The sequence below is a fragment of the Haemaphysalis longicornis genome, unplaced genomic scaffold, assembly GCF_048455015.1.
Source record: "Haemaphysalis longicornis isolate Haplotype H1 unplaced genomic scaffold, Haemaphysalis longicornis Haplotype H1 scaffold_9, whole genome shotgun sequence".
Classification (NCBI taxonomy): domain Eukaryota; kingdom Metazoa; phylum Arthropoda; class Arachnida; order Ixodida; family Ixodidae; genus Haemaphysalis; species Haemaphysalis longicornis.
In genome coordinates this window covers 132021766-132093548 of record NW_027526460.1, presented here as the reverse complement: position 1 = coordinate 132093548, position 71783 = coordinate 132021766, and the positions used below count along the sequence as shown (strand labels likewise).

Genomic DNA, 71783 nt, shown 5'->3' with positions numbered 1-71783 from the left:
CAAAAATACACGGACGTAGAGAGGTTGCACAGACACGAGCGCTCGTGTCTGTGTAACCTCTCTACGTCCGTGTTTTTTTTTTTTTTGCGCTGTTTTTCAAGGCTTCTTGGAACGCCCGGTCATGTACAGTATTTGCCAAAATTTTCTTGGGCGAACCTAAGCCTTCTGGACCACAAAGAATTGAAAGACAAAGCTGAACCTTTAACTGTGACAAAATTATTTTATTGCAGCAAGAAAAAAAAAATTTTTCTCTAGCTTTTCTCTAACGTTTCAGCCTCGCTCGAAACATAAGCTTGTACATTGAATTTTTTGCGGCCTGCGCACTTTCGTCGTGGCCTAGAAAATTTTGACAAAGACTGTAGGTCTAAAGCCAACAAAAGATATAAAATGGAAAAACAAACACCTTTCTCTAAATTTCAAATCTGAGAACTTCCTGTAAAAAGAAAAAGATTATGTCTATTCCATTGGCGGAAAAGTGACCGTTGGTGCAATCGATGTACGGATCATTGTTTTGCACAGCGGCGCAGTGCTGCACCTTTCTTCAGCATATATTGCAGAGAACGCTCGAACAGGAAGGACATGGCCGCTACGCCATAAACCATTCGCTTCTTTCCTTCTCGGAATGCTAATCGGTCGTCACACGATGTGTTCACTGTAATGGCCATTTAGCTAATGGAATTGCAGCATGATTGACCAACGCGCTATAGCCTTCCGGAACAATTACGCCAATTTTTATAGGAACAGGCAGCACTGGTGCATGACGCCTACGCATAGCAAAATGATCCAGCTGAGTGGTTATGTCTTCCTGAACGCACGTGTCTGCTTGCCTGATTTTTCAATCCTCGTCTCTGTCTTAGCGAACGACCACTTGGACTGACTTCAGTACCTGTTTGAGCTTGTCTGTTAACTTGAATGTGCACTCATTCATAATGAGTTTATGCACAGTCTGACGTCTAAATTTTGTATTCAAGGGGCCACGCAGTCTAAAATCACAACAGGAATTCCGCTAAAACTTAGCAGGAATTCCTGTCGTACGACAAAAAACTTTGTGACAACAGAAGTCTTGTTGTTACGACACGCCATCTGTGGTTACGACACACATTTCCGTCGTAACGACAAAGTCATTTTTCCAAACGACAAATATTCCTGTAGTCCCAACAGCACTGCCATTTGCGCTACTCTTCACAATGGGCAATATTTATTTATTTATTTATTTATTTATTTATTTATTTATTTATTCATAATACCCCTAAAGGCACTCGTGAGAGGTATTACATAGGGGGGGTTACATGGTTACATGAGCAAAAGTACAAACAGTGAACTTCAAAAAAAAACAGGATGAATTTTCAAATTAAATACAGACTAAGGTCGAGGTATATGTTATAACAAGTAATTGGTAAAGAAAGCAAAAATCGAGAAAAGAATATGCAACAAATAACATTCAAATCATCACTCTTAAAAAAAAGCTCGTGAAAGGGTAGTGACGGCTGTATTTACTAACTGCTTACGAACTTTACTACCCCCCAGAACGGTACGTAGGTCCTGCCACTAAGTGTGGGACCGTTACTAGTCTAGACCGTGCACTTAGTAACTGCTGCTTCTTAAATACTAAGATTCACTGATAGTATAAAATTCTATGAATTATTGTTGTTGTAATATGTATTTATTAATCCTATATACACTCCGTGCCTTGACCTTTGTCATCGCTAAACATAATAGCTACGGCCCTTTTCCCACTCCCAATTACGATTAAAAAGTTTTCGCAAATCCACTTGCTGACTTCTATATGCTCACATTAGAATGCGTATTTCTGAAGTTATCGCTAAAATATTTCATTTTGCAACAAGTCCACCGACTCTATCAGAGGACTTTCCGCTGCTGGCTATAAAAGCAAGAAGAGCAGATGTATGTCTAAGTTAACTAAGTTGTACTCGCTCTGCTCGTGCAGGCATAGGCCGTGTATCTGTTTATTCGGGACGAGGACAGCTACCAAGCGTTTATGCGGCTATTTGACGAGTACGGTGAGCTGTCTGGAGCTCGACTGAACAGGGTTTGAAAAAGTATGGCGGTGCGTTTCGGCACATTTGCGTCTGGCTTGGCGGGCGACGTAGAATAGGTGACGGGTTCGGGTACTTAGTGTGGTGTTCCAGAATTCCTCGGGCGAAGGGGCGCGTTGTACGTGGAAGCGCCTTCTCGAGACTGCAGAGCAGCGTCTTACAGTTGCAGCAAAGTTCAGGCTTTCCCTCGCAGAGCGAAGCTACATAACTAAGTCGTCCGTCTCGACGGCGCTTTTTTATGTAGCACGCGTAGCAAAACCGCCGCGCCATTTCACCCGACAGCTCGCCACGAAGTTTGGATCGTTCTTTTGGGCGGGCAAGACAGAAACAGTGTCGCGAGCGCTGCTGAGGCTGCCCAAGTCGATGGGTGGTTTTAGTTTGCCTTGCTTGCAAAGCATGTGTAGCGTGTTGGCTGTACGTGCAGTGATCGACCTTGTAGACTCGGACGAGGACCCAGGGAAGGTGCTGCTACAGTACTTTCTGAGAACTTCCCGCTCATTATTTTATGAAGTACACATCGCCGGTCCTTCTGCTTAGCAGCCGCCGCCATTTTATGTGTATGTTATAAAAACATTACGAAATCTCCCGTCTTCCTTGCCAAGTTTAAGTTTCAGGTAAAGTACAGCAAACGAATTGTGCGAAAAATTGGCAATGAACCAATTAGATAATCAGCCCATAGCAAGATCACGTGGTGTCCGTTGGCATCAGCTGACTTCGACGGAGCTTTCTTCTGATGTTCGCGATTTCGGATGGTTACGTGGCTGGGAAGTTCTCCCGACGTGTGACCGCCTGGCGAGATTCGGCGTTGTGCGTTACGCACGGTGTCCGCACTGCGGCCACAATGAGAGAGAGAGAAAGAGAAAACACTTTATTCAAAAGCCCGGTTAAGTGCGTTCGGTGACGGACAGCCGCAGCCTGCCGGTGACCACGGCAGCTCTTTCCGCGAGACTCTTCTGGGTCTGCAAGTCCGAGCTGCCCAGCGCCTTCTCCCAGAGCTCTTCTGAGGGGATCAAGGGAAAGGGGTCTTCAGAGCATGCCCATATGAGATGGGCGACTGTGTCCTTCGCACCACAGGCAGGGCAATTAGGTCACAGATATAAATTCGGATGAATATGGTGCAGTACGGAGCGACATGGCAGCGTGTTCGTCTGTAGCAGGCGCCACAGACGGCCACACTGAAACAGCAGAACACGCCTTGTTTCACTGTCGTGTAGCGGCAACGTTTTGGACTGTATTTAGCAGGACGTTCGGACTCACACTTCTAGTGAAAACTCGTTCAAACGATGTGTTGGTCAACTTTCTAATGTGCGCTAGTGCTTTTGTTTTGTGGAGAAATCGTGGTGCTGGATGTCTTCGAGCCCGGCCTCATTGCAACGGGCAATGTTCTCACTGCTTTGGCGTGTCCAGTCGACTCTGATGAGTCACTTGGAGCATGAGTTGGCAAATCTAGGGGGAGAAGCCTTCCTTTTGCGTTGGTCTATGCGCTTTATAGTGGTCAGCAGCAACATCATGCTCGTTTCTCTAGTGCCGTACTGAGTTCACTATAGTTTATGAACTCTTTCTTTGAACGCTTGTGAACATTGTGTGACTTGATTTGTAGTAGCTTGTTGCCCACCCGAAACATTTTTGTGGAGTGTGTCGAATGACCATGTTACATGAAAACTGATTGGATAATTTTTTGTTCTTAGGGCAGCGCTGTTATCACTAGTCGCTGCGCCCTGATATGTGGTTATAATAAATTCTCTTTGCCCCCCCCCCCTCTCGTTGGTTTCATTGCTCAATTTATTTGTTGGTTGTGCACGTGTGATACGTGCGTGTTGAATGTGTCCATGTCGTGCTGCGAGCTCGGCAGATCCACATTGTCACGCGTAGCTTTTTACTGGGTTATGCATGACCAGTTAGTAAACAGCACTAAGTAACTGGTTAGTTTTCTGTTATTAAGTGACACGACCTTTTTTTAAGAGTGATGTGCAACTACTGATGGAACATCAGGATCACGACAAGACGTGAATTGGGCACGACGGAACATCAAAATCAGGACAGGAATACGAGACACGACAGAGCATCAGAATCACGACATGACAAGAATACGACAAGGCGACAGTACGACACGCGAAAACACGACAAACTGCACAAGTTTTTCTTGTGACAACAATAAAAACTGGCACCGACCAAGAATGTTTAAAATCCAAAAAGGATGTTTCGAATCCCGTACGGGTGCCTTGTTCACGATGAAAAGTGGGGCGAAAGTGATCCGGTTATGTTTGCTTCAAGATGTGACGTAGGCAACGTGCGTACACGTGTGGAAAGTTGCCGTCATTGCGATTAAGTGTGTGCTCCGTGATCTGTATTGTCAGAGATTCAAGATAAAGGCGTGAGGTGCAATTCTTCTCTTTTCCGAATATTTTTGGAAATAATCTGAACTTCCACTGCTACTACTACTACTACTACTACTACTACTACCTACACTGTATATCATTGAGTTCTTACATACAGTAATCCCTCGTTATAACGAAATCAGCGGGACGGCGAAAAATTTTGTTACAAGTGGTATTTTGATATAAACGACCACTCGAGAAAACCTACAGTTGTTAAACTTTAATTGCGCCACAACTACGCGGAATCAAAACAATGTATTCAGTGCAGCAAATATTTATTCATCTGCAAAAAAGGCAGTGAACTTTGGCTGCTTCATGTTCTTGGAGGGCGCGAGCAACCCCTTCTCCAATTCGAACAAGAAGTGACTGGCGTCCGAACGCCTCGCAGACTGCAGAGCGAATGAAGAGGAGAAGGCAGTGACCACTTTTATAAAAGGGGTGGGGGTTGGTGCGGGCGTCAGGGAAGGCTACGAGAATTTCGCGCTGAAAAGCGCCGCAAATTCCGTGGCTCGAGCCCGAGGTTGTTTTTGTTGAGTTCAAAAAAACAACGATTAACGCTCATTTTGGGTACACGGCGCAATCATGAAAACTGACCGGTTTTGCACTAGTGTTTTGCATGATTACTGGGCATTTTTTTTTTTCCGAGGTGTGCAGCCGTGATGTTTTTAAAACAAAAGTTTTTCGGCACCCCGCTCTCGACGAACACTGCCAATTCTACGCTTCGAGTGTCAGTGTTCGCTCACCGTCGCGTCCACGCCATTGACCAATGTCTAAGAACAAAATTCATTCACCCTACCACGCTTTTGAACCGTTTGTCTTAAGTCGGGTGGCGCGAATCGAGCATGACCGGCTCTAGAAAATCGCCGGGGAAACACCAGCTTGTTATAACCCGCCATGTTGACCACCTGACTCGCCGCTGGGTCACCGCCGCTCGGCGACGCCTCCGCTCGCCACTTCGCTCTAAATGGGTCCTGCGTTCGGGTTGGGACCGGAAGAAATTTCTAATAAAACGATATTTCGTTATAACGAGTTTCTGGGACGGGTATGTGCCACAAGTGGGTCTTGGCCGAAAGCAATGTCCAAAACCCCACTGGCCTTCAATATTTACGCAGGTACGGTCTACATTTCTGCTGTTTCTTCATTTGAGGAAGATGCTATAAACGACGATTAGGTGATGTTCCGCCTGTTGAACTTCATAAATGTATATAGAACTCGCATTTAAATCGGCGAAATTTCATTTCTTATCTGCAAATCAGTTATGGCTTGAGCGGTTATAATTTCCGCTACGGGCCTGGGTTTGATCCGTAGTATTTGCAAGTGTATTTTTTTTTATTTCATTTCATTTATTCAATGCTGCAGGCTTACAAAGCCCGAGCAGGAGTGGCAATTGACCAGTGCAATATTACACAAGTCACTTTGCGCACAAGTAGTGAAACAAAAAATACATGGTAAAAAGAAAGGACAACGAACGGCATGAATTTCGGAACAATAACTGCGTCGAGGTGAAAAAAAATAACACAATAGGAGGGAAAGAATGCTAGACAATCCGCAGGGCAACAATGCATATAAAAGAGCAAACTTTAGTTTGTAGCAGTGAGACTTCGGTTCAGATACGCTTTTAGGTTTTCTACAGATGAAGGTGCAGTTACAGGTAACAAAATTATATTTTTCAATGGTGCGAGAAAAACATAAAAACTTGAAAGTGTTTGTTTGTGGCACGTACGGACACGGACACAAAAACAAATTTGAATCTGTGTTGGGTAGTGCTGAAAGGCATTTATGGCCAAAATTAAACGTACGTCCGATCTCAGGGATAAAACCAAAACAAGTTCAAAAGCAAAAACCATATACTCATTCAGACACAACCAATTTGGGGATAAAGAGGTGCAACTGCGAGTTTTGTGCACACATGCTTGAGCTCTAACGCACGAACCACGCAATTCTGTGATGTGGTGTTAAGTCCGAAGGAAGCGGAAGAATAGCTGATCATGGTGGATAAAATTCCCGCCTACTGGAACTAGCACAGCGAAACATACAAGACGACATCGAAGGTATTGCTACGGATTTTACGATGGCAGAATTGCTTGCGGCAATAGACTGTTCTAAGCGGAAAACTGCGCCTGGTCCGGACTCTATTCCTTACGAAGCCTTCAAGAATTTGAACAATGATGTGCTCGCTCAGCTCCTCGATTCCATCAACGAGGTATGGCGTAGTGGAGTCGTCCCTGGCAGCTGGAAAGCAGCGCACGTCGTTCCCATACCAAAAGCTGGCAAGCCAGCGATGGTGCTAGAAAACCTGCGGCCAATATCACTTACGGCGACGGTTTGCAAGCTTGCAGAAAAAATGCTAGCCACTCGCTTGTCGTGGTGGCTTGAGCAGCACGGGTATTACCACCCCGCGCAAATCGGCTTTCGCCCATCACTTGGCACGCAGGACGAGCTTGGCGTTTTGGCAACATCAACACTGTCGTCAACCCGCAGTCATGCTGTTCGGACCATCCTATCAATGTACATCCAAAAAGCGTATCACAACATCAGTCACGCTGCTATCCTGGACTCAATTGATATGCTCCACCTTACCATGCGGGTACGGCAGTTCGTCCAGTCATTCCTTCAAGACAGGACATTTGCCATACGCCTTCACGGATAAGCTGTTGGGTCCTTCGTTCCTGTACGTGGTGTGCCCCAAGGATCGGTATTGGCTGCGACCTTGTTTAATATGGCGTTGATACCACTGGCATGGCGCCTTCATAATGTACCGGCTGTTAAATTTCTCCTTTACGCCGATGACATCACCGTGTGGAGAACTCACCATGACCTGGAAACTCAAGCGAGTTCGTTGCAGTCAGCCCTGGATGTCACCGCAGCCTTTGCCTCTTCGGTGGGCCTTCAGCTATCAACGAGTAAAACAACATACACATCCGTTGCCAACCGCTGGGGCCGCCGAAAGCTTGCTGCTTGTCCCATCCGCCTTCGTCTGTCTGGGCAACCACTGCAGGAGAGTCCAGCAGTCAAAGTCCTGGGATTGCTGATACACCAGTCAGGAACGGCGACAGCTTGGCTTGCTCAGGCTAAATACCAAGCTGCTCAAACGCTGTCACTAGTACGCCGTATTGCTCCCAAAGCTGGTGGAGCCAGCTCACACGTGGCGCGACAAATAGTGAGAGCAGTTTTACAACCGCGCTTGGTGTACTCTGCTCAGTTCCAGCATTTGACGGCAACACAGTGGGATCGACTGGAAGCGATTAACAGAGAGGCTATGAGAGCAATTACTGCGCTTCCACGCATCACCCCTATAGTTGCTCTCCAGGAACAAGCCCAACTGAACACGTTGGATGAACTTGTTCATCAACGTCGCGAAGCTCGGAAATTGAAGAATGCGCTGTGTGATTCGGCGTGAGCATTAATAGCTTACGCAGTCTCTCATACGCTACCAGCCCTACCGCAGCGAGTACTTCCCCCGTGGCAGTTCGTGCAATTGAGTCAACAAACCAACTGACCTTCGTCGTCCAGATTCCAACATTTCGGCGTCTGCCCTCAAACAACGCATCGCCGACACGGATAGCCTCCTTCCACCCGGCTCTATCATATTATATACTGACGCCAGTATACAAGAGACTGTGATTGCCACTGCCATTCATTGCACTAGCCATCCAGGCCTCAGCAAGACGTCCAGATTTAAGGTCCCGAAACCTCCATCATCGTTCTGTGCAGAACTTGTAGCCATTAGAGAGGCTCTGATTGCTGTAACCGGAATCACTTTGCAGCCCGGGGCGCGCATCGTAGTTCGCACCGATGCTCTACAAGCAGTCCGCCTACTACGGTTAGTTAGTCGTAGCCCTGTGCTGGCTCAGAGTATTCATCAACTTGCGGCAGGAATCGCTCACAAGATCCTAATTGAATGGGTTCCACGTGACCTACTCACAGAACACTGCAAGGCAGACGTAGCAGCCCGACTGGCAGCATCCGTTCCATCTCCGACTTCCCCGTTAGAGCTGGATGATGCCACTCTCCTGGTGACGAGAAAAGAACACCTCCGGCGCCGCACACGTGCTCTCATTCCACCGTGTGCTGCCACCCTCCCCCCGGGTCTTACCCGTGCAGAGGAGGTTGCGCTCAGGAGGATTCGGGTGGGGGTGGCCTTAACTCCCGCCGTGACCCGCCACTGGCTTCAATACCGAGGTTCCTTTACAAACCCTGGTTGCCCAGTGTGCCACCGCAGCGACGCGATTGCCGACCTTCACCCCTTACTGTGGTCCTGCCTCGCCTTGAGGCCGACGAGACTGCGGCACCTTGTGGCGACGGGCCTCCGCGTAGACGACGCCTCCGCATACGCCGCATGGGTATACATGGGCGCCATCATCGTTCACTCCTTGATTTCATCCGCGAAGCGAACATTTTCATTTTCATCTAATCACCATCACCTCATAATCCCATATATACGCCCTGTGGCAAAATAAACGTTCATTAATAAAAAAGTACATGCGAATACTTCCAGGAAAAGAGGAAAAAACTGCTCCATGCACGTACACCCACGTGCATACTGTCATACCCACACAAGGCGTTGTCCACGAATGTGCTGGCCAATCGGCAGCTAAATGGCTTAGTGGTTGACACCACACCGATAACGGCCAGGCCAGCTCGACTCCATTCGCTCCCAATACAGGGAATCCCCGTCGGCTACAAAAGTAGCAGCGCTATATGGCTCAAGTAGCTAAAACCTAAACAGACTCGCCCCAGTATGCTATTTGACGATATCCCTATAATAAGAAGGGAGACAAAAAGCCGAGCAGGCACTTGATACCTCCATACCGACACTTACCCGCGGGAAGTGCCGGTATGGCGATAGCAAGTGCCAAGTATGTCGGTATTCTCACATATGGAGCCCAATCTTACTAAGTGAATCGTACCCAACGATGCTCTCGCAGTGTTCTTCATAATGCAACTCTTCGCGTGGTGATAGGTTTACCACAACATACAAAAATTCCTACCCGAAATCTGAGGCTGTGACCCCCCCCCCCCCCCCCCTAATTCTAGAAAATGATTCAAGAGCAAACCGACCTGTACCACTTCAAACAGGAACTAACTCGACTAAGTGTTACGCCCATCCCTCCATGGCAACGACCTTTATTAATCGAGCCAACAACAACCCATCCCATCGATCTCATGACGGTCGCTTCAAGACAGTAAATAATCTTCTCAACTCCTCACCCGACGAAACGGGCTGCTGCCGTGGATGTCGAGGTGAGATGGCAGAGCCCCCCACCCCACCCCGCACCCCCGTCGATGCTGACGCCTGCCCTCCCACCTCCAAACTGTCGTTACCAGAGTACTGCCACCTACATCATTTGATTCTTTTTTTTTTTTAGTTTCTGCTATATACATTTTCACCTAAAACTTCATGGCTAAAAGCTTATTGCATCATTGTTGGCGCAGAGGTGCACGGCTTTTAATTCATACTTTGAATTGATTTCTCCAAATCCTAGCCATAGGAGGACAAACACACTAGAAGCACCAGCGGCGGTTTCGTCGTCCGAATTTCTTATACTTATTTTTTTTTTTTAGTTTTCACTGTGAACGACATGTACAGACGAACTAAATTTCAATATACCGTAATTACCCGATTCTAACGCGCACCCGGTTTTCCTGGCAAAAAAAAAAAAAAAAACCGAAAAAACTTGCACCTCCAATTGTAACGCGCACGGAACTTTCTGAGCAAGAAAAACGAATGCGAGAGAAACGGGCGATTTATTTCCCGAAGTAATCTCACTCATCTAACTTCTCCTCGCTGTCCTCTGACCACAACATCTCGTCCTCGGTGCCGTCAAGCGCATTCGCGATGCTAAACTTCTGAACGAACGTTCAACCATGGTCGATGGGATCGTGGCCCACGCCTGGCACGCCCATCCTGCGAGCTTCTCCAGAGGCGCACGCTTCAGCCGACCGCTCGTTTTGAACACGAGAGAGCCGCTGCTGCCATTGCTGTTATCAAGCGCGCAAGTGTAACGATTTGACGATTTGTGTGAACGCCGATAGAAAAGCCTAGGCGCCTAGGCTTCCTGCGTCCGAAAGATTGTTGCTAAAAGCTTTGGTGCCATCTTGAGATGGTGATGGGTGGGACGAAATCCCGCTGTTTCGGCAGTTTCGGTTTCGTATACGATTCTACGCGCATGCGATTTTTCGACCTATTTTTCCGGAAAAAAAGTGCGCGTTGGAATCGGGTAAGTACGGTACATGGATAAAGAGGCGAAACTGCGAGTTTTGTGCACACGTGCACGAACCACGCAACTCTGTGATGTGGTGTGAAGTCCAAAGGAAGCGGAAGAATAGCTGATCATGGTAAATAAAATTCCCGCCTACTGGAACTAGCACAGCGTAACATACAAGATGAAGTACATGCGAATACCTCCACGAAAAGAAGAAAAAAACTGCTCCATGCACGTACACCCACGTGCATGGACGTAGCCCCCTAACAATAATTTCGCAATGTTAGGGATAGCCTATGCTCAGGAAATGAACATATTGCTGTTGGTTCACCTAACACGCTTTGGGCGCTTTTTTGGTCCTGAAAACTACCTGCAGTCTTCGGTGACCCTTTTGGCAGAGTTTTTTATAAGCGGCTTGTCAAATGCACGTGAGTGTTGTGTGTGTGTGCTTGTCAGTAACTGATGACTCGTAGAAAAAAAAAAGCTCTAGTAATTTACATTTATTTTTGACGGAGACATTGTCCCTTGCATGCAGGTGTCATAAATATATATGCAAAGCCATATTCACTGGGTACCAGGGCCAATAGCCACCATGTGCAACAGCACTTACACTCGTGCTCACTGTAAAAAATCAAAACCGCATTGTGCTGCCCGAAAGAAAAAGCCTCAATTTGCGATAGAAAATACGCAACCTTTGATCCATTTATACTCTACGCATCCCCATTTTCCTGCTCCCCACAATTCCCCACATGCGGCCTCCCTTTTCGGAGTAAAGAATTTAACATAAACAGGTAGAAGCAGCGAACAGAACACCTCCAGACCCTTACCTAAATGTTCATGGGGCATACCCTAGGCGAGAGAACGGCAGAAAATGAGTAAAACCACGCGCCCCGAACTAAAGGTGCCGGCTTGTTTGTTTGATGGTTTGCAGTTGATGGTTGCTTCCTTGTTTGCAGGTGCAAAACTTCTCCCAGTATTCTCGCTGGATCATAGTTTTCAGGAACATCAGCCGTAGTTTCTTTATGCAGTTGCTTTTTTTGATTTTCCCGCAGTCAACGTTACTACTAAAAAACGTTGCCCACGCAACGGTTGCTGCTTTCGGCGCGTCGACGGCGGCGCGCAGTAGCAGCCGCATTTTCTCCCTCCTCAGCGAGAGAGCTGCGCTACTGCCAGCGAAATATGAGCCAGCTGCATTGTCCTACATCAGACAGCATTCCTGGAGTTCCATGCGTTTCGAATTTCCCGCCTAACATGAGCGCGGATGAACACTCGCACTTCCGGTGCGCACCTCCACTCCTTCACATCCGGCAACAGGTTTGAAAACTTCATTCGCCGGAGCGGTCGGTCGGTTGGTGCGGCCTGTAGCGTCTACTGTGGAGTGTGTGTTGCAGGTCCGTCCGCGGACTCCGGCACCGTTGTCAAGCCCTGCTTGTGATGCCTCCAGACGTGCGGTAGCCGGCCGGTCCGACACAGCGACGACGTCGAAGCAACGCCGGAACGGGAAACAATCGTGCGGGGTAAATTGGTGGTGTGAAACATAGCGTCCGCCGGTTAGGCCTAGCGACGCTGCCGCCGCCGGTTTAGTCGTCATGGGTTGTGCCGTGAGTACCGCCGCTGACAAGGAGGCCGCTGAGCGGTCCAAAAAGATCGACAGGGACCTTCGAGCTGATGGCGAAAGACAAGCGAGGGAAGTCAAGCTCCTGCTGCTGGGTGAGTAGCGCCGAAAAACTGCGACCGACCGGTAGTCGCCGCCTGACAAGCAGCCCGGCTTGTCAAGCCCGTGCGCGATCGTCCGACAATTCGATGATGCGCACGCACGTTTCGTTATCATCGCTGCAATTCCAGGCACGCGCATTGTTGCATTTTTTGTTACCGCTGGGTGCACGGCGACTAGTAACGAGCGTGCAATCGGCGTTCGTGCGGCACGCAGCGTGCGTCGGTGCCCGCATCTTAGCCCTAATCAACCACTCCCACGGCGGTGACCGCCGCAGAGCCAAACCGGCCGACCACTTTCGTTCGCCGGCGGGAGTTTTCGGCGCGTTTTGATTTTTAGCGGGCGCGATAAGGTGCACGAGCGTCAATTGGCCAGGCGTCTCGGTCGGCTGCAGTGTAAACACAGCCGGCAGTTTCGGCCTCGCATCAAAGGGTTTCATTCGTAGCCGGAGAGGGCAGCGGGGGCTCCCGGATCGCTGGCATCCGCTCGATCCGAGTTGACGCCGGGCCCTGTAGGCTCGCTACGCCGTGGTCGCGTTGTCGCTCCGTAACCTCGACCGTGTTGTTTACATTCCTAAGCCCTTCCTAAAGCGGATGTGCGCTTGTGAGGGGCAGAGGGTCTGTGTGCGTGTGAAGTCCGAGTAGCGTCGTTCGTTTATTCGGCTCTCCCGTGCGGCAAAGCTTCGCGATGGAGGGGGGTGGGGCGCAGAAACGTGGGTGAGGGCCCTTTAACAATCCCGGAGTCGCGTTCGCATCCGCTCTTGCCGCCTGTCGCAAGCGTTCCGGGCAGATCGGTACAGATTGGAGCCGCTTCTCATAACGTCGGACGACTAGCGTCGCCGCACACACGTCTCCTTTCTGTTTTTTTCCTCCATTCTCGGCCCATCGATCACGTAAAAGGAACGACTTGGCATTGCTTCGTATGTGCGGCGTGAGTCGGCGCCGGAGGAGGCCCGCATTCCCAATGCGGTTGCATCTTAGGAAGGGGAATTAGCGCGAACGGATGACGCACATCGTTCTCCGTGTACCGTCTTCTGTTTTTTTGCCGTTTCTACGCGTTCGCGAGGTTTACACTCTCAAGTAGTGGCATCATTAGGGCACTGTGTCGGTAGTCGCGGATGCAAATGCATTCTCCGGAGCCACCGCGGTACAGGCGACATCGGCACCGTAACGCACGGGTGCCCCTGCAGCGCGAACGGCATTGGACAAAGTCTTCGCGGTCGGCGATGCGCGCAGGGGAAGGCGCGCGCCACACCTCCCCGTTGTCGCACGCCGAGGTGCGGCGCGGCGCTCTTTTTATTGTATCTTCCAGTCCGTCACGTTGCCTCCGACCCGACGTGCCCGGGGGTGCCGTGCCCTTTCTTCCGTGTCGCCTCGGCTGTTGCGTAATTAAGGGGGTATTAGCATTTGCGTTGTGTGGCAATGTAACGCGAGCGACTCGTATGGATCTTTCGACGTTCGACAGGAGCCAAGTAGAGTATTCCTGCCTTCTCCCGTTGCCCCCCCCCCCCTGTAGCTTGGACGATGTTTTAGCATTCTGCCGAGCACCGCAGAAATATGGCAGGCAGAAAGCCGCACTGACACACACACGAGGGATTTTGCGCAAGCGCCGTCTTTCTTCTGTTTCCTAGCTTGTGCGAATCGTCTGGGGACGGCGGTACTTCCATCGTAAATCTCGCTCTTGGTAACACGCCGTCTGGCAGGTCGCGAGCTTTCTGGGCTCTTGGTGAACGTATATGTGCCGACGTCTGTTGCACAAGCATACCAAATGGGGACTTTAAAGCGCCGCTGGTTTTTTCCCGCCGCCAAGGTCTTCGCCCAGACGTAACGTGGTGCGTGTTCGAAGGCCAAGCTGTCAACGGCTCCACGGGTGGGTGTCCTTTGTTTGGGATTACCCCCCCCAGAGTCGAGTTCAGAGGTCGCCTGGTTTCTCGAGCACATTGGCGCGTGGCTGGAGCTCGCCAACTTTCAAGGGCTTCCAGAACCATGTGCTGTAGTGCTGCGTTTATTCCGACCGCACAGGGTGCAGATTCTTTGTGTTTGCTCCGGGTAGTCTCGGCACGATGTGGGGAAAAATTGTGCTAAAAACTTTTCATTTGCAGCACACTCGGAAATCTTGCACACCAAAAATAGAACTGGCTGTCTGGACGGTATGTTTGTTTAATGGTGCAAGCAAGCACTCCTGCAGAAAGGAGGATGACAGGAGTAATGCGTGAGGGAAGGGAAATAAATGTAATTAACGTTAAAGAGAGGAAATTAATTAATGAGAGGTGGAAATTAATGGGAAAGAGAGGGAACTTGGGTTGAAAAATAACATGAACAAATTTAGGGGGAAATATTGTATGGTGCAGGATGCAGGTGGCTGGAGGTTTGTGGGAGGGGCCATTGACCTGCACTGGAAACCAATCGGCAGGTGATGTTTATAGTAAATGGGGCCATGAAGACAAAATACACAAGTTTGGTTGATTGAAAAGACTGCCTTGTCCCGGTAACAAGAATACAATTTTTTTTTTTGCAATGTTCTAACTAATTACGATCTGTTACAGAAAACGTACAAAGCAGTGGCAACTCACCCGCCACATTTCAGCAATTTCTTTAAGACTTCAAAGAATCTTGTTTGTGCATTTGATAGTTACCAACCAAGCCACCGGTAAGAAATGTGAAGGGGTGATTGTAGTGGGGAATCTGATAGCCCTGTCACACAGCAAATGTAATGTCATTCAGAGTGGGTGACATAAGCTTTTAATGACACTCGGTTTGGCCATGTGGGTCTACACGGTGAAACTAATCTCATTTGATAGTAATAGCGGGGACGATTAGCAAGCTCACGAAACTGCAAAATTATATTTGAAGTGTGTCCAGAATGTTTTCATGCATCATAGTTTTTTAAAAGGAAACAATTTTTTTTAAATTACAAAGAAAAGAATCACTATTGCGGGGACTAAGTAGGCATTACAAGCCAAGTCCTCAAGAAATCTGTATCAGGGTAGTGGAAGCATTGAAGATGAGCTTTCTTTTTTGTAAGTACTTATTTGTCCTTTTTTTTATTGGAAAAACCATATAAAAAGGAAAATAGAAGTTTACTGACAGTTTTTAGAGACAGTATGCTCTGGTTTATTACTGTCGAGCCTACTCATTTGGCTGCTGAATGAGCTGCCGAGCCTCATTTAGCTTCTAAATGCCATTTGCCTCGAATGTCATTTGATATTCTAGTGTAGCGCTTAACTAATGACATCTAGAGCAAATGACATTTGCTCTAAATGTCATTAACTTGTTGTGTGACGGGCGTATAAGTTTGTCTGATTGAGAAAACTGCTTTGTCTCGGTATCAGGGATATGAATTTTATCGCAAACTTCTAACGATGTATTAGAGAAAATATACAAAGCAGTGGCAACTCCCACAAGCCACTTTCCAGGGGTTTCTCGATGACTTCAAAGAATTTCGTTTGTGCATTTGACAGTAGCCGATGACCAAAGCCACCGTTAAGGGGGACACTAATCTTGAGGGCATTTTTGTTATTTTTTAGCCCGTGCCAGAGATTTACACATGATGTGTATTTTAACATCCTGAGGACAAATACGTGGTCAGTTTTCATCTACGGGCGTAAGTTCAGAGTTGTACAACATGTTATGCCATTCTGTTTCGGGCATTTTTTCATTAATTACCCATGAAATACTCTAATACTTTGTATCCCTTTGTGCTCTAGCAGGACCAGGAAGTGCAACTATACCGCTGCAGTAATTTTAGCATTGTTTCTGCAATTGCTGTAAACTTGTTAAATGCCAGGTCATCAATCACCAAAGTTTTCGTAAAATGAATGGCATAAGAAATTGTGCCAGGAAAAAGATATTCGATATTTTCGTGGTTTTATTGCACTGTTCACTTCATAAGCTTTCTAAATGATACAAATCTGACCAGTACATCCCAAGATATTGTACCCGAAGGTTGACCTCACAGGAAAAAAAATTGGCCGTGAGAAAACAAGGCACGAAGTTTGGAAACATAGGTGAAAGTGGTCATTTAGGCAACTTCAAAGGGCGATAGCTTTGTAAATACTTATGGTACAGCTACGATATATTTTGCAGGTACATTCTTCGAAGGCTGCAGACTGCAAATAAAATTAATGCAGAAAATGGATTTTTTGGCAAATTTTTGGTGCTCAAGACCAGTTAAGAAAACATGAATTGGGGATTGTAGTTGGGAATCTAGTTCCGTTTCACTGTATCACTTGAATACTGAGTTAACACACTGGTAACTATTCTTTTAGTGTTGGCTCACATCACGCCACTCCTGCCCACTGCAGCGCTGAAGTCCAATACTTCTTGCTTTTTTTTTTTCCAAACATAGTAAAACATTGAAAAAAGCATATTTCATGGCTAGAATGGAGCTGAGAAAGGGCTAGTTCTTTAAAATTGAAAAAAAAAGTCGTATTTTGTCTTCATGGTAGCTTTAAACCACGTCATCTGTTACTTCACTATTTCGTAGAAGTCTGCAACCTTAGTTTTGTCTCCAAAGGGCACTGGGAGAGTAAACACCGTGTACTGTTTGCATTCATCGCGCAAAACTACTGTGATGATGACACACTGCTTCACAGTGTCTTCACAATTTTCGTTTACTTCATGGCTGATATTGAACTTGTTTCTTTTTTTTTTTTGCCGCAGGTTGTGTAATGCACATCGCGCTCAGGTTGGGAGGTAAACGTGCAAGTAATCCGTTAAATTTACCCCTGCGGAGCTGCCGGTGTGTTTTCATAGCCAGTGAGAGTGAATTGGCAAGGAGGATGGCACGAGAAAAATAGTGTTTTCGGAAAAAAAAAAGTATTTCATTTATAAAATGTGCATAAATTGCATTTCATATGCATTCTAGGCTTTCATCTGGTATGGTGATTAGTGTTCATGACTCACTTCAGTGACCCTTTAGGGAAGGGTGCATTCGTCGAGCTGTCTCATTTTTCTTAACAGTGGAGATTAGAAAAGCTTTTATTAGGCTGTTGATACAATGAGTCGTTGATAGCATTGCTGCCGACTAGATTACTTTTTCTGGGTGTAGTTGTTCGCTTGGGTGATTCATTGTCGTCAACTGGCCTGTCCATCATTGAGTGGCAGCTGCTGCAACGCTGACAGGAGTTTGAACAAAGCAGCAGACCTGTTGCTCGGGCATTTTCGAGCATAGATAAGTCAGTGCCTGTTTCATAACTCAAGGCACAATTCGTCTGGGTAGCAGTTGTCTGGGCTTGCACAACAGTCGAGTGCCCATCTGGCGATCGCACTTGCTTCCACTGATGCACACTGCGTAGTGACCAGCCCTGCCAGGTCCAGTGACCTTCTTGGCAGTTGTGTCCTCGCGTCATGACTGGCCACGTTGCACGTCCAGTTAATGCAAGCTCACAGCTCCTGTTTTTGAGATAAGCAGATAAATGCAATGAAAGGAATATATCTCTCGACATATTTGCTCGTTTGAATGCGTGGAGTCAGCCGCACAGACATCACCCCGATGTCTTTTTACATTATTAATCTTTTTACATGACAAAAGGACCTGACAGATGATCAAACAAAAACAGGCAGCTTCGTGAAGTTGCTGTCTTTGCAAATTGGGTTCTTCAACTTGCACGTCTAGTCGAGCCTGTTTGCTGTTGCTTTCTTTGTGGTCGCCTTGAATCAGCGGGCAGTCGTGTGCACTCATCAGGACAACTTTCTCGGCATGCATAATGGCTGTCATCTAGGTGATCGCAACTTCTTTCTGTGAATATTTAAGTGCCGATGGATAGGGAAGGAACGCGTACCGGACGGTCCTTGTTCCGCTCTTGTCCTTTGTGTCCAGTGTCGGAGTAGTCACGCGTGTTGTTTTTCCCCAGTTTAAACTTGCCCCTCATTCCGCACGCATCCCGTGTTTCTGACTAGCAACCCTGTGGATGTTCAATTGCCATCTTTTTTGGCGGGCAAGCTTCCTGCATGACGTTACAGCTGATGCAGCCACAAGTACATGGCTTGCGGTAAAATTGCTCAGTGCAAGTTTTTGCTGAGGCAAAACTGTTATGCTATTACTGAAGGGCCAGGTGTTCCACTAGTTTGGTTTCATCAAGGGTGTTTCCATTGGTTCTCTGCTGGAAGAGCACTTTCCCAAAGCTAAAACACACAGTGTGCAAACAATAGCCTCATGCTAACAATGTTTCAGTTAGTGCGTCATGAGCCTAATGTACGTCAGTCTATTCCATAGACCCTACCTCTTAGGTGCACGAAAATACTGCACACAGTCTTTATCGTACAATCTGCCAAAGTATTTAAATATTCTCGAAATTTTTTTTAGATTGTTGTCTACAAAAACATCATGGAATCGATAAATCTTTTCTGTCTGATTGAATAGGCTCATCTGTGTAGTTCTTTTAGAATACAGCGTAACAACTTCTTTGAATTTGCTTTACATATATGTAATCTTTTGCACCCGAGTCAGCTTGCCTATGTGGACATTACCATTGTGTAATGAAATTTGTGTGAAATTGTGTCATTGTGCAAAAATTATAATTGTGTAACAGAGCACGAGTATACAATGTTTTCACTGGTTTGAATTGTTGCATATTTTCCAAATTATCGCATTGCCTTTGTTTTCAACCACACCACTGCTGTGTAGGCCATAAGGGGTCAGTTCGGCAGCTTTTTTCCTTCCGTCCTCTCTCGAGCTGTACTTTGTTTGAGAGAAATTATACAGTAATCTCTCGTTATAACGAAATCACTTTACTCGAAATATCGCTTTATTTAAAGGGCCCTTGAGAATGGCCCTGTATTGATTACTACCCCACATTGGATTGGGCTGTATTACCGGCATGAGATGTTGCAGGCTATAAAAACATTTGTTCGGGGTTTTGCGAACGAATTGCATGTGCGGGCAATGACAAGAGGTCCTCGCAGTCACATTAGTTGTGTACAGTGCCCTTTGCTTGCAGCAATGAATCATGAATGAATGGGGACAGTTGCCCCAGAAGCTACTCTGCAAATCACCGGTATACAAAGGCATTGCTGGACGTGGCTACAGTATCGTTGAAATATGTGTGCATTTGCTGCTTATACCAGGGCTGGCCGGCATCAAAATTGTGGCCTTTGATCGTGTACCCTTGCTATCGTGCCTCCGAAAAACAGCAAAACATATTGATTTGATTATGAAGTTTCACGCACTGACGCTTCACAGGCGATGAGGTGCACCGCAGGGGAGGGCTGCAGGCTAATTTTGACCACCTGGGGATCTTCAACGTGCGCCGAAATCTCCAACACAGGGGCATTTTTGCCTTTTGCCTCCGTCAGAAAAGCAGCCGCCGTGGCCGGGAATCGAACCCGCGTCCTTGGGGTCAGCAGCGCACTGCCTTAGCCACTGAGCCACCGTGGCAGGTCAAAAAAATATTCTCAAAAAAGCATTGGCTTGTTTGTGGCCATTTTTGTAACAGCATGTTGGACGTTGGCACTCGCTTGCACGGTCTGCAACACTGCCATTCAGTTCTTGGCCGAAGCAGTGGTTGTTGTATTGGACGTAAATGGGCGTTTAAAGGGACCCTGCAACTCTTTGAGCAGTGCAAGTAAACCTGCGCGACGTTTAGATTACACTGCCGGGAATACCTGAGCCAAATATTACACGTGCACGTGAAGCGGTGAGCGCGCAAATCGATGTGAAAGACGCGGAAAAACCAACCACTCTCTCTTCAGTTGTCCTCATTATGCATGGCCTAAGGGACGTCACATAGGCCACGGCTGCCCGATCGGCTGTCACTGGTCAACTTCGCTGCTAGATTCTCCCATTTCCGTCGTCGTCATCGCTGCGTACGAACCTCTTCTATGCCTGAACCTGTAGGCACAGTTTTGCCGTTTCTTTTGTGTTTTGAGTGCGCTCGGAGTTTGAGTGATGAGCTCAATACTTCCCTTTCAACGGGACCACTCGACTACAAACGTTTATTGCTTCAAAAACGCCCTACCAGCCCGAGCGCGCACTTGCGAGCAGGCACCCATGCCTGCTTTTTTGTGGCACCAGACCGGAAATAGGACCCTCCGCGTTGCGGAGAAAAGGACAAAACTACCCGGCATGTGATATGCCGAAGGCCGCCGAAGAGAACGCCGCGAGCCGCCCCCCTCTCCCGGAGAGAGCGCGCAGCTTTCGTCGCGTTGCCCGCGGTTGAGTTGAGAGGGAACGATTATGCGCGATTTCTCATCGCGCGTGGTTTCGTTAATTGTGAACGGATTTTCATAATTCTTGCGGGAGGAGATTTCTGGGACAATAGACTTTATCCCAAAATACATTACTAGTAGTCGATGGCAAGTGTTGCAGGGTCCCTTTAAGCGAGCGCTGTACAATGCACCTTTTTTTCTTCAAATATTTGGCTTGTGTAATTTATTTCAAAGGGTTGAAAAGTTTGTGTGGAAAGTATTGGATCGGTCCTGCATTGATCTCTCAATGTGTCAAGTAACCAATTAGCTGTTTTTCATCCTTTCAGCCTACACAATCGCTCACCTCGAGTTACATTTTTTTTGAAGTGATGTGTTGCGGGATCAATCGCAGGCAGTGCGTACTTTGAATTCGCTAAAATTTAAACTTTACAAATGAAACAAATCGGGGAAACTGGACCAAACAAGAACAGTAGGAAGGGGGTAACAGATTGACGTGGTGAGGCAAACCAGAGGTTATAAGATCGATTAGTGCCATCCTGACCCCATTCATTTATGACGGCTTGCAGGAGGTGGAAATGGGAAGTGCACATTTGTGTTGTCACTTCATCAAAGAGTGTGAAGTTGTTAAGTTAGAGGTTCTGCACATGTTCTGTTGCCCTCCTGCCTTGGCCCTCCTTTAGTTGGGCAGAAGTTTTAGAGGAAAGAAGAAACTTGCGATGCAGCATGATGTCACGCAGTCAGCCTGACATCTGTTGAAATGTAGAGCACATCTTTTTATTTGTAGTTTCTTGGCGTTCATTTTCTGCACGTGCGCTTGCGTGGCATTTTCCTGATATGTTGCTTGGTCAGGTGTAATCTTATCACCAAACGGCGGCAGGATAGGACGCAGGAGCAAGGTAACTGTGGCCCAAGCAGATCAGACGCAGGTGCATCCGTTGAATAAGTTGGCATATGGGATGAGCCGCATAGCAGAGTGAGCCCCTGCACTGGCTGCATTGTTTGTTTGGTGAAGCTTGTGCATTCACTTTGCTACGCTAAGTCAGAGGACTGCACAATGATGCACAGCTGCTCGGCATTGATTATATCATCACTGTGGCCACGGCATCCTTCTGCATGTAGCCGGGCAAAGCACATCTGTGTGCGGGGGCAGATTTTTTTTTTTTTTTCTCTCTCTCTCTATCTGTTTTCACTGTTTGGTGCACGTGTCTGCCTGCTGGGAGTTCAAGCAATCCGCAGGCATTTGTAATTTGCGAAAACTCAGTGAGCATAAAATCCACCTTGCGCTGTCACATGATGCAGTCACATTTTTGGCCAATTTAACGTTCACTTTTCACGAATAGACTTCTAATTATGTTAAACACCTTTGAACCTTACTTTTCACGCTTCTCCACATATATCCTCTCTCTCTCTCTCTCTCTTTCTCTCCCCCCCTCCTCTTGGTGGACATTGGGTGTACAGGAGTTTTTGGGCCAACACCTAGGGACATGAAACTCTGGTGGTCCCTTTCCTGTTAACAGCGGTGCTGTCAGGCCACTGGGTGTTGCAGATGTACACATTCTTTTCGCCGTGTGTTTGCCAGGCCAAGTGGACACTCAAGGAAGGGGATAACTGTTGCGACAGCATGGGACAGGCACAATTCCTGGCTGCTGTGGAAACATGGAGCATGCGTTTCCCATTGCCATATATGCATTGCAGCAAGCTCCACAGATGTGACCGAGCACATGGCAGTGATTTTTACCACTTTATTGAAAGTAGGCTTCGCAGGTGGCTTCTCAGAATGACATTTGTTGCCAGGCCATTGCGTACGTCTCCGTACAGTGCATGGCGCGCTGGGTAGCCAACTGCTTGGCTAACTCTAAATAGCAAACAGTGCGATAAGAGCTGCTAGAGTTTTACCGGTTCAATCTGTAAACAGGTTCCCAATGTGGTTTAGTGAAGCCGGAATTGAACCAGAACGGAATAAAGTCACCCGAACTGGAACCGAACCGGAATTTCTCTATTTCATTTCAATTTGTCATTGTGCTTGTGTTTGCACATCATTAGATTACCCGGCATTAATGCAAAAAGGTGTGATTACACGAAATAGGACACGCACAGAATAATTGCGCGCCGTCATGTGCACAGATCCTTTGCTGAAGCTTTTTGTGGCTACTGAAAACAATTGCTGACGATTACGATAATTCCTGATGCGAAATTTGGGCGTAGTGTGAACTGCAGTCTTCTCGGCGACGGTGCATACCTCCTGCATCTCGGGAAGTGATTGCATCATCAGAGAATGCACGACAGCGCGCACTTTTCTCTGGCATTTTCTCGTAGTGCACCGCCGCCGCCGAGAATGTCTTTTCCAGCCCCGGCATACCATCTTCCCCCTCACACTTTCGCCATACTTTCCCCCTCTGCTTTCCTTTTTGTTGTATTTCACCGATTTTCAGTGTCCTCTTCATTCGCTTTGTTACAACAAGGCTAACGGCATCGCAAAACCACAAGAGCAGGCGCAAGAGCTGCGCTCTAAAAAAAAAAAAAAAAACTACCTTGAACGTAAATTATTTTGAGAAGTTTGACTAGTTGGTTCCCTGATTGCTGGCGCATAATTTTGTAGCACCAAGAGAATGGGGGTAGCACAAGCGGAGAACACAGACACCTTTCCCATATGTGTTCGTTTCTTGTGCTCTTGTCCTTTTCTTCACCTGTCTTCGTTCCTATTTGTTTTCTTTTGAACTTTGAAATTAGTCTCGCTTAAATGTAACGTGTTCCTCTGAAGCTCTCCGAAAGGGGCCAAAGAAGTGTGCCTGCACGTATCTGACATAAAACAAGGCAGCGTTTTTACTGCGGTTCCCCATAATTTGGTCAAGCCTCTCGTACGCGTCTCTGCACGTGCGTTGTGCATGCCTGTCTGCTTCTCTCCAATACAGTAAGAACAGGAGGGTGTTCTCTTCCTCCGTTTTATCCTTTCCTGCTTGCCTCAGAGTGCGGCGCATGCGTTGTGGTAGTGTTTATGGCCCTGGTTGCAGCAGCGGCCGCCACTGCAACGGGCTATGCGGCTTTCTTGTACATCTTTTCACCTAAACACCTGATGTGGTTGCTACGGTGGTCATCCTGCAGTTGCATTTGTGCTGCCAACACCCAGTCAACCGCACCCGCAGCACACCTTGAGGCTGCTTCTTACTGTGTATTGATGGCTGTCACCGTAAAATCGAAAGCAATTCAAATTTGAAAGAACATCGCACGAAGTTCCTCGCATGTGGGGCGGGCGCGTGGTCAGGATTTAAAGATGAAGATGAAATGCAACCTTGTAAAGCTTGGAAGAACTAGTATTTGGTATTTTACTTTGCCCCATTCCAGCCTCGAAGGGCGTGTTTTACCAACAAAGAACGCAGGGATTATTGAAAAGCTTTTCAAATTTCATACTGCGTGACGTCAGCTGTGATGCAGTAGTGGCAGCAGTGATGCATTAAAAATGCAGTTAATAACAAAGTTGCGGTCACTGATCAAGTCAGTTGAAAAAGGTTGACGTTTTGGATCCCATACGCAATCCTTGTTCACAATGAGACGAGGCAAGACGTCGTTATGGTTTTCATGCATTCAAAATGTGACATAATGACCGTGCATAGATACTGGGCATGTTGCCCTCTGTCCTGTTGGTGGTATCTGATGTCGTTTATACAACAAGCGATTACACGAGAAGCCTGGTTGTCGCGTTTCTTTCTTTAGTGATGATTGTGGCATTGTTCCAGTCAGTGTTGCGATTACATTTCACGTGTTTAGCGAGTGCATGCGCAGGAACGTTTCTTTTTCTTTTCTTCCCCCCCCCCCCCCTTCCCCTTTTTTTTTTAACATCATGCTGGTGTTCCTTGAGGTGTCTCGGAAACTTTCCAGTTTCACCAACCAACGCCGCCTGTATAAACAGTGCCTAACGCGTGAGCGAAAACTGGCCAAACAGCCACTCTCCTGTTGCTCTCTCCTACCCTTCCCCGCTCCGTAGCCTTCCAGCGTGCTTTCGTGTCCGCCAGCCAGCGCCGCTTCTCGGAAACTATGCAAAATAGTGGAAAGTTTGTTCAGCGTTCCCGAGGCGGCGCTCCTACGCCTTCTTGTTTTTGACCATGCCTGTCTGTCTTGGTCTGTCACTGATAAAACTTCCTTTGTCACGAAGCAAAATCCCTTGCGCTGCCGCAGGCTGATGCCGGCTTTGCGCGCTTATCTACTCGGATCACAGGCCCTGAAATTTTCTGAGTGGGGCATCCCCCCTCTATCCCCTCCGCATTGAGGTATTGTTTTGAACCCCCTGTTCGCACTCCGCATCGGTACGCACTTCTAAAATTGAGGACTGTACTGTAGAAGCGACCGGACAGCGTGGCAGGATCGCAGCTGCTTATCCTTTTGTTTCCTATAATTTTCTGAAGTTTAAAAGCACGTGATATTATTGGAAAGTAATCGTAGAAGTGAGCGCCTGAACAAAAAACGTGCACGCAATTTTTTCTTCTCTAAATACTCCAGAAAGAAAAATATCAGTAAAATAATGGCTGCCCCATCCGAAAAAATCGTTTTCTGTTAGCTATATGTCTACCCGACAATCAGTATGTTCTTAGACTATTTCAGTCCGCCTCCGTCTTTATCTTTGGAAAAATGCAGCAAGTATGAAGCGAGCGACACGTTGAACGAGATCCCCAGTGCGCCACAGAACTAGCGCCCCGTCACGGCTCAGATGTAAGCGAAACGGCCCTTGAAGCCCAACAGGCAAGCTGACAGACACACGTCGTAAAAGTGGGTGCAGCGTTCGCGACTCGCGAGCAGTGACGTAAGGCGAGATGTCCGCCGGCATGCGCCACATAGCGGATCAGTGCCCGAACTAAGCGTCCCTACCCTTCCCATTGAAAAGCGCGCGACGCGTCAAGCAATGTTAATACAGGCGGCGTTGCACCAACGTACACGCAGTCGCCACGCAGGATTTTGTGAACGACACCAGGGTATATTTCTTTTATGAGGCCCCAATCCGTTCAGAACACTTGCTGTTTTGTAAATTAGGCAACTTTATGCTTTAAACTTCATAAAATTTGGGGTATTCAGAGTTTTTGGCAGTACTCGTGAATGCAACTCTCTTGAAAGGAGGTTTAACTGTTTCCAAATAAAAAAAATATACCAATAAGGTGTCAAGTGTTTCAGCTATGCGAATAGGTGATCAGAAGCAGTCGTCCATAGAATTCCTGTTGCAGTTGATGAAAAGAAGAAAATACACTTCACATGTACGATAAAAAGATGGAAAATCAATTTTTGCTGCAACATGGTGTGCCAGCTAGCAGTCAGCTGCGCCTGTCTCAGGGATGTGGTTTCACGCAAGCAGGTTATGGAGAATTTTGATACATTGAGTGAACCTTTCAAGCGGTGGGGAGGCGTGACGCATGCACGCTGCTGATAACCGAAGCATGACAAACACGCTGTTGCTGTTTTTTATTTTGACGCCTTGTCTGCTGGCAGGCTGCCAGGGCATCCTGCATTTGACGACTTTGAGTGCCGCCTTTGTGCCTCTGCCATGGTGGCGAAGACGCGCGGGTTGGAGAGGCGGTCGCTTGCGCTTGCGCGCCGTCGGGAACAAGGGGTGTCAGGAAGGTCACTTTGTCGGACCACTGCGCGCCGAACAGACTTTGTGCCCGCGTCACAAAGACTGATGTGCGTCAGAGACATCGTTGCCGGTGCCGGCGAAAGAATGTAGTGATGGTGGGATTGTTGCGATGCGAGTCTTTTTGTGAGGAGGCTGTATACGATGGCAGCTACTGAAAGGATAAAAAAATAGTCCTTTATACTTACTTCAACTTATTATATACTTTTTTAGAAGCTTTTAAAAGCATACGGCTTGTTGGTGGTATCCCTGGCAATTTCATTATTCTTTTTTTAAATTTTGGGGGGGCACACCTTTTATGCTTTGGTTGGAAATGTATAAAAAAAGGCATCACCAGTGACTTATGCTGATTATGTGGCTTTGGCTTTAGCGCAGGTAATCGAAAAACAACAGTAGTTTTCCGGCTTTGACATGTGGTTTTTAATACGGCTCTCAATTTTTTTTTTTACCTAATGAACCTGAAGAACACTGTAGTTTAATATATGCGATTCAAGTTTATCAGAGAAATTCTTTTTGGCAGGGTTTCTGGTGTGAAGCTGGCTACACAACGCCAGGAAAAGGAATTAGGCGCTGTGGATGACCAAAGCAGTGAGCGGTGGTAAGGCAGTAGTAATACTGAGGACATTGAAACCAAAATGAATAGATTACAACAAACTGACCACGGTTGCTTCGAAATGGGCAGTTGGTCCTTAGAAAATCCCTTAGTTTTTCCAGTGTGTCGAACTGAAAAAAAAATTTCGGTTCGGTTACGGTTTAGGTTCGGGTGAAATAAATTTGTTCCAGTTCAGTTTCAGTTCAACTAAATTTCACACTGGACCGATTCGCAAACCAGTTCGTTAAAGTAATTATAACTAAGTGAGAAAAAATTTAACTTTGTAGTTCAAAAAGACCATGACCAAAAAAAAATACAGGTTCGTTTCATTCAAAAGATGGCTTTGTCTCGATAGCAATGATGTCAGTCTTAATAGTGATTTTAAATAATTAGCACAGATAGTCAGAAAAATAAATGAAGTTGTTTCCATTCACCACGCACTTTCTTGCCCAGCCCTTATGACGTCACAGGGACATGTTTATGCGATTGGCAGCCACTGATTAAAGTCACAGCTAAACTAGGCATTGGCTGGTTTGTCCCTCGGGTTAGCTTGAAAATGCACCATGAGATAGTTAGGCACTACCACCTAGGCATGCATGAATATCCCCCACCTCATCAATTACTCAACAATATTCAGCAAGCCACCTAGAGGCAGCTGCAAACTAATAAGATCTATACGACCTGTAAATTATCATTGATTTATTCAGGAGCCTATCGACCCTAATGCTCCCTGTGTAAAGCTGAAGGAGCAGGTTTAGTTCATATTGTCACGCGAAGAAAAAGAAAAGCAAACTGTCTGGTAGCCCTATACCCATGCTCATCTACCAACGACGACGGTGAAGATATGAGCAGCACAACCTGGCTAAAGCTATCGTGGCCACTTGTAAAGAGGTCCATCACCGACACCTTGTAAATACAACGTTCACCATCATCCATCGTTCGTGTCATCTGTCCTGCCGCCGTTTAACAATATATTGCACGGCTGCCCTGAGGACCCCTGTCGTAGCGGCCTGCAATTACTGACCTGTCGATGCAAGTTTGGGCCGTGACAAGACCGCCAGAGGTTGCTGTAAGGCACGGTCTTTTTGCCACCTCTTGCGACCAATAATCCACCATCCCTTGCCCCTTTTTTTGCCAAAATTACTTTATTCTTCCATATATTAAGCGGGCCGTCGCACAAGACACCACTGTCCTGCCATCGAAGTATAACAAGTTAAGAAAATTCGAATACTAACATTTCGTTTCTTGTGGTATATAAAAATTAAACTACTGTGCTTACAAATAGGGGGACAGCGCAACACAGACAAAACACAAGAAGAAGGTGACTACGACGAGAGTGGTTGTCACCTTCTTCTTGTGTTTTGTCTGCGTTGTGCTGTTCCCCTATTTTTAGTCATGCAATAAAAAGTAAACTATTGTGCAAGATCAAAAATCTACTATTTTGTTATTTTAGTGTTCGTTTTATGTTGATGCACAATGCTTGTACAGTCCTTGCAAGACCGGTATCTGGAAACACAAAGCATATGTTTTATATTGCCGCCTGCGCGCAGCCAGCGGCAACTTACGATTTCAATACTGGTGTGCATTCCTTTCCTCATGTTGTGACCACAAATAGGGAGGGTGTCGATAATGTTGTGATTGATCTCGGGTCTGTGTATGATCGCTAATTTGATGGTATGTAAAGAAGAAAAATCCTCGAATGGCCCTGACCATGCTACATCAACAACGGATGGTCGAGCCATTTCGTCGCTAACTGGTAACCGCTATTAATATTTTCAATTCGGTTCTGGTTTAGTTTTTATTTATTTTATTTATTTACAAATACTGCTGGCCCGAGGCCAAAGCAGGAGGGTCAAGATAATAAAGATAATACAGTTATCATACATAACAACATTTCAATACAACATCAACAAAAGAATGAAGGAAATGAAAAGCGGAAAGCGTAACATTTTTATACAAAAGCAAATGAAAGGAAAGAGTGGGGAGGGAAACGCGGAACAGTTGCAGTAGTTAGAAAAACAATGTCAAATTTCGGCGTAAAAAAGCTCAGGAGAGTGTAAACTGCTTGCAGGCAAACCGTTCCACTCTTCAATGGTACGAGGAAAAAAAGGAAATGTGAACAAGTTAGTACAAGTGCGTGTGAATGCTGGGTCTGACGTGTTCTTAGTGGTGTGAGGCAGGGGTCAGGGTTAAGAGCAAGCTTGCGGTTTGAAAGGAGGTACAAAAATTTTAGGCACAAGAATCTGCGTCTTGTTTGCAAAGGTGGGATACCATTAGAAAGCATAACATTAGTGACTGAACTACCAGGCTTATAGAGAGACTAAATGAAACAAACTGTCCTCCGCTGAATTTTTTCTAATGCAACAATGTTAGTTTTAGTATAAGGATCCCAGGCAACGCATGCATATTCTAATTTCGGGAGTATCAAGGATTGGTAAGCTAAGTGTTTCACTTTTGTAGGAGCATCCTTAAGTTTGTGCCTTAACATGCATAATTTGCGGAAAGCTGCAGAAGAAACTTGTTTAATGTGGTTGAACTGGGTTGAACCGGGTTGGGAGGGTTGAACCGTTTGATCGCTAACCCAGAACCGTTTTTAATTTTTTTGGTTCATTTCCAGTTCAGGTTCGGTGTGCTAAAAATATAATGGTTTAGGTTTGGGCTTGGTTCCGGAAAAAAACAATCGTTTCAGTTCTGGTTTTCGTATCGCCTCAGTTCCGGTTCGGCACCCTGATTTTTTTTATGCCTGTGCTGATCAGTGCCAGGATTTAAATTTAGGAGCAGTGAAATCCTTGCTGATCGCATTGTGTGGGCCTGTCCTGCTCATCTATGCAGGGCTTGTTGCGCTCTGACAGTGCCTTCTACTTCACTGCAGTTTCTGCACACATGACTTGCCCCCTCTGGGCCACTATGGAAACCTCCGTTGAAAAACTACAAAATTCTTGCTTCTCAGTGCTGCCAAACGAAAGGATTTTTAAAGGTCAAAGATAACGAATGCTAATGTCTTCTCTCCCTCTCTCCCATGTTGCAGGTGCCGGGGAGTCCGGGAAGAGCACCATTGTCAAACAAATGAAGTAAGCTGTGACTCCCTTGACCTCTCTCTCTTCTTCCACCGATACTTATGAGAGGCCGCCACTCTAGCTGCGGGCATCGGCAGTGGTACAGTCATCAGGGAAAAGTAAAAATGCAGCGCTACTTGGAACGGAACACGGTGATCCCGCCCAACTCGGTGTGGAAAGGGAATTTAGGTCGAAAAGGTGCAGAGCCAGCCTACAATGCAGCCTGATTGAACCTGCAAGTCTTATGCGAATGATACATCAGAGCAGCGTGACTAGAGGGAGTAAGAGGCAGCTGCAGTACTAGGAACGGTAGTCAAGGTTCGCACAGGTCCTTGAAAACCTTGAAAACCTTTGAATTTAGAAGTGTAAATTTCAAGGCCTGGAAAGTCCTGGAATTTTTAAAGGGTCCTTGAAAACCTGTCATTTTTCTGGAGATAACCAATGGCCCTATCTTTTCGCAAGAATGTAAAGTGTTTGTCATGAATTTTTGGTTTTAAAAATGTAAAGAAACATTGTAACAATCAAGTTTCAGTGTATTGCGAGAAATTACGAGTTGTGGATTCTCATTATTACGAGGCAACATTGGGAGCCGCACTCCTCAATAGAATTCATGTCACGATACAATCCTGTGAAAGCCGGCTTCTGTTCTCTATCTTGCATGTTCCATCTAGTCTGTGGACGGCCTTTCATTGCATGTTTGCTGTGCCTCATACGCTCCATGTGCGTTTGCTTTTACGTGCAAATGGTGGACGTGTACATAGTTCATCCTGCCTTGCAGCAACACTTGCTGAGTTAATTTCAGCTGATACTCTTGCTGACAAAGCAGGAGATGCAGGCAACATTAACTAAGTTTTGAAATCAAGCAGCCTCAGCAAAACACCAAGAAAAAAGAAAAAACCTCTAAATATAATTTGTGAAATAAAAATAAAGCTGGGGGGAGCATCCATGAACCCATAGCGCCTATCTAAATGTGCATTAATGTTCTTAGGTATTAGGCAATATCAAAATTTTGCATTGTGTTGAAAAAGTTATAAATAATCCCAGATAAAACATAAGATGGGGACCTTGAAAATATGTTTTTTGGTCCTTGACAGTCCTTGAAAACCCTGGAATTTTTGCTTTTGAAGCCCGTATGAACCCTGGGTAGTGTTTTGCCGCAGAGAGTAGCCTTGTCTCCTGTAAGCCTCGTCGTGCGTCAGTCGCCATGCATTGCACTTTTTGAGCAGAGTTGAAAACCTCAGACCCGGGTTTTGTGGTGACGACGCGAAACGTGCTGCAGGATCATCCACGAGTCCGGCTACACGTCGGACGAGTGCAAGCTCTACCGGCCCGTGGTGCACAGCAACACCATCCAGAGCCTGCTGGCCATCATCCGCGCCATGGGGCAGCTCAAGATCGACTTCAAGGACCCCAGCCGAGCGGTGAGGGCCATGGGGGGGGGGTGGTCATGGTAGGGGTGGTGCTGGTGCTGCTTCCTTCCTTCCTTCCTTCCTTCCTCCCTCCCTCCCTCCCTCCTCCTCCTCCTCCTCCTCCTCCTTCTTCTTTGTCCCTCATCCTTCATCCTCTAACCGGGAGAAAAGGGGAGTACTACTAGAAAATATCATTGTGCGAGTGCTAGTTCAATGGAAGGGCCAATGACTGTTTTATGTTTTACCAGATTGTGCCAATGAGGTGACTGTAACCAGCCTTCAGTTTCCTTGTCCTTGTCCCGTCTTTTTGCGCTGTTTCGAATTTCAGTATGCACCAACTGGCCCAAACCACCGTTCTAACGCAGCCTTCAGTGTCATTCATTGCAGTAGATCATTCGCAAGTGCAGTTTTAGAACTAATGACGCAATATTACCACTTTGGGTGCCGCTCCAGTAACTGCTCTAGGTATTCAGGAGAGCAGCTGTAAAAAGAGTTGCAATGTAAATTTCATAAAACAAAGCGACAAATTGCCATGCATTTCTCTACTGGGCTGAAAGTATTATCCCACCGGATTTCACTTCATCAGCTGACCCTGGACTACGCTGAACAGCAATTTAAAAACGGAGGTGCTTTAAGATCGGGCTCTTATTTGGCCATGACTGCCCTGGCATTCCGGTAATCAATTTGTGGCCGCATTAAGCAAGCTTGGTACATGAGCAAAAAGTATGAAATTTGTATGTTTTTAGAAGTGAGCTTCAAGGCACAAAGATAAATGCTTCATTCACTGCATGGTCAGGGCAATTTTTGCTTTGAAATCTTGCGGCAAATTATGTTCGAAATTTGAAGCTCTCGCTTTCAAGGCATCCTGGAGATCTAGGGGGAGGAATGCAAAAATAGCCTGTGCGGCCTCTCGCACCCAGCCGAAGGTATGCGGAGAGGCTGCTTTCTTCTTTTTACGCGTGCCTTCTCCTTCTCTGTCCCCTTTCGGTCTATTGTCTTGTCCGTGAAGGCCGGCACTGGGTCTTCTGGTTTCTGGGTGAACCTGATGCTCCGTGGCTTGAAATGCCGCCTCCTCTGCTAGTGAGTCAGCTCGCGTGGTTGTCACTGTGATGATAGAAGGCTTGGAAAGGGGGCTGCATTTTTCTTGTTTGACAGGACATCTAGCCTGCTGGCAGGGCGTTGATATGTCTCTTGTTGCATTCTTTTGCTGGGTGGCTGCTTTCTTTTTTTTACACTTGCTTAATGGGTGTGGGCAGGGCATGAATGCGAAGGCAAGATATCCGTTGGTCATTAAGGGCAACAGAGTGGATCCCTAGAGAAGGCAAGTGTGGCAGGGGGCGGCAGAAGGGTAGGTGGGCAGATGAGATAAGAAGTTTGTGGCGATAAATTGGTCGCAGTTAGCGCAAGACCGGGGTAATTAGAGATCCATGGGAGAGGTTTTTGCCTTGCAGTAGGCGTAGACAGGCTGGTGATTATGATGATGAATCCACATCGCTTTTAGCCCATAGTGTGTTCTCAGTCTGGGGTGCTTTTAGGGGAAGCTGCATTGGCCTTGGGATGCAGTTCTCAAGTTAGAGTTGTGATGGACCTAGCCTTGATTCAGAAGGAAGATTTTTTTATGAATCTTGCCTGTTGTGTTTCAGCTTCTTTTTGTGGAAATCATTTCTGACCCTTGCTTTTTAATGCTGGTAGGCATAATCAGGTAAAGCTGTGGAAATAAATTTTGACAATGCACTTGGGAGCACTTTATAAAAGTCTTGTCAGTCATTTCTTGGTAGCACGCTGTTCAGATATTTTCTCAGCAGAATTTCGAGAGTCTTTTGCAGATTTGGGTGGTTTTTTGATGTTTCACCTTTCAGGAACATTATTTAAAAACTTTACCGAGTTAATGAAGAGTTTATTGCCTGGCACTATGATTTAGTTCCTAGACTGGTGTGAACACGTTACTATTCTCAGCACTCGTGTCAGAATTTCTGTTTGTAGCTTTAAAACTGAGTGGTGGTAGTCTCGCATTGATGGTTTTACTGCAATCAACAAATGGCAGGGTTTTATTGAAGGTACTGCAACAGCTATCGGAAGCACCATACTGGTGGCTATACAGGAGTAGGCTATTGAAGGTTTTGCATCACTACAAAAAAACACACATCTCTCCTGCTCCTGGATAGTCTAGCAATACTTTGGGGTAATGCTCAAGCTAGGCATCAGGCTATAAATAACTTCCTCTTGTTACGCCCAGGATTTTCCTTTCCGAAACGCTAATGGATCTCTCTTTTTTTGGCTATGCTGCTGCCAGAGAGGGGCTCAATACAGCTGCAAGCTCCGTTTTGCCTTTTGCTTCCACTATCCAAAAGGCTGTGAATGGCTGAAATCCCCAACATGTAAAAAAAAAATCCAATACAGCTTTTTTTCTCTGTGTATTGTTGACATGCAGAAAAAATTTGAAACCTTATCAAAAGCATTTGCATCTATCTCTAGTCCTCCTGCTCTAGGTGGCTAGCTTTTGTAGTGTCGCTGTTTACCCTTGCACCTTCGTCCCTCGCATTAAAAAAATTCCTGTGAGTCTTTTTTCCTAAAACACATGCACTTTCTTGCTGCTGCTGGGCTGAATTATACAGCACAGGGGAAGTGTGTTGCTGGTTGTCTGTGCTACCCTCGTTTTGGGAGGTAGACAACAGGAGTGGTAGTAGTAGTAGCGGTGGTGGTGGAGCCACCTAAAAGTCCCCCACGAGGTGTTGCCGCAAAACCAGTGGCACACAAGTGGTAGCAGGGACGGTTGCATGTGAAGGGTGTTTCAGGACTGTGGGCCAAAACGGTGGCATATAATGTCGATTGGGCTGCTAGTGAGGGCTTCAGAAGACTAAGCTGCACTTCATTTGGTGTACGGCTCAGAAATGTGGCATATGGGCGCACATTTTTGCTCGAATGTGAAATGAAGTACGAATGTGCGACACCCTGTCGGGAAAGAGTCGTATCAGTGATGCCATTTTTCTCTCAAAGAGAGGGCATTTGGAAGGCTTGGCTGGGAGAAGTCGGGGATACGGATAAGTGGGGAATGTTTGAGCCTTGTAGGCCTGAGAATGGTATCGTCTTGTTCAGTGAGCCTGGAGAAGACCCGGCAAAGAAGGCTTCGTTCAGGAACTCGGTCTGAAAGCTTAGCCCATACCTGCCAGGTTTCCCGAATTTTCCGCGAGACTCCCGAATTTTTATGGTTTTGTACGATTGTATGATCGAAACAAAAATCTCCCGGAAACGCACCCGTCTTTGGCCAAATCTTTTTCCCAGTCTGGCCACAATGCGCCGGAGGTATACCAGACAATCCAACCCGACACCAATCGGCATCGTTATCAGTGAAGTGCTTAAAAAGCGTAATCGGCCATGCGCAGATGGTGAACCTGTTCATCCCATTGTTAGTTTACTGTTGATAGAAGCGCAGCACCACCACCACTTTCATTTACGCACGAGCACGGCCGTTCTGAAGATTTAACAAGTCTCGAGTGGTGTAGCTTGCTGTTAGTTTAGACGAAACAACAAAACAGTTCAGTTCCTGCTGTTTTGCATTGCGCTTGCAGTACTATTTCCAGGACTTTCTGAAAAGGGCGGCATCAGCCACGTCGAACATTTTAAGTGGTGTAGCTTGTTGGTAGTTTCGACGAAGAAAGAGTTCATTTACCGCTATGTTGTAAGTAAATAAAAAAAATATGTGTAAGGTTACCCATTCTGTTGTTGCTACAACCCCCCCCCCTCCCTGGTCAGATCTCCCTAATGCCATCCCGGCAAACGTGGCAGGTATGTTAGCCGTACGGTTAGAGATAAAAATGGAGGAATGGGAACCAGCTTTAAAGAGGCACGCATGAAGCCTTGCCTTCTGCCTAGGGAAAGAAATTCCAGGAAAAGTGACGGAATATAACTACCTCGGCCAAGTTGTGGCTGGTGGTAAAAAAAACGGACAGAAACCGGGAACAGAATTAGTACCAGCTGTGGTGCATTTAGCAAGCAAAAATAATCGCCTGAGCTCACTGTACTTGGCAGTGGAAAGCGACACCGTTCTTTCTGTGCAAGCCTTTCTTCATCTGGGTGTGTACGGAAAACAGCCCGCTGGAAAAGGTAGCGTGATAAACGAAGCAGAAAACCAAGACATGTGACGCGAGCATTCGTGTTGTCTTCCTCCTTTTTTTTATTGCCCAGCTCTTTGCCCTAGCTCAAAATAATGCAGTACGTATTTCGTAGGCAGCGGCTATCTCCTAAAGCCCCTTCCTCGTGGTTGTTTGAACATTGATAGTGCGTGCTCTCGCAGGCGTGCGGAAGGTACGTAACTGCGCATTTAGGCGACCCCAGATGCAGTAAAGGAACTGTTACCTGGTTTTGAGAATGCCTTGATGTACGGTAGGATTCCTGATGTTGTAAACTCTCTGGTTCTGACATGTTTACTAAGATTTGTCGCTTTCCGGTACAGCGTATTGTGGTCACGGCGTGTGCGGGACTTCACTTAGCAGCGAAGGAGGTGGTCTATGTATGCATTCATCAAACTTTCATAAAAGTGAGCCCCACCATGTGCAAGGGTGCAACAGCTACATTCAGGAAAAATCGAAGTGGGGTGGAGACTTCCCTAGTGGCATGAACAAACGCGTGAATGCACCCCACTATGCCTTGATTTTGAGGGGAAAATGTGCGTTGAGTTGAAGAATATTGTCTTTCGCTGTCTTCCTCTAGCAAAACGAACTGTCCGCCTTAAATGCCGTATTTTCGCGTGTATAACCCGCACCGAAAATGCGAAAATTTCAGTGGCAAAGTAGGGGTGTGGATAATACGTGGGGTTTTTTCTTTAGTGCAGCTTCACGGCAACGCGCGTCGAGCACGCACTATCAATGTTCAAAAAACCACGAGGAAGGGGTTTTAGGAGATAGCTGCCGCCTACGAAATACGCACTGCATTATTTCGGGCTGGGGCAAAGAGCTGGGCAATAATAAAAAGGAGGAAGACAACACGAATGCTCGCGTCACACGTCTCGGTTTTCTGCTTCGTTTATTACGCTACCTTTTCCGACACACTGTTTTCCTCACACACCCAGATGAAGAAAGGCTTGCACAGAAAGAACGGTGTCGCTTTCCACTGCCAAGTACAGTGAGCTCAGGCGATTATTTTTGCTTGCTAAATGCAACACAGCCTGTACTAATTCTATTCTTGGTTTCTGTCCGTTTTTTTTACCAGCAGCCACAACTTGGCCGAGGTAGTTATATTCCGTCACTCCTCCTCGAATTTCTTTCCCTAGGCAGAAGGCAAGGCTTCATGCATGCCTCTTTCAGGGGTGAGACAGCTGCATCCGATTTGGGAGCAGTTTTTGGAGCAGTGAAATCTTGATTTTGGAGCAGAAGGACCTTGAATTGTAGCAGAAGAACGACATATATTATGTCACCTTAGGAGACTAAAAAAATCAAATTTTTGGCAACTTGTGGGGAAAAAGTGCACTCTTCAATCGTCTCTGAACAACACTGAAACAGCCTCTCAATAAACTTTTTTTTTCTGCCAGAGTATCACGAGGTACGAACTGCACTTACTTTTTACAAACCATTTTTAAATTCTTAGGTTCTATGAATAGATAGTGGAGCTCCGTTGAAAATTTAGAATTGAAAAACTAAGCAATCGTAAGGCATTTTTATAATCATGTGAATGCCGAAATTGTTATTTTTGTTATCTCGGACTCGGCTGTACGCACAAGTGTAGAGCCACGGCAAAAGTTGCGCAAAACGTTCGTATGTATAGCCGCCTCCGTCTTGGCATTAAATTTCACTTCAGATAAATGGACCATTATTACTATACTCGGTTAAAACTCAAGAACGGCACCACCTCATGTAGTGTATCACTCCGCCAAAGTGCCGGACCCGTGACGTCAGTGCGCGCGCGTTTTGAAAGGGGTTTGCTATGAATGCGTAATATCGTCTGCCTTGTGTCACGCAGTTTGTTTGTCGTCACTGGAGTCGTTTATAACATATTAAGTCCGGTAACCTTGCATTCTTGAGAGCACATCTCGAGGAGTACAGGGTATCTAGAGATATATGGACTGACGCCGTGAAGTTCACCCACAATGATTGAAAGCCATCGTAGTGTGTGTGTGAAGCTAGCATTTTTTTTTTTTATGAATGCTATTTGACTGGGCAGAAACACGCGATTCCCCGCCGTTATCTTGTTAAAAGGCCGGTTCTCTTTGACCCGCAGCGTATATGAAAATTTTAGTTGGATCTGTGACATCACGCAGAAATTGTCATTGTCACGTTATGTGGTAACTGTCGCTTTTTATGCAAAAAATGCTGTAGCTTCCAAACTATGGTGAATGGGTGATTTGAGGCTTGTTCAGAACTAAAGGTGCTTTATTTTTTCATGCTAGATATGTAGACTGCTGTCTAAAATCTGTAAAGAACTAGATCATCTACAGAGTCAGTGCTGTCAAAGGAAGTTTCCTGGATTCACTGTTGGGCATTGCGGGAACTGTAGATGACCAGTGGCCATTGTTCGTTCATGGTTGCTATGCTCTGCAATTGGTTGTTTTGAAACAGAAAGGTCTCCATAATGGTTTTCGAAGGCTTTGCGAGAGTTTGGTGAATCATTTCATGTACAGTTGGCAATGTGCTAAGGAAGAACCTGGTGTGTGGGTGTATGAGGTGTCACCTGATTAAGCAGGGTTGCATTGCCACGCTGAAGCCAATTTCGCTGCCTCAAGGCATGCTCCTCGATGCTCCAAAAGTTGCTCCAGAATATTAAAGGTGTTCTGTTTTTCTTTCTTCATACATATTTAATGCGACTGCCCTTCGGAACACCAGTAGTTGGCATGAATGTGCAATCAACAGCTGCATTTTTTTTTTTAGCGTCCACAGCGTTGCACGTTGGGCTTTGCATATGTGGCCAATAACATCTGCAAGATGGTCTTCACTCCTGTTTTGCTTTCACTATGCTCTAGTGCGACGGCACTCACACACATTTTCAGTGTTCAGGGCCCTTTTAAAACCAATCTAGACTGCACATTCTTCTTTTACGTTTGTGACAGATAAGTGGTATGCCAAACCAAGGTAGCATGCAGACTTTGTGAGGAGAGAAAACTGAGCTGGCAGCCTGGTATAGCTTTTAATTAAAGTGTGTCCCCTCCTCTGTCTGGCCTTGCTCCCTCCCTCCCTCCCTTTGCAGGATGACGCCCGCCAGTTCTTCACGGTGGCAGGGGCAACCTCGTCGCAGGAGTGCGAGATCACGCCCGAGCTGGCGGCGCTCATGAGGCGCCTGTGGCAGGACCCGGGCCTGCAGCACTGCTTCGCCCGCTCGCGCGAGTACCAGCTCAACGACTCGGCCTCCTAGTACGTCTTCCTCTCGCCTCTTCCTCGTCTTCTTCTGCCCGTTCTCTCCCTGTGTGTGTGGTTGTTGTAGCTCACTCTCTCCCTCCAGCTACCTGAATGCCCTGGACCGCATCTCGCAGCCCAGCTACACACCCACCCAGCAGGACGTCCTGCGGACGCGTGTCAAGACCACGGGCATCGTCGAGACACACTTCGTCTTCAAGGAGCTGCACTTCAAGTGAGCGATGTGCTGTTTACGGGGGGCTCTCTTGGGCGACCTCGGAAGAAACACGGTTAGCTTTCAATCAGGAGTCTGGGATGTGCATCCCCCTACACTCGGCAACAACTTAAAAACGGCACTGGAAGTTGCCGCTGTGCCTTTTCACCGTAGCCGGATGTTTCTCCGGGCGGCGCAAGTAGGGCGTTACTGGGAATATTTTGAACATGGCGTGAGCCGTTCCCGTGATTTTTTGGACTTAATATGCTTATAAACGACTCCAGTGACGACAAACAAACTGCGTGAGACAAGGCAGACGATATCACGCATTCGTAACAAACCCCTTTCAAAACGCGCGCACACTGACGTCACGGGTCCGGCGCTTTGGCGGAGTGATACACTACATGAGGTGGTGCCGTTCTTGAGTTGTAACCGAGTATAGTACCAGCCTTGATACACAGGCAAAAAGAATGGTCGTGGAAGCCGTTCATACCCGTTGCAATGGATGCGCCTACAACAAACTTCCAAGTGCTGCAGAATGTACAAGCTGTAATACATTTGTAAAGGGACACTGAAGTGAGTCGTCATTCAGTTACCATGCAAGGCTGAAATCTTGGATGTGTCGGCGGTATTGAGGGTTTTTTAGTAGCGAAGCTGTTTAGCAAATCGTTATTTTTCGTGTCCGCAGTTCAGAATAGCAAGAAAATGCCGAGCGCTCGTGTGTGTGTGTGTGTCGTGGCGACCGCCCAGCGTCTCCTGTGCATGTTTGTCAAGCCAAGCATACCCACTCAAGATGATTGGCCAATATTGGCCCATAAAAACGCCAGCGTTCGCCATAATCGTTGCAACACTTGCTCGGAACGAGAAAGCCACACTATAGAGTACACTCCTCCAAAGTGATGTCCAATGACTATCCTTTCCGAAAAAAAAAAAATGAAAAAGCTCACACTTATAGCAACAATGATGGAGTAAAGGTCATGGCGGTATCGAGGAAGAAGCGAATGGGCTGCAGTCGTGGACTTAAACCGTCGGGAAGGTTGCGTACAGCATTGCTGCCTTCAAGTCTTGCATGTTAGTGTGAGCTTCCTTCATATTTTACTGCTAGTTCATGCCCACTTCTAATTTTTCGGCACAGTCTTGCACTTGCACCCTAAATGTGAGGGTGAAAGTTTGCACAGTGCAGCCACAGAAATAAGAGTTTGATGGCTTGCAGCTTGAATGGGAGTAGTCAGGGGCGCGAGTGAATGGAGGAAATTTGCACCGCTGGAAATTTGCAGGTGACGTTGCCTTGTTCAGGTGGTCGAGAGATGACCCGCAAAGGGGCTACAGGGATGACAACTCTGAAAGCTCGGCTGCGCAGCTAGAGAAATTGAATGCAACCTTGCTTGAACATGCAAAGAGCATCCCCTTCAGCCTTGGTAATGAAATACCAGAACATTTGAAGAAATGTGCTGGGTTTGTCTTAGTATAAGGCGAGGTATTCTTCCAAAAACCACAGATACATCAGAAAATGATACCTAGTGATTTGTCAGATTGTTGTATGGGCCAATATTGCAATTTCCACCACTTTGAAGGTGTGAATTGAAATAAACTTTCAAGCTGGTACTTTTGCCTGATACTAGTGTGAAAACCTTTTCTTTTTCTTGGGTCCTTTGGTTATCAGGCCTACTTTGGTTATCAGGCCTACTCAGATCGATTACCGGTGATCGATGCTTTATATTGCTGATTTTGACATGTTGTAGTCGTTTCTTGTACACCTGGTGTGCCCCAGGGGTTAGTCTAGTCACAGCATTTCTAAAATCAGTTTAAATTTTTCCGCTCTGGCGACATTAAGGTTTTTGACGGCGTTTTTCGCCAGCTTAGGTGCGCATGTTTTCGCGAACGGGGCATGGCTGCTGCACTTGACAAAAAAGCATGCCACTCGTGACTATGCTGCATTACCATCAATTTTTTTTTTTATCGAAAGGCTCCTAGCAAGTCATATACCAAAATATGTTGTCAGCTTGGTAATCCGACAGCATTGAGAGGTGATAATTACCTGAAAATGACACCAGCTATTCACTAGTGAGCTTTGGTTTGGAGAAAGGGTAGCTTTATTCTGCCAAAGCTTATTTCTGAAGGTCCTTCGCGTGTCTAACAAGTGGACAGAGCATTTTCAGCCAGTTTCCAGCAGTGTTGGTCTTGCTTGCATTGCAAAATTCTTATTTGGCGCTACTATGCAGTTACCAAACTTGAAGCTGATCTGGCATGGCGCCTCCGTCGCCCACTACTGTTCCTCGAAAAATGCACACCGCTCGTGATTCCACTTCACCCGCACCTTACTTATGCGATGACAGCTTCAGCTAAAAGTCGTAAGATAACACCAAGGCGTGGGATATCAGTTCAGACGAGGCAGAGCGTTTCCAGTCGGCCTTGAACACCGCCAGCTGTTCAGTGGCCAGTTTCGTTTCCGTACGAGGGTATTTTCAGAGGTCTAGTGCCTCTTTCTAGTAGAACTGTCTATTCTGACGAAGTCTCCAACAGGCTCAGTATTGTTTCTTTTCGAAAATGTTAGATGGCGCTGCAGTGTAGGAGGCTCTAGTGCGGACCTGTCTTCATAGCGCAACAGCTGCTTGGTGAAAGCTTGCTGGTCATGATTCGAGAGCATTGCACCTCATTCTTGCAAGCAGGGCTACCATAGTGAGTCAGATGATAATAAACTGCAAATGAAAGTTCTGATAGATAAGTGATGATCACAACGTCAACAAGCATCTACCACTGAGTGTGGTTTTCCACTTCAACTGTATTTCTTTGCATCGCTTGCTTGCATTGAATCTTGTGCTGGCCGTAATCATTAACAAGTTGTTTTTACATCGCTTGGAAACTAATTGGTGTTGTTACATGGCGGCAGGACGGATGACATGAACCATGGACGGTGCTGAAGTGAGCTATTTACAAAAGAGATGCAATCTATTTACAATTCGGTCATCCCAGCTCGAGCAATGTTCCACGCCAACCGCCTACGTCTCTGTCGGTAGAGGATGACCATGGCGCTAAGCTGCCCTGTCCACTTCCTCTTCTCGTCACAGTGTCTTTAATAATGTCAAATTACCAGATTTCCAGAGGACCATCCAAAATTGTGAAATTTCAAGTAGCGGTTGGGCTTCACCGCACGGCACGGGCACTTGCGTGCTAGCATTTTCATTGATATCTGACAAATTGTTCTGAGCCAATCAATTTTTTTTTCAGGACGGGTTCTGAAATTTTTGCCTACAAAATGTATATTGCAAATTTTTTTCTACTACTGGGGACTTGTTCTACACAACTTCCTTTTTTTATGTTCTTTGGTGCCTGGACAAAAATTTTGATTTTAATCATTTTTTTTTGCAGTCGTTATTTCTGAAAAAATTATTAAACTGGTGTCTCTGGAAAGGGTGTTGAATCGTCTGCATGTTATGTCACTGCAAAATGTGCCTAACCAATATAGCCAATTGTTTTAACCGCTGCACCAAGAAGCATGGCGCTTTTTGCGTGTCTTTTAAACATCGCTTTCAATTTAGTCGTGTATCTCCATTCGAGCTGAAAAGATTAGCTGAAAAACATGTTCGCAAATTTCAAGTGGCAAGGAGGAGGAGGAGGCAAAACATTTTATTGAGCAAAAAAAGAAGGTGGGTGTCTTCGGAAAGGGTGTTGAATCATCTGCAAGTTATGTCACTGCAATATGTGCCTAACCAATATGTCTATCACAGAAAAAATGTTTATTAGACCCCTAAAAATCGGTCAATTTCCCACGGTAACAAAAGAGTTAACCATGACCGCCTGATAATCGAGTGAATACAATAACTCCCTTGGGCATGTTGTAACTGCTGATCAAAACCTCAAAAGAGGCGTGGAGTGTATGGGTTGTGATGCATTTGGTGAACGCAATCAAATAGCGAATACATGGTAGGCTGTTTCACTTGCCAAAAAGAAAGGCATGCAACCACTCCATGCTCCCAGTGACGGCTCACTGGAAACTGAAAGTGAAACGACGGGCAGTTGGCGTCGCTTCGCGCCCTTGCTGCAGTGCTCAGCTGTCGCCCCGCGCTTGCCACAGTGCTTTTCTCAGGCTCACACTCCCCGCACAGCTCCTCAAAGCGACGGCCCCGACCCCAGAACACATGCATTTGCATGGCGCTACCCCGTCGTTTCAAAGCGACGCTTGTTTTTTAGAGAATCCGGCCCTAAGTTCTGGATTTATGCGGGCCCACCGACCTAACGGCCGGGACGGCGGTGCCACTCCGCAAAGCCATTCGAGAGCCAGTCGGTCTCTCTAAAACATACATCCAAGCATGCTAGTTTGTGTTCTCTCACGAAATCCTTATCACTTCAATGGCAAAAAACAAGAAAAAAAAATTAGCACTCTTGAGAAGCAGCCCGCGTCACCCCGCAGCCCTAACTTTACATAAGTGCCAGGCTATCTGGAAGAGGATAATGCAATACAGCACGGAGCATTTGGCAAAATATTCCCTCCGCACATTGTCCAGATATTACACATGAAAGTAATACTGCAGTTGTCAGATATTAGGTACGTCTTGTTTTTAAACACAGTGCGAAGTCAAAAACGAACCTTCCCTGGCAGCACCTGTTGAAGTCTGAGACTGTTGAATGGGAACGTCTTGATCAGAACTAAAATCTGAAGAATCCACATCGTTGCTGGAGTTATAGCTGCTGCTGGGGCAAGAAAAAAATCAGCATAAGCAGTGGCCGAAGTCCCTGAAACTGCTGTCCGCCTTTGCAGAGCAAGCAGCGAAACAGGACGCCATTTTCGCCAAACTCGCTGCTGCCTTGGGTTCACATTTCACTCGCGACACCGTCTATCCACGCGAAATGTAAACAAACAGCTGGAGTTTTTCTTCCTTTCTTGTTTGTTTGTTTTCAGAGTTGGTTCCTGTTTTTGTATATCCCTCTCAGCACGTGAATAGGCCTTACATTTTCAGCAAGGAAGTGCACTTTCATGTTTTGGTGTGATCGGCACATCTGTTGTGAGTGCATTCACGGAGGTCCTGAGCATGCAATTTTCTTGAACAGCCAGTAGTTTCTTGCTGCAATTGGAAGTTGTTTTTACGCCAAGCCAGAATTGGTGGGGAAAACACCCTTCAATGGTGCAAAGGCTAAGGGACGTTCCCAGTACTGATTGATTTGATTGTAGAGTTTAATGCGCCGACGCTACACCGGCCATGAGGCGCACCATAGTGGAGGCCTCAGGATTAATTTTGACCTCCTGGGGGATCTTTAACGTGCGCCGAAATTTCGTACACACGGGCGTTTTTGCTTCTCGCCTCCATCAGAAAAGCGGCCACCGCCGCTGGGAATCGAACCCGCGACCTCATGCTCAGCAGCACGTCGTAGCCGCTGAGCCACCGTGGCGGGTGATGTTCCCAGTGCTCTCTATCGCTTGGTTGCCTTAGCCCAGAGCTGCGCAAAAATTCATCCCCCCTCTCTGTTTGTGCAGGATGTTTGATGTGGGCGGCCAACGGTCGGAGCGCAAGAAGTGGATCCACTGCTTCGAGGGCGTCACGGCCATCATCTTCTGCGTGGCTCTGAGCGGCTACGACCTCGTGCTGGCCGAGGACGAGGAGATGGTGAGTCGCGGCTTCCTTGCTAGGGATCGCACAGGTTACGGGAGGGCAGGCTAAGCGCACAATATCATCTATGGCTTGCTGAGCTTGCTACAGAAAAGGAGGAAGGCTCGCTGTTCTGAGCTTCAGGGTTTCGGGTGTCCACTAACCAGGGAAACCAGAAATTCTTTGGAAATTCAGGGCAAGTCTCCAAAAATAAAAGGGGGGAATGTCAGAAAATTTTCACGTTTTTCGGTCTTAATCGGGCGGCGAGGGGGGAAGGGGGGGAGAGAGAATTTCGTCGGCTTGTGTCGAATTGATGACAGTTGTCGTAGTAGCAGTTCACATTGCGGGGAAGGTTGCTTCGGCACTCTTCAATGAGGCACGAGTTATCATGGAAATAATGTTGTGCAGTGTGTGGCATCAGACAGTCGGCTTAGACCTCGCGCCATGCACGAGGGTTGCCCATTCGGACGAGGCCTCGGACGGCTTGCTTGTGCACGTGGCTCACCCGTCCCCCCCTTTTCCCTGTGCAGAACCGGATGATCGAGAGCATGAAGCTGTTCGACTCGATCTGCAACAACAAGTGGTTTGTGGAGACCTCCATCATCCTGTTCCTGAACAAGAAGGACCTGTTTGAGGAGAAGATTGCCCGCTCCCCACTCACCATCTGCTTCCCCGAGTACACCGGTGAGGAGAACGCACACGGCGCTGTTCTGATTCAATCGAGCATTGCTGCGCCATGGTGGGCCCGAAGCACAGAAATCGAAAAAATTGTCTCCGTGCAAGCAGCAGGGAAAGCTAAGATTTTCCGTAAAACTGAAGCAAGGAATTAAAAGATTAAGCAGCATTTTTTTATTACTCAGGAAAGCATGAAAACAATAAAGCCTTACTGCAACAGGAGAGACGCATGGGGCAAGTCCTCTTTGCTTCCCTGGGCATGCAGGGTTTGTCACACCATGCGTTTTTTCTGTAGCAAGTGTACGTCAACTTCTTACTCTGTTACGGCTAAATCCAGGGTTTGTCTGGGTACTTGAAAACCACCCTTGAAATTGGAAAGCTTGTTGTCAAGGCCTTGAAAGTTGGGCAGTCTTTACTGACCCATAAAAATCCTGGAACTTCGGGATTTTGCCTGGAGGCAATATAATGGCTGAGGAGGAAGTGTGTGTTGCCAGGGGCTGAATTCTCCAAAAAAAAAAAAAACGGGCGTAGTTTTGAAGCGTCGCAGTACTGGCATGCAAACGCATGTATTCTTGGGGTGGGGCGTCACTTTGACGGTCAACGAAAAGGTGAAAATCTTGGAGAGGAGCGTTGTACCAAGGGCACAAAGCGATGCACACTGCCCCACGTCGCTTCGCTTGTTGCTTTGTTCCCTTGGTACAACGCTCCTCTCCAAGATTTTCACCTTTTCGTTGACCGTCAAAGTGACGCCCCACCCCAAGATGACACGCGTTTGCATGCCAGTGCCGCAACGCTTCAAAACTACGCCCGTTTTTTGGAGAATTCGGCCCCTGGTTGATCTACGTTAGAAAATGAAAGTTTGCACTCGGTAACACCCTGAAAGTGCTTATCCGTGTTGCTCTAACGCACATTTATGATAAATGGCTGAAGAAAAAAAAAAAATGTTGCTGAAGCTGTTGTTCTGGCATAGGCGCTTGTCCCAAGACACGTTTCTTTGTTCGCATTGGCTGCAGCTACTGCCATTTTTCAACAATTTCTCGTTATTTCAAGCTGCTTGAAATTCCTTAAAAACCCTTGCATTTTTGTTACATAACCGCGCATCTTGTTTAGCTAAGTGCCAACTTGCCGAGCAACATATCCGTTTTGTGGCAACAGTAGTCATCTCATGTAGGGATTTTTATTGGTCTTTGATGCAGGCTGAGTGCGTTGGCTTCAGGTATATTTTCGTATTTCTTGTTTCTTCAAGATGTAGGCTTTCGATGAAGGCACATGCGCACTGCTTACAGCTGGCTTTCTTGCTGTTTGCCAATCTTGCGGCTGTACTTCTTTAACTCAAGAGTTCGGGCCTGTTGAAGTTTGCCGCCACATTGTTGTGTGAGTCTGCCTGTGCATCGTGACCTGACCAGCTCTTGCGCGTGTGGCCGTTGCGGTCACGATTGCAGGCAGCAATACGTACGAAGAGGCGGCCGCCTACATCCAGATGAAGTTTGAGTCGCTGAACAAGCGCCGGGACACGAAGGAGATCTACACCCACTTCACGTGCGCCACCGACACCAACAACATCCAGTTCGTGTTCGACGCCGTCACAGACGTCATCATCAAGAACAACCTCAAGGACTGCGGCCTCTTCTGAACAGCGCCTTCTCCACAACACCGGTTCAGGGTCAATGGTGCGCCGTCGAGAGTGCCGGCCTGTCGCGTTATCGGAGCCGCCGTAGCGCTCGAAGCTCCCTGTTGTCGTCGACGGGTCGACTCGCTCACTGGAGGAGACAGTTGCGGGGTGATGAGAACCCGCCGACATCGCCGGCGTGTGTGCGCCGAACGGCCAGTCCCCGCTGCAAGGCTTGTCAGCGGGGGAGGCCGCTTCGTAGTGCGAGCTCTTCTCAGCACAGCGGACGGATGTCAACAGAACGAAAGGTGGAGAGATAAACTCCTACCCAAGGTGGAAGCATCCGTGCGGTTCTGTGCGCGGATATGTCTGGGACACTTCCCGGGTAGGCAATCGTTGTGTTTCGGTGAGCCGTGGCGAGTGTTTTGATCGTGTGCAATTGTGTTCCTTGTCAGCTTCCCCGCGTTTCGTAGCTTTTTTTTTTTATCTTGCATACGATAGTCATTTCTCGGAATGCGGCTTTAGTTTGAGTTGCAGATCCTCCTCTGCGACGAAGGCAGCGTGCTTCGATTTTTTTTAAGGGAATTTAAGCGTGCTGCCTCATTACGTTGTGCATTTTCTCTCGATCTTGACATGGCATTTATTTTCTTACTGCGCCTAATATTACGGCGCACAAGCAGCCAACTCTCACAGATACGAGCCTTGGCTTGCGTTTATTTGTTTGCGGAGGAAACGTCGACTCCCCGCGCATCTCTCTTCTCATGGCATGACTGCGGCTAGCTGAAGAAGCCCATCTCTTTTAGGCATCCGGGAATTTTTTGCTTCCGCGAAAAGTTCAGCGGTCTCCATTGAAGTCAGTTGCGAGGAAGCAGTGGCTGTATTGCCCGTTCACTGTTGTGTCCGTGCATCGTTTCTCATCGTCTGTCTTTCTGACACTCTCTTCCCCCTGTCTGAAACAATCAGTGCCTTTCCCGACTGAGCTTGTTCAAAAGTTCGCATGTCTGGGTCACAACCTTCTATCTGCGGCTTGCTCCCAGTTGTCAATGGGCAAGGACGCGAACCGTTGTAGCTTAGGTCTTGACTTTCATCGCGGTCGCACCCAGTGAAGACACCTGCCGCTAACTGCAAAGCAGCAGTTGCCTTCTCTGAAGCTTACGAGGGGAGGGATAAGCCGAGACTGCCAGAGGGTCTGTTCTTGCGTTTTATATCTGCCATGCTTTTTGGCTGGAGTTGTTGAAGTCCCTGGCAGTATTAAGCTGGAAATTGTCACGGTAATATCTATCTGTTTGGGTTACACAGTACCCCACAAAAAAAGCGAGCAATTTTGTCTGGCCCGCAGTCTGGCTGATCGACGCTTTTGTGCCAGGGAAATAGGAGGGGGAAGGAGGGGGGGGGGGGAGCTCTCGCTGTGCCCAGTGGAGGTTGACTGTTGTGTATAACATTTTGCCAAGTTGTGTATAAGCTATTTCGAGACCATGTTGTGCGTTTTGAGAAATGTGCGGTATACACTTCGAGCAGGAAGCGAACTTAAGTGGCCTCGGACTTCACTTAATTTTAATTGAGTACTAATAACATCAACCTGGAACTCTCCAAGAGCTGCTGTCTCATGAAGTCGTGGCATTTAGGGGCCATAATGAAATACGGAAAAATTAGGCAGTGAGTAGCCATTACGAGTGTCATTTTTCTTTTGTTAAGATAACGTTATTTCTCATCGTCGCACCCATGGCGCGACACGTTGGGGCCAGCAGCACGTTGTCAGCAGTGTGCCAACATCGTGGGGACACACGAGAGCTGTGCTTCACACCGGTACTAGTTGTCAGGTCGTCTGGGTGCCAAAGACCCGCGCAGTGTCCAGGGTTTTGCACGGAAGCATGCTGCACGCGATATTTATTCCCTGATAGTTGATTTCCACCCTGGTCACTGTTTACGTTAAACCACTCTCGCAGCACAATGTGCGCTCAAACACACAACTTAGAGCAGAGGTGAATTAAGTGGCGCTGCCGTCGCGTTTGCTGCCAAATTTTCTAGAGGCTAGCATCGTGCCAACATTGCAAAAATTCGGAAAGGTATCCCCTTGGGGTAGTCCGCGTGGCACTCTGGTGAATTGTGTGGTGTCTGGAGACGTTTGCGAGTTATTTAACAATGGCGACCGTATGTGTGTGAAAGCCGCAGCCGTGTAACGGGTGGCGTTCTCGCGCTGCTTGGTTCGTACCGCTTACTATTGCGTCTTGTGGTGCGTGTGTGTTTCTCTTGTGTTCTCAGGACCAGTTCAGGCCCAGTCAGCTTCGCCTGTACAGCACGAACTTGATGTTCTGCAGTGCGAGAGCTCAGCGCTGCTGTGGTGTATTCTTTGCCGAGCAGCGCTGCGGCGGCGGCGAAAATTGCGAGCCCCTTTCATTAGGCCGTCGTGGGTGGGCTGCGTCAAAAGTCATTGGCGGGCTGTTCGTGTGCCATAAGAAAACGTTAGCGGCCGCCTTGGACCATTTGAAGCCTGGAGTGCGTCTCGCGAAGCTGATTAGGGCGCCGATCTCTCGACCCAAAGCTAGTTCAGTTTCGCCGTTTTTGGTCTCCATTTCTTTCCCCCTTGGTGTGGCACTGTTGGGCTTCACGGACTTTCAGTGTACTTGTCGCCCGTCTTCTCATTGCTTCCCACTGTAGCCTTGTGTGCGCCGTGTGTTGTGTTGTCGGCTGTGTTTAGTTTTTCTTCCTTTTGGTGTCCCGCCGTGTCAGCCCCGAAAGCGTCACAGTCTTTCCAGTTGTTTCTGAAGCTCATGCTGTGGCCAGTGGAAGGGGAGCTGTCCTTGCACAAAGGGACAAGTTGAGAGTTTGTTGCGCAATGCAGCGCCCCTCCGCTCCGCTTCTTCTCCACTTCTGTGAGCTCGGCTCTGACCAGTGCATGTTTGACGAGCATTGACCGTTTTCGTACAAACCTTTCGCGGATACGTCGCGTTGTTGCAGCGCCCGTTTGCCTCGCCAGCTCGCTTGCAAAGTGCGTCGTTGGCGTTTGTTGGAGCTCCAGTTGTTCGTTGGTGTTTTTAACTCATCTTAGCTGTGTGAAAGTCTGTAAGACAAAAGCGGCATCCTTGGTCCGTGCCGCGACTCGCAGGCTGTCAGTTTGGTGGGCGGTCACCGATCCATGGAAGTATGCGATTTGCGGCTTACATGAAAATGCTTCGCGCAGCATTCCGGTCCCTCTCTGGTTGGGGCCATGGAATAAGTGGGCTATTGCAGTCGTGTGCTTGCGTGGCTGTAGTGCTCACAAGGAAAAGAACAAAACGCAATGCCATGAGCGCCAGCGCTCTTGTGTCCACGGAAACTGTCTGGTGAGCGCGAACGTTGTAGGACCATCTTTCATCTCTTTGGTTGTTTTACACTTGGACGGCGTGTGAGATACCACCTCTTGCGTCTTTTTCTCTTCTCTTTCTTTTTTCTTTTTTTAATCTTGATGAGGTGCCAGTCATGTTTTCTGTGATGTGTGCGGTCAATGGGCCCTCTCTTTTTCCTCAAGTGACGCCAAGTCTGCTCCCGTTTTGTCACTGCCAGCATTGTGAAGTGTGGACAGGCTGCAACTCACCCACCCCCCTTTTGCTGTTCGCTGCACCTGCTGCCCTGCTTTGATTTATTTTTTATTTTTCCCCACCCTCCACCAGTGTGTCACAAATGTGTTCTTGCGAAGCATTGATCTTGCACTGAAGACTTCTTCTCAAACAGTGTTGTGTGGCACCGAGTCTTCGTAATCTGTTCTTTCGTTGGGTGGGTGTGTGACCTGTGCTCACCGCGTCGATAAATGTTGACGCATACCACATCTGTCTGTTTGTAATCGGACCATTGCATTGAAGCAAGGTTGGGAGCATCAAACCAGCCCTTGTTATTTTTCTCTAGGCGTTGTGGGATCTTCTTGTAAGCTCTCTTGCAACTTTAGTCTTTGTTGGCATTTCCTCGTAGCTCTTGCCAACAGGTGGGCGAACAGGTTGGCTAAAAACAGAAAGTGTGGGGACACAATTGCTTGTTTAAAACTTGTATGTACTCCACCCGTTCTTTGATCTGTTGTGCACTGCATTCAATGTGGCCGTTTATCGCATTGCATTTCATTTGTAAGCAAAAAGAAAAAAAATAAGCTTGGAGCTTGGAGTTGGCATCTTGCCGCTATGTCTTTTCAGTGCTGCTTTTCTTCATTGTCGAGCTGTTAGTGTGGCATCAAAGAGTGTTAAGAACAAATGGGCACTATGTCTTGTCTTCGAATTTGTTTAAACAGCATGGGCGGTGATTGTTTCAAGACGAAGTACCCTTTTAGATTGCTGTGCCAGCTTCGGTGTGACGCAGGGCTGCGCACTACTCTGACCATATTCAGTTAAACCCCGGGCTGGGAGGGCACATTTGACGTAGACATCGCGATGCATAATTTTGCGGCTGTGTAAGGTTTTGTTCAAAATGGGGGAGGGGGCGTTGACATTTCTATGCAAGGCCGTATCGTGGTAGCAGTCTCTCATAAACCAGACAAGCTAGCCTTACATCCGGTGTACAAAAATGGCGTGGAAATGGAAAGTGCACTGGTATAGCCCCGGGCCCCGCACTTAATTGGTGCGGCAGATTCTGCAAGGCTGGTTGTGTTTTACAGGCATGACTCTGCATCTTCAAGCTCAAGTGTGCAAGTATGCCCTGTGAAGTACTACATTCTAGTGGTAAGAAAGGGCAGGAATGAGAACGCTTACCTGGCTATTTTATTTTTCTTCTCGTAAATTGCGGTGAGCAGTCTCAGATGTTCACAGGTATGGCTTTAAGCATTCTGAGCTCAGGCTGTCATAACAGTGGCTGTACTGCAGCTGACGGCATTTACCATTGACAACACTACAGTTTGAAGTGACGTATTTGTTTCGGTGTTTGTTTCTCGAGCAGTGCCAGTGAAAAATTTTCAGTTGACAGCGTGTCCGGGGTCGTCGCAATGCGGGATATCTATTGGGTGGGGCCACTATGCAGGTGTTTCGGGCTTGTACTTGTACATGGTTCTGCTCATTCGGATCAACGCCAACCATTTACTGTAACACTTGGTACGTGTCTCCTATGACTTTGTTGGATTATGGGTGTATGCCGTGCTCTGTTTATGGTACCGCACTTTCCCCCCTTTTTTTGGCCCATTTCTGCGCTAGCTGATCTGAGTTGTCGAGCCACAATATTTATAAGCACCCTTCTCTGCAGTTGCGTGTGTGCCCCCCCCCCTTCCCTTCTATCGCTCGTGCTCACCGTGAAGTGGCTGTGTATAGCAAAATTCGACACTATGTACACACGTACACACACACAACCTTGTACACATACAGCTTGGACACACATGGGACACAATTGTATATGTGTACACGCAACTGTAATTCATAAACCTGCGACGAAATGAAAATGTTGTTCTTGTACAGCCCTTGTCCGTGTGCCCCTGTTCCTCGGGTGTGCTGCAGAGTACACACACCTCTGTCTGCCAAGCATTGCCCAGCCTTTGCGCAAATGCGCTCTTGAAGATGGATTGCCCTAGGGCAAATTTTTTCTTGCTGCGTGCGTTGGTGTAACTATAGGAGATTTTTAGTTGGAGGAAGTTGTTTTAGATAAAGAGGACTCATATGCAGGTTTAAATTGTAGCCTTGATGCAGAAACAATGGTGCACTAAACACACCCGTAATCACTGTCCAGTCCCCGTAGAAGTCACCTTGGTTAGTCAAGGTGCGTGGTGAGTAGCGCCGACACAAGCCCCAGCCCCTCAGGGGTGCCACACCCACAGGCACTTGGTGCTTTGCAGCGCGACAGACCCGGGAACATGTGGGTTGGGCCAACCACCACTCAACCGTGCGTGTCTTGTACCCCTGTCACACGGGCACTTTCAATCGCGATTGAGTCGATCCGGATTGAGCTGAATCCGGATCCGGCGCTGCTACAGGTCAGTTTCGATCGCGGTTAAACTCGATCCCACTCGAACTCAATCCTGATTTCTCAAGCGCGATCGAACGAAAGTGGCGATACTCTCGTCCCCGCTCAGTGATGGCACAGTAGGTGACAGCTTCAACTAATGCCGCAAATTGTGTCAAATAACTTGACCCAAATAAGCGTGTGGTAACATTTACATAGTTACGTATACCTACGACCGCGCGAAGTTACCATACGCCGGCTGCAAGTACATTTTTAGCGCCATTAGGGTACACGAGCGCAACCGGTGCAACTTCTCGATCGCAATTGAAACGGGCCGTGTAGCAGCGGCAGTGCGTTGAGCGCGCTCAAAAACTCGATCGCGATTCACTTCAATCACGATTGAAAGTGCCCATGTGACAGGGGTATTGGCCATGTCCAAAGAAAAGCGTTCTGGTCTCCGAGTTGATGTAGATGACGTCCCATGTCCCATGGCCATGTCTAAGGAAAAGCGTTCTGGTCTCCGAGTCTTGCAGATGATGTCCCAGGATTGACCCACCCTGGAGAAATCAGCTAGTAAAAAGAAAATACAATGAAACTGTGGGAGCCGTATTCCAATCAACCAAGTGTCACGTGCCTTCAAGAAGCCAATCCAACTTTTTCATTTAGTTGCATGGTACTCAGAAGAGAGACATGGGCCCCATACTCTTCTAAAATCTATTGTCTGGCCATCGTTGCCAGAAAACCTTTTACCTAGACGCACGATACCATTACGGACCGCCCTTGAATCTGTTGCTATTTGAACCATATTTTTATAGGTTAATAGCGGTATGGTCTTTCTGCATCCCACCATTTTATCGGCTGTCAAGCTCTGATTTTGAGGCTTTGATAGAGCAGTTACCTGAAGCATACATAGTCGTTGGTGACTTGAACAGACAATTCACTCTGGGGCTCTTCCCGCATGGATGCCCGAGGTCGCCTCATCGAAAGGTTTCTATCAACGGGAACATGCCTATTCAAGAAAAACAAACTACATACCACAATGTAGCACACAACATGACCCTGGGTTATACGATTATAACCGCCAGCAAAACAAGCCATTGGCGGAAAAGGCGGACTGAGGAAGATAAGTACAGCTCTCTCCCCTTCCAAATAACCTGGAACCAAATGATCAATGTCTGTTATACACCGATGCTGCGTGCATAAGGATGTGGAGTTGTGGCATGGACCAGCCCCACTCACCCCAGCACAGGAGGCCATATTCCCTACGCCTCTGCCTCATGCACCCCAATCCTGCTGGAATTGCAGGCTATACATGACACCCTGCTGTGTGCAGCCGCCTTCAATCAAGCCTTACCCGCCATCGATCTCCGTATGACTCTACGCAGGTGATCCATTATCTCAAACAGGTTGCACAAACTCCCATCATCTGCCAACGGATCCACCAGCTCCACAGCAAGATGTCGTCAAAGGTGCTTGTGTTGTGAGTGCCTGTTCCAAGGAGGTTGTATAAAACTTCTGGAGTGGAGGCCGCCCAAAGCGGGCAACGCGGGGAGGTGAAGCCGGGCGAACCGGTCGGCGGCCATATTGCCGTGGGTAGAAAAGGCGCTGCGCCGGCAGGGACGCTGAAGTGCGGTCGCGTTTTTTTGGCTTTACAAGGGAGAAAATGATGGTAAGCTAGTTTATCGATTACGATATTTGAGGGCAGACTGAATTTTGCCTTACGCGTAAGGTTTTGACGTAAGATATGGTTCAAGCAGCGAGTTCGCGTGTGTATATCTTACGGTGGTCAACAGAGCTGTCGATGCGGGAAAACGCGCAGCGCTATGCTAAAGGCACCACCCCTGATTTTATTTCAATAAACGTTTATTCGGTATAGCTAAGGCTATAGACCGCCCCCTTAACATTACAATTACCTCATGTTGCGCGCCATGGCAAGAGAATCCGCGTCATAATTGGTTCTATTAGCCGTGATTTCACGCTGGAAGTGCGGAACACGCGAAAGCGCGATTATTTGACGCTTGTTTCTTTTAGCGACGTTGCTAGGAATAATGAATGCTTATTCATTAATGATTAATAAATAATAACGCAGTAGCGGTTCGAATGGTTTTTAAGCAGTACTGCAAGAATCATATCCATCAGGATATTGCAACCTTTATATGTAGTGCAAATGCACGTTTTCTGGTTTAAACAACATGCCCAGTTTTGCCCTTGCCGAAGAAGACCAAATTAAGCACGAGCTTTTGATTGATTGATTGATTGGTTGATTAATTGATTCATTGTGGGGTTTAACGCGCTGACGCAACGCAGGCGATGAGGCGCGCCGTAGTGGAGGGCTCCGGATTAATTTTGACCACCTGGGGAATCTTTAACGTGTACCGAAATCTCGTTCACACAGTAGTTTTCGCTTTTCGCCTTCACCAGAAAAGCGGCCACCGCGGCAGGGAATCGAACCCGCGTTCTAGGGATGAGCAGCACAGTGCATTAGCCACTGAGCCAACGCGGCGGGTCTATTTCCAGCTTTTCAATCGTATTTTGCGAAATGGATTTGGCACACACTGAAGCACATTAAATCAGGTTTTTTTATTCCGCGTGCACTTTACAGAAGGCATGGGACTCGCATCGACTTTATTTTTCAAATCCAGATAGTCATGTAGATTGTGCAAAATGCGAATAAAGACAAACAAACAAACTTAATTGGATGCACGACTACATTAACCGCGCACGTTGGCACGATAGTAGCGTGCTATTGATAAGAAAACTACTCGCAGGAGGTTACTCAATCACATTCACAACCTCGTTGACCGCGCAAGTTCGGACGCGAGCAGCGTGCTATTGATAAGAAAATCATGTGGACGAAGAACGCGGAAGAGCATTGCGGTGCATCAGAAACTTCTATGAAACAGCGCTAACGAGAAACATCAGTGTATTCACGTATGGCCGGATGTAAAGGAAATATATTAAACAAGAGTGCTTTGATTTTTGACGGCACCTGCCTTAGCAATACTCTGCATTTAAATTAGTGCGGAAAAACAATTTGCACCCCACATATTTACAAACATGTGATTTCGCGCAGCCAAGCGACTACAGGACCACCACAACCACGAGCGAAAACATACGCATATCTGCGTAAACGGTATGCTCAGCGCGTACGGTATGCTCAGTAAGCGGACGGCAGGTGCTACGGCAAATTTTCCCTTTACATCACGCACAAACGGCGGGCAAATGTGCACTCATAACGTTATAATACTAGTAATGCCCTCAAAACACAAACAGATACCCTCAGTACTTACAGATGAAAGGTGATCCCCGACGCCTTCTTCGCGTGATTAGCGCAGCCGAACGCGACGCACGAGCAGACCATTTCTGCTTTCTACACCTTTGGAGCATCCATCCGCGAACGAGGATCGAACGAACACGAGTTCTGCTCTTTGGCAAGAGAGAACTCGGAAGAACGACACGTGGGGCAGAAAAAAATGTCATTGTGTCTACTGTTTATTTTAGTTGTTAGCGCCCAAGAATGTAAATAATTACCAGATGTGTGCGCCCCCGGCGCACGCAAGGGCAACTTGCGAAGCGCTTAACTAGAAACACGGAGAAGGGAGCATAACCGAAACCACATCGTGAAATGAACGCGCGCAAGAAAAGCTCGGTGCGCTTTAAGGTAGCCGCATGAGAGAATCAACTTGCGAAACAAAACAAAAGAAAACAAGAAAAAAAAAAGAACGGAAGCAAAAATATAACGTAAGCCGCCGCAAAAACAAGTACATTATGCGACGAATGCAATGCGTCTGCTGCCGCGGAACGAGTGTTCTACCCACGGCAAGACGGCGGCCGTCGGCGTCAGTTTTCGAGCACCATCTCCACTCCAGAAGTTCTATACAACCTCCTTGGCCTGGTCACACCAGTATTGCAGTAAATGAACGGGCTGACCTCCCGTCACATAACTGCCCAGCCCCATCATCGCCCGCCCAGCTCCCAAGTGACCCATGGGCCACACAAATAGCTGCAAAGGAGAATCTTTGACGCAATGGCTCCCGCTGACCTTCATCATTAATTATGGACATGCCCCGGAAACAAGGACATTTGAAGGCAATATCTGATGTTGGCAGGTCTAAATTTGCAGCACGTTGCGCATTACCATTGGTGGCTCCATGGTCCGGCCTATCGTTCCTTGCTGCACTATATCTGGGATGCTAACCTAGCTTCAGGGATACATCATTGGACTCGCTTTGCATCTACTAAGCCTTGTGGCTTTGGAATGAACGAATACACAACTCGTAGTCGCACCTCAACTTTTACTATTGGCTGTGCAGTTTTCTTTCTATCTCTCTAGAGTTGGACGTGGGCACAAATCCGTATGGTGTGTTTTGGGCGCACATTTCTTGTGGCGCATCCTCAAATACTGTATTATGGTTTCTCCAGAAAATAACATTTCCGGCTCCAGGAACTGCTCCAAATTGTTCATCAGTAGCATCACTGTAGCGACCATTTCCCAACCACATTGACGTACATAGGTAAAGGTCGAAACAGTATTTTATTCCCCATAAAAAGTTAAGCTAATTGAGCGAGTACTAGATTATACCCACCGTGGTGGCTCAGTGGCTGAGGCGTTGTGCTGCTGAGCACGAGGACACGGGTTCGTTTCCCGGCCGCGGCGGCCGCTTTTCTGATGGAGGCGAAAAGCAAAAACGCCAGTGTGTGCGAGATTTCGGCGCGCGTTAAAGATCCCCAGGTGGTCAAAATCAATCCGGAGCCTTCCACTACGGCACGCCTCATCGCCTGCGCTGCGTCGGCGTGTTAAAAACCCACAATCAATCAATACATTTAAAAAAAACATCTAAATGTACTACACATCCTCGGGCCTGCATTGCGGGGGCGGCCCAACTTCCCTCCGCGCACATCCTCGACGCTGCCGAAAAGTCAGTCCCGCAGGTTTCCGATGGCACGCACAACCGAAGGTGACCCTGGTGGAACGAGGACTGTAGGCTGGCACAAAAAGCACAGAACAAGACTTGGAGTAGCCTTCGCCGCATCGGATAACGTTCTTCGTTTCCAACGGGCAAAGGCTGTTGGGAAGCACGTTCGAGCTGAGACAAAAAAGGCGCCACGATTTTGGGCATCACAAAATGTCTGATTAATTCTTGCTTGGCCTGACCCGAAATCCCGAACTCCTCCTGGGAGCAGTCGGAGAGAACTCACTAGCTTTAGCCCCAGCAGACAGCGGCAGCTGATCGAACGGGTGAAAACGGCGGGTTGTTCCAATGGCGCCCTGGACTGAGGGCCATACCCACAGAAGTTTTCTCATTTGATTGAAGTAATAAACTCAGACAGACGCACACAGTCTGGACACGAATACGGAAACGAAAAGGACAACAGACCCATAGCATATGCCCCTCGTACGTAGGCAGAGTAGGAGATGCACTGGAGGACCAGGCTAAGGAGCTATCAAAACATTTCGAACAGGTGTACAGTTCTTCACACTGCACGAACACATTCATACAACATAAAACATCCTGTGTAAGGCAGGCTTTACTACGGGTAAGTCAGACGCCTTTTACAACTGCCAGTTTTCACTTCATGTGCTGAGGGCTGCCCTGAGGGTGCAAGCTGTCTGCTTCGGGAGTTGGCAACATTGCATACGCATAGCAACATTTCCGCGTGGACATTCTTGAAAAGCTCTTCCATTTATAAGGGGGGCGCTGTGAGCGGTCGCCGGGAACAGACGTGTGTCACCTCGGCTCCGCGAAAAAAGACGATATTTCTTGCGGAAGAATTTGCCCCAGCTTCTTGAATTTGTGAGTACTTATTCATTTCGATCTTCGGCACCGCCCGGAGAAAGAATTTTGAAAATCCGACCATTTTTTTTTCGGGAATTTATGCCCGATCTCTAACGGCCGACGTGGCTGAACGGCTAACCCTAACCGAGCGGCAACGAGGCCTAGCGACGGCTCCGGCCGCCGCGGTGGCAACCATCACTGACGCCGGCCTCGCCGGGACCGGAGGCATGCCTGCGGCGAAGACGGCGGCGGCTGCAACGCCGGAAGACAACCAAGCGGCGATGGAAGTGATTCCAGCGGACGAACTCGACGAATACGTGGACAGAGACTCTGGCCGAATGACTGTGAAAGTGCGCGGTGTGTCGACGGACGAAAATTCGTCGTCGCCGTCATCCGAAGATCATGCGGGGTGGATCGTCGCCACGCGGCGTGGAAGGAAGATTGAGAAGGATTCAACGACCGGGGATGCAACGCAAAAACAGCAGCATCGTCCTCGCTCTCCTGGTAAGCGTACGCCTGCTACGCGAGCACAGATCACGCAGAGAGTTAACTCTAAGTTAGCAAGAACAGCACGCATGCCCAATTTGCCAGCCAACGACCACAGAGTTATCGTCCGACCGCGTTGCGGTTTCGCGATGGGAAGACTAGATCTGCTCGAATTCGTGGCGGCCATGGCCACGTCAGCATGTATACCACTCGAAGCTACGCTCGAAGATACCGTATGCCCGAACTTTGGACAGAATATAATAGTCATCAGCACTCCTAGTCAGGATAGGGCTGGCAAATATGACAAAGTGAGAGAGATCACGATCCAGGGAAACAAGCACGAGATCTATGCGTACCGTGCTGCACCCGATAACACTACGAAAGGGATAATATACAACATCCCGCTTGCATATACGCAAGCCGACATCGATGCATGCCTGCTTGGAGAACGAAACCCAACGGTGCTGGCCGCACACCGCATGGGAGAGACAACAGCAGTGATCATACTTTTTGACGGGGGCAGGGTCCCACAATACGTCAAGTTTGCGAGCCTCATCGTACGCTGTAAGCTGTACAAACAACACAAGGAAGTGTGCCGTTCGTGCGGTCAGGTCGGCCACCGTAAGGACGTTTGCCCCAGGCCTGACATAAATGTCTGCTTCGCTTGTGGGCTGCATAACCCCCAAGAAGGACACGAAGCAACGTGCAAGCCGGTTTGCAAGTTATGTGGCGGCCCCCACCCGTCCGGCACGGGCAAATGCCGAAACAAGTACAAAACGCCATTTGTCGTGCGGCAGCGCAAGATGGCGGCCAAAAAGGCGGGAGAACACAGGAGCCACGACGGCAAGGTCAGCTTCATGGAAAAAGAGGACTTTCCCCGGCTGCGGCGCGAGGGAAAAGAGAACAATGGGGGTACACGTCAGCGTATGCACAGCGGTAACCGGAGCAAGAGCCGAGAGAAAAGCGCCGAGCGAAGGAGGAGCTTATCAAGCCATCGCGAGACGTGGGCAAGTGTCGCAGCGCCCAGGAACGCCCCCCTGCCCGACAAGCGCACAGCTGCCGGAGAAACACGAGGTCGCGGGGGAAGGGACAAGTCACCCCTCTCCCATACTTCAGATCGCGCCGACAATGCAGAGGTCAAAGAGCTGCGCGAGCTCGTGGCACAGCTCCAGGAAACGGTTAAAGAACAGAAGAAAATGATCGAGCAACTTCTTCGATCACAGACTTCACCTGCCACGGCTAGCCAACAACCGTGGCGGTTGGGGAGCGTGCCGCGTCCACCCAGCCTCACCCCAACGGGAGTGAGCGGGGGCGGCCCGCTGCAACCACCACCCAAGATGCGCAAGAGAACTGTCGTTGCGGAGACAGAAAACGAGGAAACCATGAACGAAGAATCCGTTATGGAGGATAACGAAAGCAACAATGGCGGTAACGCCACAGACGAAAGTCGACCGGCACCGGACGAAACCGGACTCAACTACGGCGTCAGGATACACAAACTCGGGAAACGGCTGGACAAGCAAGCTAATCAAATCAAGGTTCTTAGCGAGAAAATGACCAGCATTGAGCAAAACATAGCCAGCATGAAAAGGGAATTCACTGACCTCAAGCAGTTCATAATGGACCAATTCGCGAATCTGGGAGGAAAACAACACGGAGGGAACCAGGGAATCAACGATGGCCCGTAATCAAAACTGCATCAGAATATGGCACTGGAACGCCAACGGTTACCGGTGCCGGAAGGCTCTACTACAGCAGACAGTTCGTACAGCGGCAGAACCACCAGACATCATCATGATACAGGAGACGCACATGGAGGATCCCCCCAAGCTCCTGGGATATCGCACGCACGCATCGCCCCCTAGCGGCCGTACGCATGGCAAAGGCGCGGCGCAAGGAGTCTGTACATTCATACGGAAAGGCATCACCTTCACCCCACTCGACTCTCCGCTCGGAGGGGCGACATCACTTGAACTATGCGCCACTGAAATTGTGATTGGGAAGCGGGATCGGGAGTCTCTCACCTTCGTCAACGTGTATAGTAATCCCCAACATAGAGGTCAACGTTTTAGAACTTTCTTCCATAAGATCAAGCAAAATGTAAAGGACGCCCCCTGTATCGTTGGTGGAGACTTTAACTCACCACACAAAGAGCTTGGTTATCCCTGCACGACGGCTAAGGGACGGAACCTCCTGGAAGAATCTGACGCAGCTGGCTTTAATCTGCTCACCGACGCCAGTCAACCCTCTAGACTAGGAACATCCACGGCGCGAGACACGACCCCGGACCTCGTGTTCGCACACCTCCCGGACGGCAGGTCGGTCACCTGGAAAAATACTGGTCTAAACTTGGGAAGCGACCATTACATAATCGAAGTGAGCCTGGAGCTGAGGGGAAGTCACGTTAACGCCCCCAGTCGCAAACACAAGCTCACGGATTGGCATGCTTTCCGCAAGCAAAACGTTCGGACCACCATTGACGACATCGAAGAATGGACAAGGGACATCACGGCGGCGGTGGAAAATGCGAGCACCGAGATTGACACAAGCGACTCCATTCCCACCATGGACCCGCACCTGGCTCATATGATAGAAGCGAGACAATCCCTTCAACGTCGATGGAAAAAGAATAGAACTAACAGAAATTTACGAAAGCGCATCGCCCGACTTGGACGTGAAATTGAGGCTTACAGTCAGCAACTCTGCCGACAACAATGGCACGCCATTTGTAAGGAGGCAGATGGGCAGCTTCACGCCAGTCGTACTTGGAAGCTCCTGCGTCACCTCCGAGACGAGACGCAGAGTAAATCTTTTCAACGCCACCGGCTAGGACAAATCCTGCACTCGGCAATCAAACATCGCGGAGAACAAGGGGTTCGAGACTACCTCAACAACAAATACCTGCCCAAGGCAGCGCAGTCCACACACCCGGAATATGCAGGAGCCGACAACCCCGAACTGGATGCGGACATAGAGGAAAGCGAGGTGCGTAGAGCCATCCAAGAGCTTAACTGCAAATCCGCCGCCGGCCCTGATCGAGTACACAATAAGACGCTCCGCAACCTCAGCGACGAAGCCATCTCGGCACTCACAGACTATTACAACAGGTGCTGGCGCTCCGGGTACATACCAAAGCAATGGAGAACGGCACGTACAGTTCTAATTCCCAAACCGGGTAAGCCGCCTAGCATTGACAACCTCAGACCCATATCCCTCACGTCGTGTGTAGGGAAGGTTATGGAGCATATACTTAATAATAGGTGGCAGGCGCACATGGAGGAACACGCCCATACAAAAATGCCTTATGGGCGTCTATTGAAAAATGTATGGTGAGCTATGGCCGCCTATGGGTTTCTATGGTCACCCATAAAAATGCATAAATTAGGCTATAGCCAGCTATTGAAGTTTTTATAGATCCTGCACTAAAGACTGTAAACCATACAATTCTCTTTAGACGATTATAGAACATCCTAATGTGTTTAGTCTATAGAGTCACAGCTATTCAGGTAACTATAGCCAGCTAAAGAAATATGTATGGCTTTAGTTCTATAGACCAGCCGCGGCAAAGCTCTTTTGGCTGGCTATAGACCATTTTTTAGCTTGAAGTCTACAGACTCAAAACCATTCAGCTGTCTTTTGCCAGCTATTGAAAAGAGTTCGTCCTAAAGCTATAGAGGGAAAGCCATAAAAGCTCATTCGGCTGGCTATAGGCCGTTGTTTCGCTCTAAGTCTACAGACTTCAAACCATTCAGCTGTCTTTTGCCAGCTATTGAAAAGAGTTCGTCCTAAAGCTGTAGAGAGAAAGCCATAAAAGCTCATTTGGCCGGCTATGGGCCGTTGTTTAGCTCTAAGTCTACAAACTTGGAACCATACGGATGTCTTCTGCCAGCTATTGGAGAGAATTTGCTTTAAAGCTAAAGTGAGGCAGCCATAAAAGCTTCTGCTGCTGGGTACAGTACAATATATAACTGTAAACCTTTAGATGTGTGATAATTAAGCAACATTTTGCCAGAATTAAGAAAGCGTTTGGCGCAGAACTTACAAGCCTGCATCCATAAAGGCTTCTTTAACTAACTACATAGTAACATACGGCTCCAAGTTTCCAGCCGCTAATCAAAAAGTGTTAGCCTATAAAGGTATAATTCGAGCAACCATTAAATCCTATTCTGCTGGTTTCAATATGACTTATGACGCGAAATTCATATACTCATGATTTACCTAGCTACATCTACAACACAGATTGGATAACGATGATGAGGTTGATCGGCCGGTTATATGAACGTATTTGTTCAATAAGGTTAGGTACTTATTATACCAACAATACGGGAAACGTACAATTAAAAGAAGCTACTGATTAACGCTCAAATTCAGGTTGCAACTTTGGATACTGCGCGTCCGCAAAGCTTGCAAATGAACGTTGACCGAAAGAGGTATAATTTCGTAGAATTATTCCTCTGTCTCCCTTTGCTGCCGCGGTCAAGTGAAAAAGCGGGCTTCTCTGAAAACGGCCCTCACAGCGTCGAAGCAGATTGGAAATAACTTTCGCGGCCCAGGGTACGCTCTCTCAGAAATATGGTGGAAGCTGCGAACAACCGCATTCTTTCTCCCGCGGACCCCACTTTCAGATTAGTCATTGAGAAAGGGGGAGAGCGACCCACGCCGGGCGAAGGAGGCGCGGTGAAGAAATTCTGGGAAGCGATGAAAGGGTAGAGGGGACACCCCTGCTACCTGTTTTATTTTCTTTTGTTTGTTTGACATACTGGTTTTGGCGATGGGTATGGGTACCGAAGGACACGGCCGTGCGGCCCGCGCTGTGTTAGTATTCCTGCGCGCAGCAATGCTAGTGACAGACAATGTTCCCTGAGTACTGAGAACAGATACAACTTTTTTCGGATGAAGAAAACAAAACGTTAAGCGATCTTGTACTTACCAAAAAAAAAATTACCAGCAAACAAGTTAGAAAAAGATCGAAAGATGGGCATGTATCTCCGCACTATTTGCTATCGCGATGGACCTGCTTATACCTGGATGCACTCAGTCAGCCGCATTTCGTCTCCTTGTTCATGTGCGCGGGCATGGCACGTGTTGCCTGGTGCTGGGAATTTCAACTCGACGGCAATGTGCTCGTGTAGATGGTGTGACGCCAAGCAAATGTGTCGCTTTTTGGTGTCCTGAATTTCGGTGTTTACGGTGACAGTGTTACGATTACTTCAACATCAACTTCAAGTCATGCGAAAATGGATACCTGCGATACTGTGACAGGAATTTCATCGTACGCAAAACTCTAGGGTGAGTGATCTTACGAACTGAAGAGACTCTATAGTGCGAGAAATGCAGGACTTTTTTTTGGTGTTCACGAATACTTTTCTAAACTACCCTGCACCACATGGGCACTGCAACGTAGACAGAAGTGAAGATTTGGCCGCGGTGATGTGACAAAAATAATTTTTTCGCGAACTGAGAAAACTTACAAGGAACTAATTGAGTGAACTTGGAAAAACGTTTTTTTTATCATTGCATTGTGTGCGACCATCTTCATTGTTTTATTGAGAGTGCATTTCCATTTTAGCCACCGAACTTGCAGCTGTGTGCGCTGAGTACTGAGTGTAATGAACGACTTCTGAGTGATTTCTTTTCTATGGACTACCCAGCACCTGTAGGAGGTATTTGTGTCTCGGCGGACGTTCGCGGGGAATGTGCCGCGTAGTGTGGCTGTCGAGCGAGTCACTTAAGCGTGAGCCAGGGTGTTGGAATGCGTGTGCTGTGTTTTTCGATCGGCGTATGTGAACAACTGTTTACTGGTGGTGAAGTAGCGTAGATAGTAGCCATTTATGTGATGAATGGAATGAATAAACCCCTTGATTTTGCTTTCCTTGAATGCCTGTGTTTAAGCATTTTGTGAATGAAAACTGGCGAAGTGTTTGCAATCGCAACCTCGCACTCCCCCTATATCGCTGAAGTGTTCACGGGCCATATATTACAGAATGCACCTAAGTGCCACAGGACAAGTTCTAGAGATCTGCAAGGCTCTATGCCGGCATGGCAGCGTGCTAATAATTTCTCAGCGGCTGCTGCTGTCGCTGTGTTTCAAGTAGTGGTGATTCTCTTCTGGCTGCAGCTCATGCAAAAATATCGTATGGTCGGCTATTGACAAACCTTCTTATGGTTGTCTTTAGCTATTTGGCCCAATTATCTTTAGACATTTCTATGGCTGTCTTTAGCCATTCCTATCGACATTCCTATGGGTGTCTTTAGATTCTTCTATAGCCATAGCGATATCCAAAGAAGACCTAAGACAGCCATAGAACCGGCTATAGAAGCAGCTAAAGACACCCATAGGGATTTCAATACGAATAGCTAAAGACAACCATACAACCGGCTATAGAAGAACCTAAAGACACCCATAGGAATGTCGATAAGAATAGCTAAAGACAGCCGTAGAACCGGTTATAGAAGAAGCTAAAGACACCCATAGGAATGGCGATACGAATCGCTAAAGACAGTCATAGAAAAGTCTAAAGATTATTGGGCCAAATAGCTAAAGACGACCATAAAAAGGATTTTCTATAGCCGACCATACAATATTTTTGTATGGGCGACAAGTACCCACCTACCATGATCGGATTCAGAAGTAAACTAAGCACTCAAGACGCCATGCTCCTTATCCAGCGCGACCTACTGGACCGCCCGAGCAGCACGGATTGCCGGGCGATCTTAGGACTGGACGTCAAGAGCGCTTTTGACAATGTACTCCACTCCGCTATTTTGGCACAAGTCACAAGACTAGGGCTGGGAAAGCGCTCTTATGAATACATCCGAGCCTTTCTCACCGATAGAACAGCACAGCTCCATGTCGGACACCTCCAGCTAGAAGAGAGAAGATTGGGAAGTAGGGGAACACCGCAGGGAGCGGTGATCTCCCCCTTTCTCTTTAATTTAGTTATGATTCCGGTAGCCGACAGCCTGGCCGACCTGCCCCACGTCCGGCATACCATCTACGCGGACGACGTGACGCTGTGGGTCGCGGGCGGTGCGACCGGACATATCCAAGACCGGTTACAGGAAGCCGTGCACCGGATAGAGGGATGCTTACAAGGAACAGGACTACAGTGTTCCCCCCAGAAATCAGAGTTGTTGATCCTGCCTCCACCAGGACACTGGAGGAAAAGCGCTGAGGAAGAAGCAACCAATATCGTCCTCCGAACAGGGGACAATGGCATCATCCCTCACGTGTCTAGCATTCGAGTATTGGGCATGCACATCAACGCAGGCAAAGGAAACACGTTAGCGATTGACCGCCTCATCACTAAAATAGGCATCGCCACTCGTCTCATTAAGCAAGTGGCTACGAAAAAGCAGGGCATGCGAGAGACCAGCTTGCTGCGATTGGTGCAGTCCTTCGTCGTAAGTCACGTCGCCTATGTCGGAGCTTTCCACAAATGGTTACAGCATGAAAAGGATAAAATCAATGCGGCCGTCCGTAAGGCGCACAGGGCGGTCCTGGGTCTCCTCCCTAGCACCAGCAACGAAGCCCTAGCACGGCTAGGCGTGCACAATACTTTAGAGGAAATCGGAGAGGCACAGCGCATAGCACAGCTCGTCCGCCTAAACGCCACGAAGGCGGGCAGAATAATACTCCAGAAAGCAGGGATGACCGCACCAAACGAGTTTCCCACTGAAGAAGATCAACCGAACGTGGAGAAAAGGCACATTGGCCGCTTGACCCGGCACTTGACCATACCGCCGCTCCCTCGCAACATGCACCCGGAGCATGACAGGGGGCGACGGGAAGCAAGGGCCAAAGCACTGGCCCGAACGTATGAGGATGACGCCCAGGCATACTACGTTGACGCGGCCATGTACAAGAACAAGCCCCACACCTTGGCACTCTCTGTCATACGGGCCTGCGATGGCAAATGCGTCACAGCCGGTAGCGTATCCGCTCATACGGCAACGCAGGCAGAAGAGGCGGCTATCGCGCTGGCGCTAACTTGTGAGTTGGACAAGGCCATCACAGTATTGAGTGACTCACGCTCCGCCATTGTCGGCTACAGCAGAGGGATCATTGGGCGACCCGCCCATGGACTACTGCCCACAAATAGAATGGCGCGGGCCCACATTAGGTGGTTCCCGGCGCACATGGAAACCACTCTGGGAAGGACGCCAAACCGCAACGAGGAAGCGGACAGAACTGCGTGCGAGCTCGCACACCGCGCAGTCACCTCGCCCCCTCTCTTGCGATCGGAAGGCAACGACGAGGAAAACGAACCGCACCCGGCATTGAGCTTCGGTGAAGTCCTTGCCTGGTATCGCGAACAACGCCGACAAGCACCGAAGCCTCATTCGGTTCTGAGTAGAAGTGAGGGAGTGTTTCTTCGGCAGCTGCAGACTGGTACAGCGCTCACGCCAGCTCTGGCGCGACACATCTGTCCGGACCTCTACCAGAGTGACGTGTGCTGTGTGTGTAGTGTGGTGCGCGCGGACCTGCCTCACATAATGTGGGGGTGTGACGAACACAGAGTGAGGGGTTACCCACCGGAACTACCACAACATGTCGTGCAAAATATGAACTCCCCGACTAGGGAGCTCCAACTCATGGTGATCCAGCAGCTGGAGACAGCTCTGGCCAGGCAGAAGCGCGGGCGGCTTCCCGATCACGTCAATGGTCGGACCCCCCAGCGCCGACGCCTCCGGCCGGACGCGGCCCCGTCTCCGGATCGGCTTTAACACCAACAGCCGACGGTGAGGGCGGAACCCTGTGTGGTGATCCCCCTCACCGATAGTGCAGGATAACCAATAAAAGTCCTTTCTCTCTCTCTCTCTCCATTTATATAACGAACTTTGGCTGGCGGTGTCGCTTCTCAGGCTTTGGAGAAAGGCCATAGTGGTGGCTTTTCGGAAGGAGGGGAGGACGCATCTTGCCTTGTGAGCCATCGTCCTTTTGCACTAATAAGGTACCTTTGCAAGCTATAAGAAAAAAGGTGAGACTGGTATCGTGTTTAGTATATCATACTCTTCTCGAGGGCTGACGGGCAGGCTTTAGGCCGCGGCAATCCACGGACGATCACCTTCTTCTGGTGGAATCATGCATAAAAGTTACCTTTAATCATCAGCAGTATTGCGTTTGCGTGACAGTATTCTTTGACCTTAAGCTTGTAAATACCTATGAGAGCGCCTAGTGCTACGGCATTTTCAGCGACATAAAATATTTTGGTTTGTCAGGAGAGAGAGAAAGAGAGAATACAACTTTATTGAAACGCCTGCAGTTTCCCTGCTCCAAGGCTTGGATCGACGTGGCCTTACGGCGTCCCGGCGGCGATGCTAGCGTCTTGCAGGCGTCGGCTTCCGGGGACTGGCCCCTTCAGCGCTCGGCCAATCTTATCGCTGCCGCTCGACCGCTGCCAGGATCTGCTGGACGGCCTTGTGTTGCTCTTCGTAGTCATTGGATCTCTTGGCTGCCTCCAACGGTGTTGGGAGAGCATCACCTCTGGTTGTATATTCTTCGTTCACGCAATCTCTCAGGATGTGAGCCAGTGTGGCCCGTTCACTACCGCACAGTACGTCAGTCACGTACACCTCCGGCCACAGGTGTTTCGCGAGCACTGGGGAACATACCCCTGAATTGGTTTGCAACTGCCTAAACACAACCGCCTCGGCTCGGGTAAGCCCTGGGTGAGGCGGTGCCATCGTTCTCCTGCCTAGTTTGTACCATGAGAGCATTGTCATAGTGTCCTTGTCGGGGCAGCCCACGTCGTCGGCGGCCCTTCCCGCGGCGCGGCCGGCTAGTCCTCACGCCACGGCGTTGGCCGTCTTGGTTGGCGAGCCCCAGCGGGCTCTCTACCCCTTCCCCCGCGTGTGCGGGAAGCACACCCTGGTCCTCGCGAAGTTGCGCACTGCCGTCCTGGAGTCGCACAGCACCGTCGTTCATCTTGGGTCCGCGATGGCTAGGGCCACCGCCGCTTCCTCGGCCTGACACGGCGTCTTGACTCTCACGCTGGCCGTCAATCTGGTCGCGCCAGTTCTGGCCTCGATTACGCTGACGCTGTAGGCGCCATCGATGTTCCGGTAACTCGCCGCGTTCACGAACACGGATCCCTCGTCGTTGGCGTGGGTTGCGATTAGCACCTTGGCTCTCGCCACCCTCCTGTCCTTTTTTAGGTGGGATTCACGTTCCGTGGAATCGGGCACACGACGATGCGTCTTCTCGCTCCCTCCGGTACTCGCTCCTGCGTCTCGATTTCCCTTCTTACGCTGACCCCCAGGCGACGCAGTATCGCTCGACCGGTCTTTGTCTCCGAGAGCCTCTCAAACTGCGCCGTCTGCTGGGCTCCCGCAATCTCCTCGAGGTTGTTGTGGACTCCCAGGGCTTCCAACTTATCCGTGCTCGTGCTGCCCAAGAGTCCCAGTGCCGCCTTGTAAGCCTTGCGAAGCATCGCGTCGATCTTTCGCCGTTCGCACTGCCTCCAGTTGTGGAAGGCCGCGACGTACAGGCAACGTAGCTGACGACGAAAGACTGGACGAGTCTCGTAAGCCTCTCCTCCTTCATTCCTCCTCTTCTGTTGGATACCCTCCTGATGAGTCTCACTGCCACGCCGGTCTTGGCCGCGAGCTTGGCCACCGTTGCTCCGTTCACCCGGTTTCGCTCAATGAGCATTCCCAGGATCCGGATCTTGTCCAACTCGGGGATGACTCGTCCCCCTTGCATTCGCACCTTGATCTTCTCGCAGTCTCTGGTGCACTGCTTCTTGCGGCTTGTTCTCTTGGGCGGAAGCACCAGCAGTTCCGATTTTGACGGGGAGCATACCAGGCCCGAGCCCTTTAGCTGATCTTCTATTGCCTCCACTGCTTCCTGCAGCTTGCTTTCAATATGGCTGTCGCTGCCGCCCGTGACCCACAGCGTGACGTCGTAGGCGTAGATTGTGTGTCGCACGCCTTCGATTCGCTGCAGCCGGTTGGCAACGCCGATCATCACCATGTTGAAGAGGAGCGGCGATATGACCGCTCCTTGTGGCGTCCCCTCGCTGCATAGCGTCTTCTCCGGCAACTGCAGGTCCCCCGCACAGATTCTGGTCGTCCGATCCGTGAAAAAAGTCTCTAATATACTCGTACGAACTTCTTCCTAGGTTCAGGCGCGACGCTTGGGCCAGGATCGCAGAGTGTCGCACTTTGTCGAAGGCACTCTGCAGGTCCAGGCCCAGCACCGCTCTCTTGTCCTTGGTGTTCGTCTCGTCATCCACGATCTCGCGTTTCAACTGGATCATGGCGTCTTTGGGTTCCCAGCTTGCCCCAAAACCCGACGAGCGAGTCTGGGTACAGCTCTGCTTCTTCTAGGTACCGCTGCCATCTGTTCATGAGCACGTTCTCCAGGAGCTTGCCCACGCACGACGTCAGGGAAATCGGTCTGAGGTTCTCGATTCCGGGCGGCTTGCCGGGCTTCGGGATCAGGATGGTCTTAGCTTCCTTCCACTGCCGTGGAAAACGTCCGGCCCTCCAGCACTTGTTGAAGTAGTCCGTGAGGGCCGCCGTCGCCGCGTCTTTCAGGTTCCTTCGCCTTGTTGCCGATGCGGTCCGGGCCCGCGGCAGATCTTCTGTTTAGGTCTTGCATGGTGTTCCTGACCTCCTACTCCTCGATGTCTCGGTCCAGCTCCGCGTTCTCCGCCCCCTAGTAGTCCGGGTGTCCTTCCCTCGGGGAGACCGGCAGGTACTTGGCGTCGAGTCTTGCCTTCACCTCGGCCTCCCCGTGCTCCGTCGTTGCTCTGTGGATGATCTTGCTCAGTCTGTGCTGTTGCGCACCCTTGGTCTGGGTCTCGTCCAGGAGGTGTCTCAGAAGCCGCCACGCTTTGCCGACGTGGAGCTGCCCGTCCGTCTCCCGGCACGCTTGCTCCCATTGCTGCCCGCCGAGTTCTATGCAATGGCCCTCGATGTTCCTGTTGATTTCGGCTATCTTCTTTCTGAGCCTTCTGTTCGTGCGTTGACGGCTCCATCTCATTTTCAGGGCCTTCTTGGCCTCGATGAGGTGGGCCAGTCGGCTGTCCATCTTGTGCACCTTCTCGTCAGTCTCGATCTCCGTCGTCGCCCCGTCGGTCGCCCTCGCGATCGCCTCGGACCACGGTTCGATGTCTTCTGTGGCTGTCTGTTGGGCCGGTAGTTTCCTTCGAAACTCCTCCCAATCCGTGTATTGGTGCTTTCTTTTGCCTCGGTCCGCGCTGTGGCCGAGCGGGATCCGCACCTCCACGATCATGTGGTCGCTTCCTAGGTCGGTCCCGGTGATCTTCCACGTTGCGTCCCTTTCGTCGCTGATCTTTACGAACGCGAGGTCCGGGGTTGTGTCCCTGGCCACCGACGTCCCCGTTCTCGTGGGAAATGCCGGGTCTGTGATGAGGGTCAGTCCCGCGTCCGTGGCGTCTTGCAGCAAATCCCTACCCTTCTCGGACGTCTTGTCATAGCCCCATTCATATTTCGGGGCGTTAAAGTCCCCGCACAGCACTCCCTTCACCGTCGCCTCGGGCACGGTGCGGTACGCGTAAACTTCGTACGCCATGTCCCCGAGCGTTACAGACTTGACTCTTGCGTATACGTCTGTCCTCTTCTCGCTCGGCGTGAGGAAGAATGTTTAATGCGCTAGGCAACTACCTGTCAACGTGACATTTTGCGTAAAAGTTAATTCTGAACACTCTAGGGCTCATGTCCAAGAAAATGGCGTGCCTCAAGGTGGAGTACACTGCACATTATTTAAAGTTAACCCTCTTAGGAAGGCAATGCTAACAACAATTTCGAATGCAGAGCATGTAGACGACATTCAAATGTCTGAAAGCTAGTAGGTAATCTATCCATTGGTGAACGGCAGGTGCAGTTTGCTGTCAATAAACTGCCTGGTTAACAAGGAGGACTCGAAAAAAAAAAATGCACTGGCGAACTTACTGGTACTCTCTAATTGAGATTTGTGCGCAGTGCGAGCTGCAGTGTTCTCGGTCACGGCGCATATATGCTGCGTCTCAGGAAGGGATCGCGTTGTTACTATTCAGCACGCCGCTATTTCGCGAGTACTGCAAGCTT

General features: G+C 48.4%; 1 protein-coding gene across 1 annotated transcript; it reads left to right on the top strand.

Annotated features, from left to right (window-relative positions):
- Positions 1–11945: 11945 nt before the first annotated feature.
- On the top strand, positions 11946–51982 carry Galphai (G protein alpha i subunit). The gene is made up of 8 exons (XM_077683414.1): positions 11946–12351; positions 29737–29779; positions 31044–31185; positions 38350–38513; positions 38602–38730; positions 44183–44312; positions 44825–44978; positions 46412–51982. Exons 1-8 carry the CDS (start codon positions 12231–12233, stop codon positions 46600–46602), a joined length of 1074 nt encoding a protein of 357 aa, XP_077539540.1. The 5' UTR covers positions 11946–12230; the 3' UTR covers positions 46603–51982.
- Positions 51983–71783: the final 19801 nt, after the last annotated feature.

Excerpts from the sequence above, each read along its gene's own strand:
- Galphai (XM_077683414.1), top strand. The coding sequence starts at position 12,231 with ATGGGTTGTGCCGTGAGTACCGCCGCTGACAAGGAGGCCGCTGAGCGG. Across the intron at positions 38,731-44,182 it reads TTCAAGGAGCTGCACTTCAA|GATGTTTGATGTGGGCGGCC; the intron begins GTGAGCGATGTG and ends CTGTTTGTGCAG. Across the intron at positions 44,979-46,411 it reads CTGCTTCCCCGAGTACACCG|GCAGCAATACGTACGAAGAG; the intron begins GTGAGGAGAACG and ends TCACGATTGCAG.